General features: G+C 47.6%; 4 protein-coding genes and 1 pseudogene across 5 annotated transcripts; 3 read left to right on the top strand and 2 right to left on the bottom strand.

Annotated features, from left to right (window-relative positions):
- Positions 1 to 15,415: 15,415 nt before the first annotated feature.
- LOC117095454 lies at positions 15,416 to 16,645 on the bottom strand. The gene is made up of 2 exons (XM_033232157.1): positions 16,355 to 16,645; positions 15,416 to 15,928 (listed from the first exon to the last, which is right to left on the bottom strand). The coding sequence occupies exons 1-2, from the start codon at positions 16,608 to 16,610 to the stop codon at positions 15,570 to 15,572; spliced, it is 615 nt and encodes a 204-aa protein (XP_033088048.1). The 5' UTR covers positions 16,611 to 16,645; the 3' UTR covers positions 15,416 to 15,569.
- A 5,708-nt stretch (positions 16,646 to 22,353) lies between these two features.
- LOC117092656 (keratin-associated protein 10-12) lies at positions 22,354 to 23,138 on the bottom strand. The gene is given in 2 exon segments (XM_033226599.1): positions 22,354 to 22,397; positions 22,400 to 23,138. Coding segments are annotated over 2 exon segments (783 nt in total).
- A 24,335-nt stretch (positions 23,139 to 47,473) lies between these two features.
- On the top strand, positions 47,474 to 48,147 carry LOC117095676 (keratin-associated protein 12-2-like). The gene has a single exon (XM_033232322.1). It carries the CDS (start codon positions 47,541 to 47,543, stop codon positions 47,889 to 47,891), a length of 351 nt encoding a protein of 116 aa, XP_033088213.1. The 5' UTR covers positions 47,474 to 47,540; the 3' UTR covers positions 47,892 to 48,147.
- A 3,761-nt stretch (positions 48,148 to 51,908) lies between these two features.
- Positions 51,909 to 54,170, top strand: LOC117094891 (annotated as a pseudogene). The gene has a single exon (XR_004441721.1). The product of XR_004441721.1 is annotated as an MICOS complex subunit MIC60-like (transcript).
- An 8,605-nt stretch (positions 54,171 to 62,775) lies between these two features.
- Positions 62,776 to 63,479, top strand: LOC117095601 (keratin-associated protein 12-2). Its single transcript, XM_033232210.1, has one exon. The coding sequence runs from the start codon at positions 62,843 to 62,845 to the stop codon at positions 63,221 to 63,223; it is 381 nt and encodes a 126-aa protein (XP_033088101.1). The 5' UTR covers positions 62,776 to 62,842; the 3' UTR covers positions 63,224 to 63,479.
- Positions 63,480 to 70,224: the final 6,745 nt, after the last annotated feature.

Here is a 70,224-nt window from a genome sequence, read left to right as displayed (position 1 = left end):
GCTGGGATTACAGGTGTGAGCCACTGCACCTGGCTGCATTTTATTTTTCTTTTTGCTATTGAGTTGTCTGAGCTCCTCATATATTTGGGTTACGAATCCCTTGCCAGATGGATAGTTTGCAAATATATTCTTCGATTCTGTGGGTTATCTCTTCACTTTGTCAGCCTCACTTTTTTGAACTTGTCATTGCTGCCTTCGGCAGAATGTTCAGCAGGGCACAGGGTGGCCCTCAGGGAAGTCCACACAGTGACTGCAGCCTGGCGAGCCCTTTCCAAATGAGCCCATCTCCAAGGCTTGCCCCAGGCCTCAGGCCCCAGCAACACACTCCAAAAGCTCCAGATGAGCCAGTCTCCAAGGCTTACCCCAGGTCTCAGATCCCTGTGACATGCTCCAAAAGCGTGGTCCTAGCTTAAGACCTTTTTTTTTTTTTTTTTTTTTGAGACAGAGTTTTGCTCTGTCGCCCAGACTAGAGTGCAATGGTGCGATCTCAGCTCACCGCAACCTCTGCCTCCTGAGTTCAAGCAATTCTCCTGCCTCAGCCTCTCGAGTAGCTGGGATTACAGGCGCCTGCCACCACACCCGGCTAATTTTGTATTTTTAGTAGAGATGGGGTTTCTCCATGTTGGTCAGGCTGGTCTTGAACTCCCGACCTCAGGTGATCCACCTGCCTCGGCCTCCCAAAGTGCTGGGATTACAGGCGTGAGCCACCATGGCTGTCCACTTTATCAGATTTTTAAAAATGTACTAGAAAATCATAAGAAAAATAGCTCATAATCCCAAATGAACCCTCCTGGTCCTTCTAGAAAAGAAGTAATCCATGATTGAAACCTGGAATATTTAAATATTACAGAAATGTGCACAGAGCCAGAGCCTTCCCACCTGGCCCCACCACCTTCCACAGAGCCAGAGCCTTCCCACCTGGCCCCACCACCTTCCACAGAGCCAGAGCCTTCCCATCTGGCCCCACCACCTTCCACAGAGCCAGAGCCTTCCCACCTGGCCCCACCACCTTCCACAGAGCCAGAGCCTTCCCACCTGGCCCCACCACCTTCCACAGAGCCAGAGCCTTCCCACCTGGCCCCACCACCTTCCACAGAGCCAGAGCCTTCCCACCTGGCCCCACCACCTTGCCCCAAAGAGCCTCCTCTTGGATTCATTCTAGGAAGTCACTCCTGCACACATGCCCGTCTGCACGCACAGGCACACCCACCCACAGAGACCCTGAGCGCCAGTCAGCACCTTGCTGCTGGAGGGTACATCCTGCATCTGTGTCCTTAGAAAACCCAGTTTTAAAAACACCTTAAGATAACAAACATAGGACACCAATATGGAGGCCAGAATACAGGGACTTAGAGTCAGTCTGGGATCAACAAGCCATCAGGCAGGTGGCTGGTGGTCGGTCACCTTGAATCCCACCCTTCCTTCTCTCTGGGGGGTCCTTCTGGAAGCTTCCCCACAGCACCCACCCCATGGCTCCTGGTCCGCTTAGGCGCGGCGGTGGGGGGCTCCTGCTCTCTAGCCCCTCCCTATGCGGACACGCAGGGTGGGCCCCAGCGGGGTCTGCGCTCTGGGAGCAGGGATGTGGCCAGTCCAGGCCCTGTGTCCGCAGATCCCAAAGGGTCCAAGGAGCCTGGCGGGGGCCACACCAGGGCGTCTCCATCCTGCTTCGGGGCGCTGGGGGAGCGCTGGCAGGGCGGGGTGGCCGTCCCATGCCATCGCCCCTAAGCCAGGCTTCCTTCTGCGCCCTGACTCTGCAGGGACTGGGCGGGAGAGGTGCGCCCGCCTCCCTTCCCTGGTTCTGGGTGATTCACATCAAACAGGAGGCGTCTTTGTTCCTCCCTGGCTCTGCGCTCCCACGCGGGCCTCTCCTTGCTCCTCGGAGGCCGCGAGGCGTGAGCAGGCCGGTGGTCGCCCGGCGGGGCCCGCACTAATTACAGCTCTGCCTCCCTCGACTCCTCCCGCGCCTTTGAAGTGGGGGCGGCGGCCCCGCCGGCCTCGCACCCGGTAATTGCAGCTTCCCTCCAGGGCCCTGGGGACGGCTGGTTGCTAAGCTCCCTCGGTCTTTTCAACAGGTTGTTGGGGTAAATTACAATGCAGCTCCCAGTGGAAGGGAAAACGTTTGCCTTTACCGGGTTTAGATTAATGTGGGTTAATCTGTAAAGAATTTTAAGAACATGCTTGGCTGGGTAGGGTGGGCTTTGCCTAGGGGTGGGCACTGGTGCCTCGGGCAAGCAGAAAATGACAGGCTTGGTGAACCGGAGGGGAAGGCGCGGCCGGTGGCCTCGCACCGCACAGTGGCTGAGGCAGCCTCGTCGTCTAGGAAACAAATGGCCAACGCTGCCTTGTCTGTGCCTTTAGACCCGAAAGCCTTGTCAACTGAACGCCGGCTTCCTTTTCCTAACGAACTGAGAAAACGAAGTTGAGTGCTTGCACTAAGGCAGCTTTTGGTATTTGAAATAAGCCAACAGTTATTGAGGGAGAAGGAGGGAAATAATTCCTTCTTACCCCTACTCCTTTGATTCTCTGCAAGAAAACATACTGTTGAGTCAGTCAGTCCTTTGGAGATTTTGTCTCCAGTAGTAAATGATGGTAGAAATGATGACCTGGGCTGGGGGCAGGGGAGTTTTGCATGCAGAGATGTCATACCTAGAGATGCAGGAAGCCTTCACCGACTCCCCGCTGACAGTGGCTGCCTTCTGTCTTCCCGGAGTGCATGGCTCCCTCAGCCACTCCACACCTGCCTTCCACACATGGACATCAGACCGACTGTGGACAAACCTGGCAGCGCCCAGAATCGTCAAAGAAAAACTCCAGGGCCCTCCTTAAGTTGCAAGTGTGACGTAGTGGGCTGAGTTCATACTAAAGAGTCTCATAGAAATTTATGGAATGTGCCGGGCGCGGTGGCTCAAGCCTGTAATCCCAGCACTTTGGGAGGCCGAGAAGGGCGGATCACAAGGTCAGGAGATCGAGACCATCCTGGCTAACCAGGTGAAACCCCGTCTCTACTAAAAAATACAAAAAACTAGCCAGGCGAGGTGGCGGGCCCCTGTAGTCCCAGCTACTCGGGAGGCTGAGGCAGGAGAATGGCATAAACCCGGGAGGCGGAGCTTGCAGTGAGCTGAGATCCGGCCATTGCACTCCAGCCTGGGCGACAGAGCAGACTCCGTCTCAAAAAAAAAAAAGAAAAAAGAAATTTATGGAATGTTATAGAGCAGAATATTGTGGAAAACAGTAAATAATGCCTAATTCATGTCTCAACCTACTTAAGGAAGGGAGTCCATTGAAAACAGATCCTGGCCAGGCGCAGTGACTCACACCTGTAATCCCAGCACTCTAGGAGGCAGAGGCGGGTGGATCACGAGGTCAGGAGATCAAAACTATCCTGGCTAACAGGGTGAAACCCCGTCTCTACTAAAAATACAAAAAAAAAAAAAAAGTTGCCAGGCATGGTGGCATGCACCTGTAGTCCCAGCTACTCGGGAGTCTGAGGCAGGAGAATCGCTTGAACCCAGGAGGCGGAGGTTGCAGTGAGCCAAGATCGCACCACTGCACTCCAGCCTGGGTGACAGAGTGAGACTCTGTCTCAAAAAAAAAACAAAAAAGAAAAAAGAAAACAGATCCTACCATCAAATAGGTCACACTGAAATTCCCTAGAAAAGGTCAAGATCCAGGAGCCTCACTCCCTCAGTTCAACCCCCTCCTCTTCCTCCACCTCCACTCTCCCCACCCTACCTTAGGGTGTATGTTGGAAAATAATTTCAGAAGCACTGCCCTATCTATCTATCTTTTTCTTTCTTTCTTTATTTTTGAGACAGAGTCTCGCTCTGTCACCCAGGCTGGAGTGCAGTGGTGCGATCTTGGCTTATTGCAACCTCTGCCTCCTGGGTTCAAGCGATTCTCCTGCCTCAGCCTCCCGAGTAACTGGGATTACAGTTGCATGCCACCAGGCCAGGCTAATTTTTGTAATTTTAGTAGAGACAGGGTTTCGCCATGTTGGCCAGGCTGGTCTCGAATTCCTGACCTCAGGTGATCCCCCTACCTCGGCCTCCCAAAGTGCTGGGAATACAGGTGTGAGCCATTGCGCCTGGCCCTGTCTGTCTGTCTATCTATCTATCTATCTATCTATCTATCATCTATCTATGACATATTTTTCTGGAAAATCACCCACTTCCTCGTGTGTGTGTGTGTAGGGGTGTGTGTGTGTGTGTGTGTGTATACATACATGAGTGATTTATTTTAAGGAATTGCCTTATGTAATTGTGGGGGCTGGCAAGTCCAAAATCTGCAGGTGAGTTCAGCAAGCTGGAGATCCAGGGAAGAGTTGGTACAGCAGTTCGAATCTGAAGGCCAATTTCTGGCAGAATTCCCTCTTCTTCATGGGGAGGTCAATCTTTTTCTTAAGGCTTTCAATCGATTGGAAGAGACCCACCCACATTATGAAGAGTAATCTGCTTTACTCAAAGTCTCCTAATTTAAATATTAATCTCATCTAAAAAATGCCTTCACAACAATATCCAGGCATGTTTGACCAAATATCTGGGTCCCATGGTCTAGCCAAGTTGACACATAAAATTAACCATCACACTAGCAAATGTAAGAGCATCATTAATTTTCCAAATCAAGGCACTTTCTCTGAGGGTACTTCTCATGGGTTCTAAGCAGGCAGTCCTGGAACCCTGGAAGAGGGGGTAGCTTTCCTGAGAGTATGGGACTCGGTTTATGTCCAGCATATTTTTCTTTACTGACTTGGTTGAATATCATGAATGATATTTCATAGTACCACTCCTTTCAGTCTGGTGAAAAGAGGTGATTAAGAGGAAAAGCAGAGGGTGGAGATAAGCTGGGTATTAGGTTCTGTTTGACATGAAGCTCATTAGCTAATCCTGGGCTCCTTACCATGGAGATTTACAAAGTGTCTCTATTTCAGGACTGGTTTCAATATCTCCCATTTTGTGACTCTTTCACCAACTCCTCAAAGCCATACCCCTCCTGTAGGCTCTCGTGGTGCTTTTGTTGTCAGGTGGAAATCTGGATGGTGGTGCCTGGTGAGTGAAAGCAGAGACAAGTGACATGGACATCAAACGCTGTGAATGTTGGTGGAGTGAGTGCCCAGGCTGAGCTAGAGCTGCTCAGGAGAGCTTCAGGGACAAAGAGGAATGTTATGTACCAACCAGGGAAAAAGAAATTGAGAGTATTTAATGATCATAAACATATATGCACCTAACAATATAGCATCAGAATTTATAATACAACAACAGACAGAATTACAGAGAGAAATGGAATGAATAGAGAGCTCAGAAACATACACACACACTCACACAAACACACGCAAGCTGTAGGAGAATGGATTGTTTTGTAGACAATGTTGGTAAAACTGTCTACTATATGGAGAAAAAGCAGAGTAAGACCTGTACCCAAGTACTTAAAATACATCTAAATGTGTTAAAGATCAAAAACTGAAAGGAAGAATTATAAAGCTAATCAAATATCACATCCAGGGGAAAAACAGAATATCTAAGGGCTTGGTAAAACATAATTTTAACATACATTTAGAAACTTGGGTATTCAAAGGACTAATAAATTAGATAAACTCATGGGAAAACTTAAGGACAGAACACAAAAATATGCAACATTAAATATGAGAAAACATAATTGCAGATGCAGAAGAGATATATTTTAAGGACATTTTATGTTAATTATTTGGTAAAAAATTTGAAAATTTGGAGGAAGTGGATGATTTTCCAGAAAACTATGTCATCACCATTATCTCATGAAAGAGTAAAAAAACAGGATGAACCAATAATCATAAGAGAAATAGGAAAATTTAAAGCATTTACCACCTAAAGAGTCCCCAGCTGGAATTGAAATATAGAGTGTATATTAGCTTTTTTTATGGGATCAGTGATATTTTTCTTAGATGTGATAGTTTTATTGTAGAAATTTGGAGTGTCCTTATTTTGAGGTGACAATACAGAAATATCTAAGAGTGAAAATCATGTTAATAATTTACATCCAAATGATTCAACAACAAAAAAGAGTTTACATGGGCACATGTGGACATGAGAGAGAAAGCAAATGTGACAAAGTAGGAACTAGCAGTGCATTGGGGTGAAGGGTGTTTGTCAAATTTTCTGTAGGCTGGAAAAGTGTTTTAAATGTTGCAAGGTGATGAAGGCTCAAAAGTTTTCACAAAAGAGTTCTAGTTTATCTTCAGGAAACAAATTTTATGATAGCCAAAATATTCTAGACCATATAAAAGCATGAAAAGCACTCCAATGAATTTTATAAAGTTAGCATAATCCCAGCATCAGCCCACAGTCAAGATAATGAGTTCATTCACTGATTGGTTACACATTTATTGAATGGCAGGCACTGAAGACACAAGGCTGAACCTAAACATGCATGGTCTGGGCCACCTGGAGCTTCCAGTCTGGGGAAAAGCACATACAATGATCACTTAAACAAGGGATGAAAACCACCACCCTGAAGGAGGGCAGCACATAGTGCAGTGAGAGCTCCTAATGGGTGGTTTTCCCCAGAGGAGTTAATTGGGACAGGGAAAGAAGAAGGTGTTCAGGGAGAGGGGCCCAGCCTGGGGGCAGCCTTGTAGGTGGAAGCTCGTCGTGGATGCGTGCCTGGGAGACACCAGTGGCTGGAGCAGGAAAGGGAGGGCATGTGCAGGGCTGAAATGGCAGCTGGGCGGCAGGCGAGACCACTCCAGGGCCCTATAGGTCACATCCTGGAATATTGTCTTTATTCTGGGAGCAACCAGAAGTCACTGAAGGGAGTTCTGGCCTAACCAGTTCTGGGTTTTGCAGAGATTGCTCTGAATAGATCCAGGAGACCTAAAAGGGATGTGGGAGACTATCAGGCAGTGAAGGCCATGGGCAGTGAAAGTGGCTGGACCAGGAAGGTGGCGGGGGGAGTGGAAGGAGAGCAGGAGTGCTTGAGGTTGAACTCAGTGGGACTTCCTGAGAGAGATGCCAAGGATGACTTTAGGATTTCTAGCCTGAACCCCTGCATGGGGGGTCAGTTTTGAGATGGGAAACATTTCCCACCTCAGTGGAGACGGGTGGGCTGTGTCACCCATTTCTTAATCTCTGCATTTAGGTAAGACCAAAGCCTAAGGGCACTTCCTGGAAAGAGCACTAAGAAGAGAAGAATGTGTATAAATGCAACATCAGACTGAACTCAGCAGTGTATGAAAAGAAAAATGCATCCTCACTCTGTGTAATCTATTCCAGGAATGTAAGGATGTTCAGCATTAGGAAAGCAATACTTGTAATTAATTCTATTAATAACTAAAATTGGAAATGTGAAACCATATCAACTGATGTGCAACAGCATTTAAGAAAATTCAGCAGCCGGCCGGGCGTGGTGGCTCACGCCTGTAATCCCAATACTTTGTGAGGCCGAGGCGTGCGGATCACGATGTCAGGAGATCGAGACCATCCTGGCTAACATGGTGAAACCCCATCTCTACTAACAAAATACAAAAAAGATTAGCCAGGCGTGGTAGCGGGCGCCTGTAGTCCCAGCTACTCAAGAGGCTGAGACAGGAGAATGGTGTGAACCCAGGAGTTGGAGCTTGCAGCGAGCCGAGATCGCACCACTGCACTCCAGCCTGAGCAACAGACCAAGACTCCGTCTCAAAAAAAAAAAAAAAAAAAAACATAGTAAAGAAAATTCAGCAGCCATTCCTACTCTGAGAGGAAAAGAGGAAAATTATTTAATATGATAATGACTACCAAACCCCACAGCCATTACCACTGAAATTAGGAATGAAATAAGAAGTCTACTATTGCCACTATTTTCAACATTTGTTTTGAAGGCTCTAGTTCATGCTATAAAGTAAGAAAACAAATCTATTGGTACACATAGTAAAACTGAAGAGGAAAATTATTTGTCCTAGAAAAACAAGAGATTCTAAAATCACATAGTAAATTTAAGGTTGCTAGATATAAGATAACTGTACAAAATGAAACTTCTTTATACAAGCAATAGCCAATTACAAATAGAAATGGGGGAATATGTTTACAATAATGATAAAATCACAAAGAAATGTATAGGAAGAACTTTACAGAGAAAATACAGGACCTCTACTGTCAAAATTATAATTAAAAAAAGAATTAAAGATTGGAATAAACAGAGATCTTCAGTGGGAAGACTTCATATCATAAAAATGTTCATCTGAGATAAAAATGTTCATCATTCTCAAATTAATCTATGGATGTATTGCCATTCTAATAAGTATTTCTATAGTGTTTTTTCCTTGTTTGTTTGATTTTGATTTGGGAGATGGAAACCAATAATTTTTAAAGTCCATGTGGAAGAGTAAGTATGTTAGAATTTCTAACACATTTTTGAAAAGGGAAACTAATGCATATATTATCAGTATGAACTCTTACTATAAATACTGTTATTAAAATAATATAATGCTGGCAAAGGAAATTGACAGAGATAAATAGAGCCAAGATTAATGGAATAGATCCAAGTATATGTAGAAGCCTAATTAATCATAAATGTAACATTTCAAGGCGGTGGGAAAGAAGTATGTAATAAATGGAGTGTGTATAATGACCTTCTGGAAACAGATTCACTGCATTCCATATGCAAAATCATGTTGCAGATGGAAGAGCGATCTAAATAGACACATACAATAGCAAAAAAGTCTAAAAATTGTAATTCAAAAATTGTCTGCAATTTTTGAGCATTAGAATAAAAATTGTATTTTAAGACCCATAAAGTCTCGAAGAAAATATTGCTGATTAAATGAACATTTAAAATACCTGGCAAAATGACAAGGTAAAACAAAGCATCAAAAACAGGGAAGCAGGCTGGGTGTGGTGGCTCATGCCTGTAATCCCAGCACTTTGGAAGGCCAAGGCAGCTGGATTACTTGAGCTCAGGCATTCAAGACCAGCCTGGGTAACATGGCAAAACTCCATCTTTAAACACACACACACACACACACACACACACACACACAGAAGCAATCAGGATAAAGCAGACAAAGGGTAACACCCTACTATTTAAGGATCTCTTTGAAAGAAAGAAAAAATAGACCCTAATGTAATAGGTAAAGGGTAAGATTCTAGTGTTAGATTTTAAGAACCAAAATTTCCTCTCCTTGGAGGTCAAGATTAATAATTATGTTGTTCTTAGTAATATAAAAGACCTACAGTATTTTTTGTTTGAACAAAAAGAACTCTTTTTTTTTTTTATTTTTATTTTTTTGAGACGGAGTCTTGCTCTGTCACCCAGGCTGGAGTGCAGTGGCCGGATCTCAGCTCATTGCAAGCTCCGCCTCCCGGGTTTACGCCATTCTCTCGCCTCAGCCTCCCGAGTAGCTGGGACTACAGGCGCCCGCCATCTCGCCCGGCTAATTTTTTGTATTTTTTTAGTAGAGACGGGGTTTCACCGTGTTAGCCAGGATGGTCTCGATCTCCTGACCTCGTGATCCGCCCGTCTCGGCCTCCCAAAGTGCTGGGATTACAGGCTTGAGCCACCATGCCCGGCCCAAAAAGAACTCTTTATGTGAGAAAATAATCTGTTATTTTCTTATTAAATAACTAATGAGATCTAAATGACTTTCAAATTGGAATTCTAGCATGTATTTTCTGGAGACAATGGACCTCACATGTGCCTGGCCAGGTGACTCAATGACTGATGGACCCAGTTGCTCAGTGATGGGAGCCCAGCCTTGGAGGGCCTGGCCCAAGAGCATATAACCCCAGTGTATTAGTTCATTCTCACACTGCTGTAAAGAACTCCTTGAGACTGGGTAATCTATGAAGAGGTTTATTTGACTCACAGTTCCGCAGGCTTAACAGGAGGCATGAATGGGAGGCCTCAGGAAATTCACAATCATGGTGGAAGGTGAAGGGGAAGCAAGCACGTCTTACCATGGTGGAGCAGGAGCGAGAGAGTGAGGGAGGGAAGCACCACACACTTTTAAACCATCAGATCTCCTGAGAACTCATTCACTATCATGGGAGAAATCTGCCCGCATGATTCAATCACCTCCCACCAGGTCCTTCCTCCAACACTGGGAATTACACTTCAACATGAGATTTAGGAGGAGACTCAGAGCCAGGCCATATCACCCAGACAGTTGGCTAATGTTCATTGTCCAGGCTTGCCAAGTACTCCCCAGGCTATCTAAACTCATTGTCAGACGTCATGTGCATGCCTTCTTTTTTTTTTTCCAGATACCTTTTCAAACATCATACAACAGTGGTCATTATATACCAAGTGATGATGTATCCTGGAAGAATTGTTGTGACTTTGAATTATTAAAAACCAGCCTGGGCAGCATAGTGAAACTCTATTTCTACAAAAAAATTAAAAATTAGCTGGGTATGGTGGTATGTGCCTCTCTGGTCCCAGCGACTTGGGAGGCTAAGGCAGGAGGATCACTTGAGGCCAGGAGTTCCAGGCTGCAGCGAGCCATGATCTTGCCACTACACCCCAGCATGGGTGACAGAGCAAGACACTATCTCTAAAAAGGAAACAACAAAAACCAAAATACAAAGTCCTTCTGGGGTTCATAGACCACAGAAGTGACGGTTTAGTTTAACAGAACCCAAAACTGGAGGAGTGAATGCAAGAGTGTTATTTTTGTAACATACGGTTATCATTTCCAGTTTCTCTTTGAGCTCTGTTTCTTGTTTTCTTGGAGAATGCATTGTTCCCTGGTTGGGGCAGGTTGAACATTTAAAGACATGGACACACTTCACAGGCACCTTTGGCCAAACAATGACATGCTCAGGGTTACTTCTGCAGCTTGATGAAGCCCATGATGACCTCCTGGGGTTTGCTTACTGATCTGACTTGATTAACAACCTGTGTCCTTAGAGAATAGATGGAGCCCTCCTCCTCTTCTATTGGTCATCTCTATTCCCCTTGAAGCAGACAAATTGAGTGACAGCCTGCACCAGGAAGTGTTTGGGGGAAATTCTTGGGATATTTTCTCTTTTATTGTTTGGAGGCAGAGTTAACAGACCTGGGATGGGCTGCTGTTCCTTCCTATGCTGTGAGGGCCTGGTGGGCCATGAATTCCCTCGTTAACAATTGCAGTGCTTACCCAACCTGCTTCCCGGGAATGAAGCTCAGCTCTGATGTGTGATGTTATGGCAGGGACATGCTTTCTTCTTTACACATGCGTTTCTCTTAGTGGGTTCTGGGGATTCGTCTCCATGAGACTTTGATACATATGATGTGGGGGATTTCTGTCTTTTCTTTTCCTCTTTCTTGCTTAGTCCATTTTCACACTGCTATGAAGAACTACCTGAGACTGGGTAATTTTTGAAGAAAAGAGGTTTAATTGACTCAGTTCCACAGGCTTAACAGGAAACATGGCTAGGAGACCTCAGGAATCTTACAATCATGGCGGAAGGTGAAAGGGAAGCAAGCACATGTTACCATGGCGGAGCAGGAGACAGAGAGAGCAAAGGGGAATGCCCTATACCTTTAAAGAAAGAGATCTCACGAGAATTCCATCATGAGACAGCACGAAGGGGATGGTGCTAAACCACTAGAAACCACCCCCATGATCCAATCACCTCCCAACGGGCCCCTTCTTCAACATGTGGGAATTACAATTTGACATGAGCTTTGGGTGGGGACTCCTTCCCCTCCCCTCTCTTCCTCTCCCCTCCCTCCCTTCCCTTCCCTCCCCTCCCTTCCCTTCCCTCCCCTCTCCTCTCCCTTTCTCCCTCCCTCCCTCCCTCCCTCCCTCCCTCCCTCCCTCCCTCCCTCCTTCCTTCCTTCCTTCCTTCCTTCCTTCCTTCCTCCCTTCCTTCTTCTTTCTCCCTTCCTCTCTCCCTCTCTTTCTCTCTCTCTCAACAGAGTCTTCATCTGTCGCCCAGGCTGGAGTACAGCGGTATGATCATGGCTCACTGTAACCTCCACCTCCTGGGCTCATGTGATCCTTCAATCTCAGCCTCCTGAGTAGCCGGCACTATAGGTGCACACCACCACATTCAGCTAATTTTTAAATTTTTTTGTAGATATGGGGTCTCACTATATTGCCAATGTTGGTGTTGAACTCAGTTCAAGCAGTCCTCCCAGTTCAGCCTCACAAAGTGCTAGGCTTTCAGGTGGGTGCCACCTCGCCCAGCCTAGGCAGGCTTCTGATCACCAGTGTCTCAGAGCTCCATGTGGGTGAGCCAAGCTTGTGTTCCTGAGGAAGGGGCAGTGGAGTCCACCTACAAATGCACTTGCTTGTTCTCATTGAGCATTTTGGAGCTGGTGTTCCCTGGGTCACGGTTCAAGAAATGCTGCTTTAGGTACATTATACCTATCACTTAATTTATAGGACAGTCCTCCTAGGCACATTTTACAGACGTGGAAGTTAAACCTTGGGGAATTTAAGTACTTGTCCAGGGTCACACAGGGAGCTGTAGAGGAGGGAACTCTGAGCTTTCCTCCTGTGCTCAGCACATCTTTGTGAAGTTTTGTATATGAGCAGTATTTCCACTGGCTCACCCTTATTTATCTTTGAGACTATTACTAGTATGACTGCATCAAATGTAACATAAGGAAAATTTCCCAGAAGGGTTCAAGGCAACATAATTGTGATTCTTTAAATGAGCTCTGGAGTGCCACCTGCCCATCCTTTGCGGGGAGTCCCCACCCCCCAGGGGCGTGGTTTCAGAGGCCACTGTGACCCGCAGCTGGCCCAGGACGAAGTTCCCATCGATTGGGAAACAAAAGAAGACTCCATTTATTCCATTTACACAACGATCAGGCCTTTTGCTCCTTTAGGGAACCACGTCCTCCCTCATCAGGTTAGGGTTGTCATGAATGGTGCTGTGTGGAGCGCTTCCAGCTGCTGAGCCCCAGAGGGGTAGGGAGCCCACTCAGGAAGCCTCTGTCCCTGCACCGTGTGCCCGCCGGAGCTGGCAGGGGGTCCTGGGGCGGAAGGAGGCACACGCCATCCCAGGGCTCACTTGGGTGCTGGAAGAGGAGTCATACAATGGAAGACCTTCAACCTCCTTTCATATGATGCCAGTTAACTCAAGCCTCATAAATAGGATTACGAATTAATATCTGTGAATTAATATTAATTATGAATTAATATCCCTGGGAGTGGGGTCGGGTAAAAGAGGAAGAGGGAGGCAGAGAGCATGAGCCTCTCTGATCACAGGTGCTGTTTATGGGAAGAGCCTCCAGGACCCCAGGAGCTCTCTGTATCTCCCCACTTTCTCTTTCTCCCACTCCCTCTAGATCTTTCCTCACTCTCTGTCCCCCTCTTCAGCCCCTTTCTCCTCCCCTCCCTCTGTCTCTGTCTCTCTCAAGCCCTAATGGCAGGGTCTGTGCTCTTGGAAAACTCATTGTACCTGAGGTCCTGGAGCTGGGGCTTCCTTCTGCAACCAGCAGGAGTGTGCATTTTGTGGGCCTGGGAACCAGGGAAAGCCGTCGGCCTCAGACCAGTTTGCCAGGGCCTCCACACCAGACACAGAAACCCATCACCCAGTTGCGTTGGCAATTTCTGCAAGAACGCTGCGTTCAGTGCTGTTTGGAGAGGGTGGGGGGCAGGGTACTTTTGTAAAAAGAACACTCCTGAGTGGCATTTCATGCCCATTGCAGTGTCGAGAGGTCAGACGCGAGGGTTCTCGGCTCTGGATGAGTGACCATGGGCGCGCCCCTTCCCCGAGGGACACTTGCCTCTGCTCCTTCTCATTAGCTGTTCCCTTTAAGGACCGACTTCCCTCCAGAGGGAAATTCCTGAAACCCAACAGTTGACAAACCCACACACCCTCGGGAGGGCTGGGCACCAGATAAAAAGCCCTCCGAGGGAGCCCAGCCCCTCCTGGGGACGGCCGCTGCCGCTGGGGGACTCAGCAGAGCCCGGGACCTGCCGCCTAGACCCCCAGCAGAGCCTGGGACCTGCCTCCAGGACCACCCCCCCCACCAGCAGAGCCCAGGACCTGCCACCTGGACCCTCCCCCCAACAGAGCAGAGGACCTACCTCTGGGACCCCCACCCCCACCCCCAGCAGAGCCCAGACCTGCTTTTAGGACTCCCTGGCAGAGCCTGGACCTGCCTCTAGGACCCTCCAGCAGACTGTGGGGACCTGCTGCCCAAACCCGCAGCCAGAGTGCACCCACCCTGCCCGCTCCCGGCCTGCCATAGTCGCCTGTGCCCCTGGTCCTAAAAGGCGGTGAGCCCAGGGAGCCTGTGCCCGAGGGCAACGGGTCTTCTAAGTTTCTCTGGCTTATTCTCAGCTCTCCACAGCACGACCTAGTTCTATCTTTCCTTTTGGAAAGTGTGCTTTGCCAGCGACTAATCCCAGGCCGTGCCGAGATTGTTATCACCTGTCACCTGCACGCAGGACCCAAGCCCATCAGGGAAATGAGATAAACCAGCGGCTGCAGCCCCACCTGCCAGGGCCACTTGCCTCCCACAGGCAGCAACCAGCAGCTTCCCCACCGCTACAGCCAGGGCCACCTCTGTCCCCACCGCCCGCCGCTGGCATGTGGCCGTCGCAGTGACCCCCGGGGGCCCCACGGCCGCCCCTGGAAAGGCTGACGCAGACGTCTGAGGAGCAGCCACCTCCCTGCTGGCTGAGCGGAACCCTGGATGCAGCTTGGCACCCAAGCCCCTCATGTCTGCCCTGCTGAGGCTGTGTTTTGTGCTGCCCCTGGTGGCCCCCAGCCACGGCACCCAGCATTGGGAGCCCTGCACAGGTAAGGCAGGGGCACAGGGACTTGGGCGGGGGCGGGGGGGGACTTGCAGGGGAGCTGGGAGGGGTATCGAGTTGCAAATGCCACTTTCGAACACTGATTCAAGCCGCGGTGCCCGAGGACGCTTTGGCAGTACTGGCAGGTAGCACCCTGGGGAGACGGGCAGAGGCGGGAGGAGCACAGGTGGGAAAGATGAAAGCGCAGGGCGGGCAGTTGCAATAGAAACGCGGCTCTTTAGAACGCGCGCAGGGTGGGGACGAGCTTCAAGAGCTAACCAGCAGCCACCGGGGCCTCCACAAGTGCTTACCTGCTGGGCCTCCCGGGGTGGGGGGAGGGGGGAAAGGCTGGCACCTGCTTTGGGAATGAAGAATGAAGTCGCAGCAGCGCAGCAGGCCGCTGTGCATGAATTGTTTCCTTAGCTGCTGGAGACGCCCCCAGCCTGCACTCAGCAAAGCAAAAGGCCACACCAGCCCTGCTCCTTCCCCACATGAGTGAAAAACTGGAGACACAGGCACAGCCCCAAACACAACCATCTCCGGAGTGAAGGGCTCGGTTCTTTGGGGCATAACCTGGTCTGAGTGGAGAGCACTGGGCTGGCTCACCCGGGGGGTCCTGGCGAAGCCTGGGGTTTCCTTCCCACCTTTTAGAAAGGCTATTTGGCTTGCTCTTGACCATGACACGCTAATACTTTTCTAGAGTTTCTACTGAGGGATTTTACTTATCAAACCAAAATTTAATAAACAAAGTAACAGGACAACTAGACCTGGTTGCTAGAAACCAGGTTACTGGACAGTAAATTAGCGACTTGAGCACTCAGGCTCCGCAGCGCCTGTCGGGGTAGGCGAGGGGATGGCTTGCGCTTCTGGTTTTGTTTGCAAATCATGCATCCTTGGTTCCCTGGAGTAGATGAAGTCCACCCCAGGCACCCGGCCGCAGCTCTCTGCTTGGATGGCGTTCAGATCCCAATGACATGACCAGGGGATGAGCACGATCGCCCAAGTGTGGACCGTGCTGACTCGCGTGGGTGGTGGAGGTGGGGGTCCTAAACGTCTCTGCCCACCCAGGGACAGCAGACTGTGCCTCCAGGGCAGCCCTCGGGCTGTGTGGTGGGAGGCAGGCAGGTCTTCCGTGCTGGAACCATTGCTGCCTGCATGTTGGGGACAGGACTGAAGCCCCTGCTCCCTGGGCTCCAGCACAGCTGCACCTGCCCGCAGGGACTGCCTTGGAACCGGGTGATTCTGCAAACAATACAAGAGCCAAGTCAGCTTGTCGCAGAGCAAAATCCCCTGGCTTCACGCGATCTAGGGCCCAGTGCCAACCTTTCTCCTTCCTCTGCTTGGGGACCCCGGGGCAGCTGAGCGACTCCTCAGCACACCCTGGAGTGGGGAGGTGGGGGGCATGAGTCACAGACATGTATTTTCATGTTCCCTTTAGCTCGGGGAACAGAATCAACCTGCATAATAATAATACAGATTATTTATAAAACCCGCCCCCTCTCCCCTGAAGCTACGTTGCAAATAGTTAAAAGATGACCCAGTTATAAATACCACGAGCCAGGGAGGAAAGATTAAAGTCAAGTAAGTAATATTGAGCTAAATTTGGAACACTCCCAAGAGAATTGCATAAGGGCCAGCCAGGGTTTCAGATCGTTTTGTAGAAGTCACCTTGGTTCCATTCCGTTTTGGGAAGCACAGGCGTTTGCTGGGGCTGTAGGATTCTGTGGGATTCCGCCTTCGCGTGGGCCCCGCTGGCTGGGGCTGTGCCGTGTGTGCGTGAAGGCACCGGGCCGTGGCTGCGCCTTCTCAGCTTTCTAATCCTGCTCCCTGAGTCTGTGCCCACGGCATGGAGCCGCGGCTGGTGGTTGACCCGCAGGTTACAGGCGGTGGCAAGGCTGGGGGTTTGGGTCTGCCACGGGCCCATGCCGCTTCTCTGGAGGTGTTGGGAGGGGAACCTGCTTTGATTTCCTGCACTCATTCCCCTCTCCTCTCTGGCTTTGCCTTGTCCGGCAGCTTTCTAGGACTTAGTTTGCTAATCAAGTGACTGCCAGGCTTTGGGGAAGCTGTGGGCTGGGAATTTCAGACGGCTCCAGCCCCGGGGGCAACAGTGGAGGACAAGCCTGTGTTTTCACACTCACTGTAGGAAGCCTCAGTGCAAAGCCTCACTGCCAAGCCTAGTGGAAGGGCAGGGACCCTTCCGATTCTTTTAAGGAGCCTGTGGTCCGGGCTGCGTGGTGCTGTGGAGCCAGGAGGGTGGGCTGCACCCTAGGCTCAGCACCTGTCACTCAGAGCAACCCACCTCACCTCCACGTGGACAGGAGGTCAAGGCAGGAGATTCCGTGAGGACCCTCTGAGGAGCGCTGGACCCAGTGGCTGGGGTCATTGGTGGGCTCTGGGGGGCTGAGCAGAGGGAGGGCTGAGAGGCTGGGAGTGGAGGAACTGCAGGATGCGAGGGCCACAGCATCTCTTTCTGTTGCCTCTCCCTGTCCTGAGTGTTACTGAAGGAACTGTCAGCGGTGGGTACCGGTCACGCAGGACCCTGCTCAGTGAGGCCTCAGCCCCTGAGCTACCCAGCTCTCTTCATCCACTCCCCTTCCCCCTACATTTGCTCAGCATCCACACCAGGAAGGGCCGTGCCCCCGCCCGGGATGTGGCAGCCACAGGCCAGGGCCCTGCCCACATGGAGCTGGTAACTTGGCCAAACTGCAGCTCTGCCTGGAGCGAGTGCTGTGAGGTCCCGTGGGCTGTGCCTGCCCTGCAGGTGTCCTGGGGGGCCTCAGGGAGCAGCATTTGGGGAGGTGACTGCAGTTTGGAAGGCTGTCAGCAGGTGGAGAGACCCCAGGGTGGGCTGAGGGAGGAATGAGGGTGGTCAGGTCTCTGGGCCTGGGGACGGGCAGGGTGCATCCCAGGAACTGGAAATGGCACTGAGGAAACGATGGTGCAGATTTGCATCTTAAAAGATCACTGGGGCCTGGAGGTTGCTGGCTGGAGCGCCTTTGCAATAGGAGGTTGGGGGAGGTTTTCCAGCCCAGCCCTCCTACTTCCACTGGTGCTCCCAGGAGCTCTGCCCTCAGCCTCTATCCTCTGGACTTCAGTGCCTAAAGGAGTGTGAGTGGTGGGAGTCCTGGTCCCTAGCGAGGTCCCCAAGGCCGTTCTGGAAGGCTCTGTGCCAGTGACACCTTCTCTTGGCTGCGTGTGCATGACCAAAGCTCTTTGAGTGTCCTGCAGTTAGGAAGCGTGCCCATTCCTGACCCGCAGGCGGCCCAGTCCTCTGTCCAGGGGGCCCAGCTCCCCACTCAGAGCAGGAGCGTGCAGTCCCCCCTGCTGGGGGCTGGGGGAGGGATCTGAGCTCCAGCCTGTTACCCCAATGCATGCATGCACAGGTTACCCGCAGCGCACACTTGCACTCCCTCTCTCTCCCGTCCTTGCTGGCTCTTTCTCTCTCATATCTCTATCATCTTGTGCTGTGTGTGGTGTGTGCGTGCGGGGGGTGGTGGGAGTAGGGGATCGGGGGCTACAGGCCAGGCAGCCAGGAAGGATGTATGTGAGCCCCAGGGCTCTGGGACAGGGTGGGGGACCGAGGCTGAGGGACCCACTGGGAACGGACTGTCCAGTCCACTCCAGTGGGCCTAGGGCTTGTGGCATTTTTCTATCATGTTTATTTATTGCATCCATTCATGCTCTGAAATGAATGACACCCACCTGTAGAGGCTTAGCCGCCTCACCCATCACCTTTGTCTCTTGGAAAACAAATATCAACGTTAAGGACCCCCTCATTCCCTGTCCCCAGCCAGTCAGTCACTCTGGGACTCCTGAAGAGCAAACTGTCAGTGGCCACGCCTTTCCTTTAATAAAATTCTAAACTATAAGGCCAGGGCGTTCCCCCCACTCCACCCCCCCGCCCCTCCGTCCTATGGTCATCAGGAAACAAAGAATGTTTAGCTTTAGGGCTGAGCCCCATGCACTCTGTTGGACACTAGGGTTCCGCTCCAGACAAGCCAAGGGTCTCCAGCCTCCATGTTTCCAGGATAAGGAGCCGCACACGCAGGGCCGCGACGAGTCTGGACTCGGTTCCCAGCTGAATGCCCCTCCTCTGCCCCTCCCTGTGACCCGCAGCTGCGGAGCCTCGGCCTCCGCCATTACCCCTCACCCTCCCGACCCCGCGTCCTCTCTCCCCTCACCCTCTCCACCCTGCGTCCTCTCCCCACCCCCATTTTCCTGGTGGAGACCTTGGTGTTGGGGTGGGGGCGGGGGTGGAGCAGCAGGAGTGGGGAGGGCAGGTGCAGTCGTCCTGGATGTGGCCCCCGTCCTAATCCCAAATCCACCTCCAGTGAACTTCGCACCCTGATCACCTGGGTTGGGACTAGGGGTGCTTGCCTGGTCCCACCCAACTGATAAATGGAGGCGACCCCGCAGGATTCCTTACTGTTCCCAGACCCCCCAACGGATGCGGGCACCAATTCCACTAGGAAAGCCGGGCGGGGACGGCCGTGAAAGTGGGTGCTTCCCAGCCCGCCTCTGTCCTTGGAGGGGTTGGGGGTGGAGGGACCCCATCTCTCCATGGCTCACTTTTCATCCCCCCCACCAAGGTGGGGCTTGGGGGTGGCTTTGGCCCTGGGTGAGGTCTGCATAGGGGACTCTGGCGAATCCAACCCCATGGGCACCTCGGGCACTCTCAGGGGCTTGGGGGCGCCGAAGAGAAACAGAAGAGAAACTCGCCTCGCTTCTAGGGTGACCCAGTCGGGTTCAGCCTGGGGAGCCCCTCCCCGGCCCCTGACCCAGCAGCTGGCGAAGGATAGCGGTGGCGGGGCGACCCCTGAGTCCTGGAGCTGCTCAACCCTCCGCACCTCCACCTCGGTTGCCTCCTCTGAGAAGTGGGTGAAGCGCAGCCCAGTGAAAGGACTGCGTGGGAAGCCTTGAGTGTGCTGCATGCGAGTCGGAGCCGGGAACTCCGGGAAGGTCATACTGCAGGGCTGGGGACAGCGGTGTGTGCGCGGGTGTGTACGCGTGGGTGCGCGCATGGGTGTGTGCTCGTGGGTGTGTGCGCATGGGTCTGTGCGCGTGGGTCTGTGCTTGCGTGTACACACACCCGTGCTGAAGAACCCGGGACGCAGCCGCCCTTCCTTGGTTTTGCCAGTGCATGTTTTCTGAGGTTTCTACCAGAGCCTGGTCTTGCAGCAGGGGAGGTGCTGCCAGCTCTACCCGGCTTAGGCTGCCGGTGGGCACTGGGAAGGGTCTGGGGGAACCCGTGCTCGCACCAGGCCTCGATCTGCAGCTGGGGGTTAGGGGCTGAGCTTGGGGCGCCAGGGAAGGGTCACCAGTCGTGGGGGACAGGCCATCGCCGGCCATGGAGAACAGGTCAGCGTATCTGGGCGGGGCGGGCATCCAGGGCTCCTTTGTAGTTAAACTGCTCCCCCCGAGGCAGCTGGGCTCCATCCAGGGTCCATGGATGGTGTGCAGGGGCCGTGACGGGATGGGAGCTGCTGCATCTTTCTCCTGAAAACATCTCCCCACTGATGGGTACGGAGGCAGCGCACGGCTGAGTGGGCAGCACCTGCCACTGTCCCCCAGCAAGGCTCTGTTTCTGGTTCCTGTGGTAGATTTGTGGAAATTTCGTGTGGGCCCACCCTGGAGAGGCCCCTGCTCCTCTTGTGAATCCAAGCCTTAGTGGAAAGACTCAAGCCGCTGCCCTTGGGTTTTGAACGATCTGGGTAACGAGCTCCATCCAGGTGTTCCCCTTGGAAGTCTGCTGTGTTCTGTCTCATGTGTTGAGAAACCTGTTCTGAGAAGGCCGTGGGTTTTACCTGCCTGCTGGAGGCCAACAGCTCTGGCAGGTCAGGGCCACCCCCCACTGTGTGGGTTCCCTGGGGATTGGGGGTGGACTTGGCTAGAGGGAGGCTGATGATGTCATAGACGGGGGAAAGTCTGGACTGAGAGGCCACAGAAAATTTCAGGCCCCAACAGCCAGGGAAGTGGGGAACTGGCTTCTCTCACACCGTGTTCCGTGGTAGGGACCCCTGGAGAGTGCTGGTGGTGGTGGTGGTGGTGGTACCCTAGGGAAGCAGGGGGCAGGGTCCCAGCTGCCTCCCCACCCCCAGGGGCTAGGAAGACGATGGTAGGACGCAGTCCATCTCCACCTATTTACACCAACCCTGTTCTAACTGCGGGAGGGCCCTCCTCTCACTGAGGGTCTCCTCTCACTGAGGGACCTTGCAGGGAGAGTGGCACTGGAAAAGCCGGCCCAGTCGAGGGCATCTGCCCACACTCTCCAGAGGAGACAGAGGCCAGGTGATCTTAGACCTGCACTGAGCGTCCTGAGAACGTCTTGCTGGATTTCAGGGCCTCCTGGGCTTGCAGCCCTGTGCACCCCTCTCAGTCCCACCCTGTTCCAGCTCCACTGCAGCTGGCAGGACTCAGGAGCTGGGCGGTGGCACTGGTGTGGTGTGGAGGGGACAGCAGGTGAGGAGGCAGCTCTGGTGGGGAGGGAGGCTGGGTGTGGACCCTTGGGGATCCTGGAAACACTGGCCCCAAAGGAAACCCCCAAAGAGTGGCCAGCTTGCGCCCCAGATCCCATAGTGTGGGATCCCTAGGTCATGTACCCTTTGGCCTCTTTCCCTCTGACCTCTGCCACTCCTGGCTAGACATGGGGCCACAGAAGACGTGTTGCATTACCCTTCACAAGCACAAACAAAAGGCGTTGGCTATTTAAATAAAATGCCAGGGCTCCAGGGGAGAGGGAGGCCGCACCCCGCCCCACCCCGCCCCACCCCACCCCACCCCACCCCACCCAGGAGCTGGTTGACCACAGTGACACTCAGCTTCAGCTGTGCCTGCTGAGGGCCCTGCACAGAGGCCAACCTGGGCCCTGTCCCCAGGGTTCCTCAAACTCACCAGGGACAGGGAGGCATGGGGGCACCAGGCCCCTCCTGCCAAGGAGTCCTCTGGTCAGATGTGCCACCAGAGACATCACCACCTGAATCCTGGATTTGCAGCAGGGTCACCCCGAGAGCTGCCTGGAGGTGCAGATCCAGGAGGCCTGGGCTGCAGGGATGGGAGCCTGGAACTCGGCACCACTAGAAATGCTCGCACGACGTGGCTAGGGTTGCCAAAGCCAGGGTGGTGTTTGCAGAGAGGGCCAGAGAAAGAATGAAATAGAACGCTAGGCCAGGAGAGGAGCACGCAGAGGCAGGGAAGGCCAGTTTATTCATTGTGCAAGGCACGTGGTGGGCAAGGGCGGCTGATGGCTTGGAGGAGAAGGGCAGGGGAGCCCAGGGACCTCCTGTGGCTGTGGGTGACTATTCTGCCAGGGAACACGTGGGGCCCCTCAATAATAGGAGAGGGCTGTCTCGTGGTCGCCTGGGCCTGGCTTGGAGATAGTGGATGGGTAAGCCATGGTTGTGGGGTGTGAGGTCAGCCAGCTTGCACACTGCGGTGTGTACCAGTGCGGTGTGTACCAGTGTGGTGTGTACCAGTGCGGTGTGTACCAGTGTGGTGTGTACCAGTGCAGTGTGTACCAGTACAGTGCGTACCAGTGCAGTGCGTACCAGTGTGGTGTGTACTAGTGTGGTGTGTACTAGTGCGGCGTGTACTAGTGCGTGTGCTGAGAGGTCAGCAATGGGAGAGGTTGGGGGGAACCTGAGCCCAGCTCGTCCTAGGGGACGTGCCCGTCAGTAGCTGGGCTTCTGGCCTGAGCAGAGGCCTCAGCAGGCCAGGCAGAGCACACAGGGCGGCAGAGGTGGGACATGCAGGAGGCCAGGCAGCAGTGGCTGGGCTGGCAGGAGAAGGCGGGCACACAACAGGAGGGAACAGGCACGCAGCAGGTGGGCCTGCACACAGGACCGCAGAGGAGGGACACGGGGGAGGAGGGTCTGCAGCAGGAGGAGGTGCAGCAAGCCGGCTGGCAGCTAGACTGCTGGCGGCACAGAGAGGAAGCCCCAGAACACACAGGCACACAGCAGACGGGCTTGCAGCAGATGGGCACGCAGCAGGCCTGCTGGCAGGGGGAGGAGGTGCAGCAAGCCAGCTGGTAGCTAGACTGCTGGCAGCATGAAGAGGAATCCTCAGAGCAGGTGGGCACACAGCACACAGGCTTGCAGCAGACAGGCACTCAGCAGGCCTGCTGGTAGGGGGAGGAGGTGCAGCAAGCCGACTGGCAGCTAGACTGCTGGCAGCACGAGGACGTGCAGGAGCTGGTGCAGCCTGATTGGCAGGGGCTGGGCTCACAGGCCGCCTGGCAGCAGGGGCTGGACACACAGCTCACTGGGGTGCAGACCACGGTCAGGCAGGGGGCTGGGGCGCAGCAGCTGGGAACGCAGCAGGGGGGCTCACAGCAGCTCTCTGGGCAGTCGTCCACCTGCCAGGAGTCAGAGCAAGAGTCACAGGAACCAGGAAGGCAGATGTGGCTGCCATAGCTCAGGTCACTGGAGCAGATGGACATGGTGGATGTGGCCATGCTGGGAGTTGAGCTGGGGGAGATGGAAGAGAGTGGGTAAGGGTGTGGGGGGGAGAGTAGGGGAGGGAGTAGGTGAGGGAGTAGGGGGGAGTAGGGGAGGGATGGGGGAGGGAGTGACAGAGGGAGTTGGGAGTGGAGGGAGAAGGGGAGGAAGTGGGGGAGGGGTAGGTGGGAGGGTAGGGGGAGTGGAGGGAGTGGGTGAGGGAGTGGGGGGAGTGGGAGAGGGAGTGGGGGTAGTGGGTGAGCGAGTGGGGGGGAGAAGGGGAGGGAGTGGGGGAATGGGTGAGGAAGTGGAGTGGGGGGAGTGGGTGAGGGAATGGGGGGAATTGGGGGAAGTAGAGAGGGGAGTGGATGAGGGAGTGAGGGGAAGGGGAGGGAGTGGGGGAGGGGTAAGTGAGGGAGTGGGGGGAGTGGAGGGGGAGTGGGGGGGGGAGTGGGGGAGGGGTAAGTGAGGGAGTGGGGGGAGTGGAGGGGGAGTGGGGGAGGGAATGGGGGAGGGAATGGGGGAGGGAGTACGAAGCGCTTGGGGCTGGGAGCTTTTATATCCCTAAGTGTTGGGTGTTGTCTTAGCAAGAGGCTTCTCAGTGTTCTTCTTTCCTTGTTGGTGTTTGGAGCCAGTTCTTGGGAACCCCTCATCAGGGCTGGTTTATTTTCCCCGGAGAGGCTCCCCACCTCATAAAAGCCCTGGCTGCGCTGGGTCTGGGCTGGCAGGTCCTGACTGGGCCTTCTTAGTGGGTAGGGAGGATCATGCTCCGGGGTTTGAACACTTGGGTGTCGGGCTCTCATCTTGGGGGACCCAATGACAGGGTGACTTGGACTCTGAGCTCACAGAATGGCTCATGCTTGAGCCCTGCTCTGGGACCTGGAGCCTCTTTCCGTTTGTGTTTGTCGCCAGGTCTCTGCGGGTGAAGGGAGGGTGGTGATTCCAGGCCCAGCTCCGCCCCTGACTGCGGCCCACTGTTCCTGCCTCAGGCTGCGTCCTGGATGTCTGTGTGCTGCCTGGGGTACCAGCAGCCCACACGATTTTTCTGCCAGTTGAGACACGTGGGCTCCAGGTGGTGGGGTTGTGTTTGTGGGCAGGTGACCAGGTGGGCTGGCATCCAGCTCAGCAGCGGCCGCCACATGGAGGTGTGAGTCCCTTCCAGCCATACCTGCTCACAGCACCTGCAGTGCGGGCCCAGCAGGGGCTCAGCCAGGTGTGTGGCTGCGCTGCAGGTCGCAGGCTGGGGGCTCTGGAGGCCTCATGGGCTTAGCTTTAGCCTCTGCTGCCCGCCAAGGAAGATGCTTCTGCATCTTCTGCCACGTTGTGCGTGAGCACAGACCCTCATGCCCAGTGCACCTTTCATGGGGACCAAGCTGAGTTGTCTGTCCATGGGCCTTTGGGCAACTCCTGGGCTGCTCACTGGTGGTCAGAAGACAGTGGCTGATGCTCTGCCAGAAATGAAAGTTGTGGTGTGCACTCTCAAGGAGGCAGTGGGCAGGCACCACTGCACTCAGGCTGCCCAGGCCCTGGGCTGGCAGGACAGAGACAGCCACCTGTGGGCAGGCAGGGAGCGAGGAGACTGCACTGCGGCAGGCAGCAGGTGCCTGTGGGGCACACAGGGGCAGCTGGAACACCACAGCCACTGGAGGGTGGGAGCCCGAGGCAGGGAGGCCCTGCAAGGAGGCGAGGCAGTCAGGTCCTTGAAGACTGAGAGCACCTTCGTCTGCCAGGGATTGAAGGGGCTAGACCTGACCCATTAGAGGGCTGCGGCTCTATTTCGCGATTGCTATTTCATTATTACTGTCGTCTCAAAGACGTTTTAAACCAGAATACCCGGAAATTGTGCAAGTTACGTCGATCATACAATGCTTCACATACACTTGCACAGTTTCTCGTGGCTGCTATGATAGATCATCACTAACTTGGTTTAAAAAACAGAAATGTATTCTGTGATTCTGGAGGCCAGATGCCTGGGAGCAGTGTCACTAAGAGAGAGCGAGGAGTCCGCAGAGCTGTCTCCCCGCCAGAGGCTCAGGGAGGCCCCTTTGTTCCTCTTCCAGCTTTTCCTCTGTGGGGTGGATGGTGGCCTCCGGCCACATCGCTTCCGTCTCCGTCCCTGTGCTCACACGGACGCCGCCTCTCCCGGGTGAAGTGTCTCTGCCTCCCGCTCACAGGAACACGTGTGACGGCACTAGGGTCTCCCTGGCTAAGGCAGGATCATCTCATATCTCAGGGCTCTGAACTTGGCTCAGAGATAGAAGACGGGGAACATGGATCTCGCAGAAGGAAAACAGGGCTGGAAATGCTGGAGGCTGGAAGCACAGGGCAGGGAGGATAGGGAGAGACTTGTTGAAGGACACGGAATTGCAGCTGGTCAGGAGGGACACGTTCCAGTATTCTATAGCAGGGGGTCCCAACCCTGGTACCGGGGACCACTACGGCCATGGCCTGTTGGGAATTGGGCTGCACAGCCGGAGGGGAGTGGCAGGCGAGTGAGCATTACCGCCTGAGCTCCGCCTCCTGCCAGATCGGTGGCAGCACTGGATTCTCAGAGGAGCATGAGCCCTGCTGTGAACTGTGCGTGTGAGGGGTCTGGGTTGCTCCTTATGAGAATCTAATGTCTGATGATCTGCCACCGTCTCCCCTAACCCCCTGATGGGACCGTCTAGTTGCAGGAAAACAAGCTCAGGCTCCCACTCATTCCACATGGTGGTGAGTTGTGTAATTATTTCACTATATATTACAATGTGATAATGGAAATAAAGAGCACAATAAATGTAATGCACTTGAATCATCCCCAAACCATGCCTCCCCAGTCTGTGGAAAAGTCGTCTTCCGCACAACTGGTCCCTGGTGCCATAAAGGTTGGGGACTGCTCTTCTAGATAGCACTGTGGGATAACTGTAAATCAGCAAGAATATATGGTTTCACGTCGCTGGAAGGAAGGTATCGAATGTTCCCCACAGAAACAGTCCGTGTTTTAGGTGATGGGAGCTCTGGGCCCCCCGACCTGACCACTCCACGCTGTCCCTATGGAAGCATCACTGGGCACCACATGGATATGTACAATGATGATGTGTCCAGTTAAAAAATGTTCAAGGGGCCGGGTGCGGTGGCTCAAGCCTGTAATCCCAGCACTTTGGGAGGCCGAGATGGGCGGATCACGAGGTCAGGAGTTCGAGACCTTCCTGGCTAACACGGTGAAACCCCGTCTCTACTAAAAAGTACAAAAAGCTAGCCGGGCGAGGTGGCGGGTGCCTGTAGTCCCAGCTACTCGGGAGGCTGAGGCAGGAGAATGGCGTAAACCCGGGAAGTGGAGCTTGCAGTGAGCTGAGATCCGGCCACTGCACTCCAGCCCGGGCGACAGAGCGAGACTCCGTCTCAACAAAAAAAAAATGTTCAAGGATCTTAATCAGCAACCTGTAGTCAATCTGCAAAGTGCTTTTTCTCACTATAAGGGCAGATTCACAGCTTCTAGGGATGAGGGTGGGGACATCGTCTGGGGGAGCGTCATTTCGCTACCACACCTTCTTTCCTGGTGTTCTGTTGGTTTCTGCCTCTGTCCACCTCTCACCCCTCACTTGGCTTGCGCGGCCTTGGAAGATCACCCTGTGGGCTGCGGTCTCCTGTTCTGCAAGACGGGTCATGGTCCACCCACCCCACAGGGCCACGTGAGGATTATGTGGTTCAAAACAAGTCAGGAAGGCTTCCTGAAGGTCAGCCACTGTTTTTATTGGCCACGAGGCAGTATCGAGCTGAACAGTGACGCCTGAATTTCCTCTCCAGCCTGGAAAGCCTGGGATGCCCTGACGTGGAAGGTCTCACTGCTGTAGGTGGGTTTGACTAGACACTGCTGGGGGGCGGAGGCTCCAGGGCCCCCGGGAGTTCCTTAACCATGAAGTTCCCACTGCCCGGCCCCAAGGCAGGTTCAAACCACTGACTTCATGGATATCGTGAAGTTCTAACAAAATAGAAAGCCTCACGCGGCACCCCCAGGGCTTCCAGGCCCTGCTCGCTGTGTGCTGTTTGGTTGGTAAGGAGGGGCTCTGGAAAGTCTCTGCTCCCTCGGCCCTTCTCCTGTGGACTGGCTTCCTCTCTCTGGTCCTTCAACACGGAGGGACTGCAGGGATGGGCTGAGGGACTGCAGGGATGGGCTGAGGGACTGCACAGGGGGCAGCAGAGGAGGGGCCCCAGCAAGGACAGCGGAATGGCTCTCCCTGCCCAACACACGTGGCACCCAGCACGGCCCCCAGCCTTTCTGCCGCTGGCCCTTTGCTTCCCACTCTCTAGCCGCCATGGTGGTGGAACCCTGGCCTGAAAGGCACAGTGTCTTCTAAAGTCACCAACTTCTTCCTATCTTTCTCCAAAATCAGCATCTTCTCCTGGACAAAGAACATGCTTTCTTCCAAAAATAAATTCTGTAGAGGAATCTCTGTTGTCACGGGGCGCTCTCAAAGCGTGGGCGTCTCCTAGGATGCTCTCACCTGTGGACATGGCTGTTGACAGCCCTGCTGGCCAGAGCTGTTGAGCAAATCGGGGCCAAAGTCACCCTAAGCTAAAGAAATGGTGGTGGGGAGAGGCAGGGCAGACCCTAAAGATATCTGGCAGCTCGGTGAAGGTGGCAGGGTGGGGGACGGGGTGGAGTCCAGCTGCCCCAGCCAGTCAGGGGAGAGGGCAGTGTGGAGGAAGATGCTAGCTCTGCTTCAGATGTGCCCAGGTGCAGCTCCCTTCAGTCTTGGGACACATCTGGAGGCCGCCGTAAGCGTGGCTGGGAGCCCAGGGGAGGCACCTGGATGGAGGCCTGGAGGTTGGGGGCAGGGAGAGAACACACATAGAGGAAAGTCAGAGGAATGGGCGCAGGAGCTGAGACAGACGCAGCCCGGAAGCCCAGGGAGACGGCGTTACAGGGCCAGGTGCAGCAGGGGCCAGCCAGCACAGTGAGGGACAGAGGGACAGCGACCTCAGCACCGCAGTGCTTGGCCAGATGCGGGAAGAGGGAAGGGAAGAACGGTATATTGGAGGAGCTGGGAGTGAGATGGGGTCGTCAGGAGCCGCTTGTCTGGGAGGTGAAGGCAGCACTGTGTCAGAGGCTGCAATCAGGAGGGAGGGGCCTTCGGCTGCATCCTTTTGCTTTCCTCATTTTTTTTTTTTTTTTGAGACAGGGTCTCACTCTCACCCAGGCTAGAGTGCTGTGGCTCAATCATAACTCACTGCAGCCTTGATATCCCAGGCTCAAGTGATCCTCCCACCTCAGCCTCCTGAGTAGCTGGGATGACAGGTTCATGCCACCATGCCCAGCTATGTATTTTTGTTTTAATTAATTAATTAATATTTTGAGACAGGGTCTCTGTCGCCCAGGCTGGAGTGCAGTGGTATAATCTCGGCTCACTGCAGCCTCTGCCTCCCGGCTCAAGTGATTCTTCTGCCTCAGCCTCCCGGGTAGCTGGGACCACAGGCGCGTGCCATGATGCCCTGCTAATTTTTGTATTTTTAGAGACAAGGTCTCACTATGTTAGCTAGGCTGGTCTAGAACTCCTGGGCTCAAGTGATCTTCCCACCTCGGTCTCCCAACGTGCTGGGACTACAGGCCTGAGCCACTGCCTGGCCTTTTTATTTTTAATGGAGACAAGGTTTCACTCTATTGCCCAGGCTGGAGCTTTATCTATTTTCTGTTAAAAAAAGACTTCAGGATATTCATGATCTGGGCAGCAGGCTTCAGATACGGGAGTTGTAGGGGCAGTAGAAGGAAGCTGGGCCGCTTCAGACACGGGAGTTGTAGGGGCAGTAGAAGGAAGCTGGGCTGCCTCTGGAGCTGGAGAGGTGGGAGAGGCTTGGGCAACTGAGCCTGGGCACTTGTCCCTGGGACTCTGAATCTCCCTGTGAGGACTGAGGGGCTGGGCTGCAGGTGGAGCAAACCGTCCTCTCTGTCTGGGGCCTGGACTCTGTATCCAGCAAGCCCCCACTCGGCAGGGAGTGGCAACTCCGCGGGGAAATGCGGGACGATGGGGGCGGCTGTGCCTGCAAGTGACCCCGCTGCCACCTCTGACACTTGCCCATCAGGGCCCTAAGAGATGGACTTGCCTGCTGGGCTGGGGTGGGGATGGCTGCTCCGTTGACCCTCCCTGGGACTGGTACATTCCTGTGGGGATGGTACCATTCATCTGTTGGTAGATACTTGGGTTATTCATACCTTTTGGCAATTATGAATAATGCTGCAAAGAATGTTGACATACAAGGATCTATTTGAGCCTCTCTCTTTTTATTTATTTACTCATTTTTAGTTCTTTTGGGTACTCCTTATTTCCTGAGCCATGTGGTAATTCTATGTTTAACTTTTGAGGAACCGCCAAAATGTTTCCATAGTGGTTGCACTATTCTACATTCCCACTGGTAATGTATGAGGGTTCCAGTTTCTCCACATCTTTGTCAACACTTGTTATTTTTCTTTGTTTAAGAAAGAATTACAGCCATCCTGGTAGGTGTGAAGTAGCATCTCATTGTGGTTTTGATTTCCATTTTCCTAATGAGTAATACTGTTGAGCATCTTTTCATGTACTTATTGGCCATTTGCATACCTTCACTGGAGAAGTGTCTACTCAGTCCTTTGCCTATTTTTTAGTTGGATTGTCTTTTTGTTGTTGAGTCACAGTCAGATGTATGATTTGCAAATATTTTCTTTCATTCTGTAGATTGTCTTTTCACTTTCTTGACAGTGTTCTCTGATTCAAACAAGTTTTAAATTTCAGTGAAGTTCAATTTATTTTTTCTTTTGTTGCTGGTGCTTCTTGTGTAATATCTAAGAACCCAGTGTCAAATCCAAGGTCATAAAGCATTTCTCCCATCTTTTCTTCTAAGATTTGATGGTTTCAGCTACTATATTTAGGACATTGATCCATTTTGAGTTGATTTTTGTATGTGATATTAGGTAAGGGCCCAACTTCATTCTTTCCCATCTGGAAATCTAGTTTTCCCAGCACCATTTGTTGAAGAGATTATTCTTTTCTCATTGAATTATCTTGACACTGTTGTTGAAAATCAATTGATCATAAATGTATGAGTTTATTTCTGAACTTTGAGTTCTATTCTATTGGTCTATATGTGTATTCTTAGGCCAGTACCACACTGTTTTGATTACTGTAGCTTTGTAGTAAGTTTTGAAATTAGGAAGTGTGAATCCTCCAACTTTGTCCCTCTTTTTCAAGATTGTTTTGGCTATTCTGAGCTCCTATAATCTGTATGTGCTTGAAGATCAGCTTTTTCATTTCTGAAAAAAAAAAAAAAGACTTGGAATTTTGATAAGGACTGCATTGAATCTGTAGATTTCGTTGGGTAGTAATGCCATTTTAACAACATGAAGTCTTCTAATCCATGAACATGGATATCTTTCCATTTATTTAGGTCTTCTTTAATTCTTTCAGCTATGTTTTATAGTTATTGTACAGGTCTCTTATCTCCTTGGTTATATTTGTTACTAGGTATTTTATTCTTTTGGATGCCATTGAAATGGAATTGTTTTTCTTCATTTCCTTTTCAGATTGTTCATTGCTGGTGTATAGAAACATGTATGATTTTTGTATATTGATCTTGTACCCTGAAACTTTGGTGAATTCTTTAATAAAGCTCTAGTAGCTATCTTGTGGATTCTTTGGGATTTTCTATAGACAAAATCATGTTACCTGTGAATAGAAATAATTTTACTTCTTCCTTTCCAATTTCAATGACATTTATTTATTTATTTTTCTTGTTTAATAGCTCTGGCTAGAACTTCCAGTACAATGTTGAATATTGGTGGTGAAAAGGGACATCCTGTCTTGTTCCTAATCTTACGGGGAAAGCTTTCAGTCTTTCACTGTCGAGTATGTTGCAAGCTGTGGGTTTTTCATAAATGCTGTTTAGTATGTTGAGGAAATTCCCTTCTATTCCTAGTTTTCTGAGTGTTTTAAAATCATGAAATGGTGTTGGACTTTGTCAAAGCTTTTTCTTTGTTAATGAGATGATGTGTTTTTTTTTTTTCACTTCATTCTGTTCGTGTGGTATACTACATTGATTATTATTTTTTTTTATTATACTTTAAGTTCTAGGTACATGTGCATAATGTGCAGGTTTGTTACATATGTATACTTGTGCCATGTTGGTGTGCTGCACCCATCAACTCGTCAGCACCCATCAATTCGTCATTTATATCAGGTATAACTCCCAATGCAATCCCTCCCCCCTCCCCCCTCCCCCCTCCCCAGGATAGGCCCTGATGTGTGATGTTCCCCTTCCCGAGTCCAAGTGATGATCTCATTGTTCAGTTCCCACCTATGAGTGAGAACATGCGGTGTTTGGTTTTCTCTTCTTGTGATAGTTTGCTAAGAATGATGGTTTCCAGCTGCATCCATGTCCCTACAAAGGATGCAAACTCATCCTTTTTTATGGCTGCATAATATTCCATGGTGTATATGTGCCACATTTTCTTAATCCAGTCTGTCACAGATGGACATTTGGGTTGATTCCAAGTCTTTGCTATTGTGAATAGTGCCGCAATAAACATACGTGTGCATGTGTCTTTATAGCAGCATGATTTATAATCCTTTGGGTATATACCCAGTAGTGGGATGGCTGGGTCATATGGTACATCTAGTTCTAGATCCTTGAGGAATCGCCATACTGTTTTCCATAATGGTTGAACTAGTTTACAATCCCACCAACAGTGTAAAAGTGTTCCTATTTCTCCACATCCTCTCCAGCACCTGTTGTTTCCTGACTTTTTAATGATTGCCATTCTAACTGGTGTGAGATGGTATCTCATTGTGGTTTTGATTTGCATTTCTCTGATGGCCAGTGATGATGAGCATTTTTTCATGTGTCTGTTGGCTGTATGAATGTCTTCTTTTGAGAAATGTCTGTTCATATCCTTTGCCCACTTTTTGATGGGTTGTTTGTTTTTTTCTTGTAATTTGTTTGAGTTCTTTGTAGGTTCTGGATATTAGCCCTTTGTCAGATGAGTAGATTGCAAAAATTTTCTCCCATTCTGTAGGTTGCCTGTTCACTCTGATGGTGGTTTCTTTTGCTGTGCAGAAGCTCTTTAGTTTAATCATATCCCATTTGTCAATTTTTGCTTTTGCTGCCATTGCTTTTGGTGTTTTAGACATGAAGTCCTTGCCCATGCCTATGTCCTGAATGGTACTACCTAGGTTTTCTTCTAGGGTTTTTATGGTATTAGGTCTAACATTTAAGTCTCTAATCCATCTTGAATTAATTTTTGTATAAGGAGTAAGGAAAGGATCCAGTTTCAGCTTTCTACTTATGGCTAGCCAATTTTCCCAGCACCATTTATTAAATAGGAATCCTTTCCCCATTTCTTGTTTCTCTCAGGTTTGTCAAAGATCAGATGGCTGTAGATGTGTGGTATTATTTCTGAGGACTCTGTTCTGTTCCATTGGTCTATATCTCTGTTTTGGTACCAGTACCATGCTGTTTTGGTTACTGTAGCCTTGTAGTATAGTTTGAAGTCAGGTAGCATGATGCCTCCAGCTTTGTTCTTTTGACTTAGGATTGTCTTGGCAATGCGGGCTCTTTTTTGGTTCCATATGAACTTTAAAGCTGTTTTTTCCATTCTGTGAAGAAACTCATTGGTAGCTTGATGGGGATGGCATTGAATCTATAAAGAACCTTGGGCAGTATGGCCATTTTCACGATATTGATTCTTCCTATCCATGAGCATGGTATGTTCTTCCATTTGTTGTGTCCTCTTTTATTTCACTGAGCAGTGGTTTGTAGTTCTCCTTGAAGAGGTCCTTTACATCCCTTGTAAGTTGGATTCCTAGGTATTTTATTCTCTTTGAAGCAATTGTGAATGGAAGTTCATTCCTGATTTGGCTCTCTGTTTGTCTGTTACTGGTGTATAAGAATGCTTGTGATTTTTGCACATTGATTTTGTATCCTGAGACTTTGCTGAAGTTGCTTATCAGCTTAAGGAGATTTTGGGCTGAGACAATGGGGTTTTCTAAATATACAATCATGTCATCTGCAAACAGGGACAATTTGACTTCTTCTTTTCCTAACTGGATACCCTTGATTTCTTCCTCTTGCCTGATTGCCCTAGCCAGAACTTCCAACACTATGTTGAATAGGAGTGGTGAGAGAGGGCATCCCTGTCTTGTGCCAGTTTTCAAAGGGAATTTTTCCAGTTTTTCCCCATTCAGTATGATACTGGCTGTGGGTTTGTCATAAATAGCTCTTATTATTTTGAGGTACGTTCCATCAATACCGAATTTATTGAGCGTTTTTAGCATGAAGAGTTGTTGAATTTTGTCAAAAGCCTTTTCTGCATCTATTGAGATAATCATGTGGTTCTTGTCTTTGGTTCTGTTTATATGTGGATTACGTTTATTGATTTGTGTATGTTGAACCAGCCTTGCATCCCAGGGATGAAGCCCACTTGATCATGGTGGATAAGCTTTTTGGTGTGCTGCTGAATCCAGTTTGCCAGTATTTTATTGAGGATTTTTGCATCGATGTTCATCAGGGATATTGGTCTAAAATTTTCTTTTTTTGTTGTGTCTCTGCCAGGCTTTGGTATCAGGATGATGTTGGCCTCATAAAATGAGTTAGGGAGGATTCCCTCTTTTTCTATTGATTGGAATAGTTTCAGAAGGAATGGTACCAGCTCCTCCTTGTACCTCTGGTAGAATTCAGCTGTGAATCCATCTGGTCCTGGACTTTTTTTGGTGGGTAGGCTATTAATTATTGCCTCAATTTCAGAGCCTGCTATTGGTCTATTCAGGGATTCAACTTCTTCCTGGTTTAGTCTTGGAAGAGTGTAAGTGTCCAGGAAATTATCCATTTCTTCTAGATTTTCTAGTTTATTTGTGTAGAGGTGTTTATAGTATTCTCTGATGGTAGTTTGTATTTCTGTGGGGTCCGTGGTGATATCCCCCTTATCATTTTTTATTGTGTCTATTTGATTCCTCTCTCTTTTCTTCTTCATTAGTCTTGCTAGCGGTCTGTCCATTTTGTTGATCTTTTCAAAAAACCATCTCCTGGATTCATTGATTTTTTGGAGGTTTTTTGTGTCTCATCTCCTTCAGTTCTGCTCTGATCTTAGTTATTTCTTGCCTTCTGCTAGCTTTTGAATGTGTTTGCTCTTGCTCTCCAGTTCTTTTAATTGTGATGTTAAAGTGTCAATTTTAGATCTTTCCAGCTTTCTCTTGTGGGCATTTAGTGCTATAAATTTCCCTCTACACACTGCTTTAAATGTGTCCCAGAGATTCTGGTATGTTGTATCTTTGTTCTCATTGGTTTCAAAGAACATCTTTATTTCTGCCTTCATTTCGTTATGTACCCAGTAGTCATTCAGGAGCAGGTTGTTCAGTTTCCATGTAGTTGAGTGGTTTTGATTGAGTTTTTAGTCCTGAGTTCTAGTTTGATTGCACTGTGGTCTGAGAGACAGTTTGTTATAATTTCTGTTCTTTTACATTTGCTAGGAGTGCTTTACTTCCAATTATGTGGTCAATTTTGGAATAAGTGCGATGTGGTGCTGAGAAGAATGTATATTCTGTTGATTTGGGGTGGAGAGTTCTATAGATGTCTATTAGGTCCGCTTGGTGCAGAGATGAGTTCAATTCCTGGATATCCTTGTTAACTTTCTGTCTCGTTGATCTGTCTAATGTTGACAGTGGAGTGTTGAAGTCTCCCATTATTATTGTATGGGAGTCTAAGTCTCTTTGTCAGTCTCTAAGGACTTGCTTTATGAATCTGGGTGCTCCTGTATTGGGTGCATATATATTTAGGATAGTTAGCTCTTCCTGTTGAATTGATCCTTTACCATTATGTAATGGCCTTCTTTGTCTCTTTTGATCTTTGATGGTTTAAAGTCTGTTTTATCAGAGACTAGGATTGCAACCCCTGCTTTTTTTTGTTCTCCATTTGCTTGGTAGATCTTCCTCCATCCCTTTATTTTGAGCCTATGTATGTCTCTGCATGTGAGATGGGTCTCCTGAATACAGCAGACTGATGGGTCTTGACTCTTTATCCAGTTTGCCAGTCTGTGTCTTTTAATTGGAGCATTTAGTCCATTAACATTTAAGGTAATATTGTTATGTGTGAACTTGATCCTGCCATTATGATATTAACTGGTTTTTTTGCTCGTTAGTTGATGCAGTTTCTTCCTAGCCTCGATGGTCTTTACATTTTGGCATGTTTTTGCAATGGCTGGTACCGGTTGTTCCTTTCCATGTTTAGGGCTTCCTTCAGGGTCTCTTGTAAGGCAGGCCTGGTGGTGACAAAATCTCTAAGCATTTGCTTATCTGTAAAGGATTTTATTTCTCCTTCACTGATGAAACTTAGTTTGGCTGGATATGAAATTCTGGGTTTAAAATTCTTTTCTTTAAGAATGTTGAATATTGGCCCCCACTCTCTTCTGGCTTGTAGAGTTTCTGCTGAGAGGTCTGCTGTTAGTCTGATGGGCTTCCCTTTGTGGGTAACCCAACCTTTCTCTCTGGCTGCCCTTAAGATTTTTTCCTTCATTTCAACTTTGGTGAATCTGGCAATTATGTGTCTTGGAGTTGCTCTTCTTGAGGAGTATCTTTGTGGCGTTCTCTGTATTTCCTGAATTTGAATGTTGGCCTGCCCTACTAGGTTGGGGAAGTTCTCCTGGATGATATCCTGAAGAGTGTTTTCCAACTTGGTTCCATTTTCCCCCTCACTTTCAGGCACCCCCCAATCAGACGTAGATTTGGTCTTTTTACATAATCCCATACTTCTTGCAGGCTTTGTTCATTTCTTTTTCTTCTTTTTTCTTTTGGTTTCTCTTCTCACTTCATTTCATTCATTTGATCCTCAATCGCTGATACTCTTTCTTCCAGTTGATCAGTCGGTTACTGAAGCTTGTGGATTTGTCACATATTTCTCGTGTCATGGTTTTCATCTCTGTCATTTCATTATGACCTTCTCTGCATTAATTATTCTAGCTATCAATTCTTCCACTCTTTTTTCAAGATTTTTAGTTTCTTTTCGCTGGGTACGTAATTCCTCCTTTAGCTCTGAGAAGTTTGATGGACTGAAGCCTTCTTCTCTCATCTCGTCAAAGTCATTCTCTGACCAGCTTTGATCTATTGCTGGCGATGAGCTGCACTCCTTTGCAGGGGGAGATGCGCTCTTATTTTTTGAATTTCCAGCTTTTCTGCCCTGCTTCTTCCCCATCTTTGTGGTTATATCTGTCTCTGGTCTTTGATGATGGTGACGTACTGATGGGGTTTTGGTATAGGTGTTCTTCCTGTTTGATAGTTTTCCTTCTAATAGTCAGGACCCTCAGCTGTAGGTCTGTTGGAGATTGCTTGAGGTCCACTCCAGACCCTGTTTGCCTGGGTATCAGCAGCAGAGGTTGCAGAAGACAGAATATTGCTGAACAGCGAGTGTACCTGTCTGATTCTTACTTTGGAAGCTTCCTCTCAGGGGTGTACTCCACCCTGTGAGGTGTGGGGTGTCAGACTGCCCCTAGTGGGGGATGTCTCCCAGTTAGGCTACTCAGGGGTCAGGGACCCACTTGAGCAGGCAGTCTGTCCATTCTCAGATCTCAACCTCCATGTTGGGAGATCCACTGCTCTCTTCAAAGCTGTCGGACAGAGTCGTTCGGGTCTGCACAGGCCTCTGCTGCTTCCCCTGTTGTTTTTTAGCTGTGCCCTGTCCCCAGAGGTGGAGTCTACAGAGACAGGCAGGTTTCCTTGAGCTGCTGTGAGCTCCACCCAGTTTGAGCTTCCCCGCCGCTTTGTTTACTTACTTAAGCCTCAGCAATGGCGGGTGCCCCTCCCCCAGCCTCACTGCTGCCTTGCGGTTAGATCGCAGACTGCTGTGCTAGCAATGAGGGAGGCTCCGTGGCCGTGGGACCCTCCCGGCCAGGTGTGGGTATAATCTCCTGGTGTGCCCATTGCTTAAAGCGCAGTATTGGGGTGGGAATTACCCGATTTTCCAGGTATTGTGTGTCTCAGTTCGCCTGGCTAGGAAAAGGGATTCCCTTCCCCCTTGCGCTTCCCAGGTGAGGCAATGCCTCGCCCTGCTTCAGCTCTCGCTGGTCGGGCTGCAGCAGCTGACCAGCACCGATTGTCCGGCACTCCCCAGTGAGATGACCCCAGTACCTCAGTTGAAAATGCAGAAATCACCGGTCTTCTGTGTCGCTCACGCCGGGAGTTGGAGACTGGAGCTGTTCCTATTCGGCCATCTTGCTCCGCCCCTACATTGATTATTTTTAATCTGGAACTATCTTTGCATTCCTGGGATAAATCCAACTTGGTCATGGTATACAATCCTTTTAATATGCTGTTGGAATCACTTTGCTAGTATTTTGTTGAGGATTTTTGCATCTGTATTTAAAAGGCATGTTCGTCTGTGATCTTCTTTTCTTTTGATGTCTCATGTAGGTTTGGTATCAGCATAATGTTGGCTTCATAGGTGAGTTAGAAAGGGGTCCATTTTTTTCCTTCACAAATTGAGGAGGTTTTTGTTACATTTTTAAAAAATGTTTGGTGATATTCACCAGTAAAGCTGTTGTTGGGTGGAGTGTCCTATACATATCTTTTGTGAGTAACTGGTTTATAGTGGGTTCAGTTCTCTATTTCCTATTGACCTTCTGACTAGATGTTCTGTTCATTATTGAAAATGAAATATTAAAGTCTCCAACTATTGTAGAACTGTCTATTTCTCACTTGAATTCTGTCAATGTTTGCTTCGTGTATGTTGGGGACTCTTTGTATGGTGCATATATGTTTCTAATTCTTATACCTTTGATGAGTCTTTTTTTTTTTTTTTTTTTGAGACGGAGTCTCGCTCTGTTGCCCAGGCTGGAGTGCAGTGGCCGGATGTCAGCTCACTGCAAGCTCCGCCTCCCAGGTTTACGCCATTCTCCTGCCTCAGCCTCCTGAGTAGCTGGGACTACAGGCGCCCGCCACCTCGCCCGGCTAGTTTTTTGTATTTTTTAGTAGAGACGGGGTTTCACCATGTTAGCCAGGATGGTCTCGATCTCCTGACCTCGTGATCCGCCCGTCTCGGCCTCCCAAAGTGCTGGGATTACAGGCTTGAGCCACCGCGCCCGGCCGAGTCTTTGATCCATACATAATATCCTTATGCATTTTTGCAGTTGGCACAATATGGAAAAATAGGTCCTTGATATTCTGTCTCTCAGTTCTTAGGGTCTTAGTGTATGGATGGGGACATAAGGATTCTTGAAAAAATAAGCTTATTATAGAGAAAGTCAGACCTTAAGTAATGGCTGATACATGGTACGGTGTTAACAGTTTTACTTGAGAGACATAGGGGTGAGTGCCATTGTTTGCTATCAGCTCTGTTCCCTGACACCTAATGATGCACATGCTAATTCCGTAATCTCTTGAAGCTTGGAGAGAGAGAGGAACTCAAAGCACCAATGTTGTAAAATCATGGTCTTAAGAGACATCTCAGATGCTACCTAGGTAAGGGGGTGAGCCGGGGAGAGAGAGAGAAGTGGGGAGAGAGGAGAGAAGGGGAGAGGAGGCGAGGGGAGATGAAGGGAAGGGAGGGGAGGAGGACAAACTGAGAGGTGTCAGGATTCTCCGTCCCACTTTAAATTAGAGAAGCTGTGTTTTAATCTGTTTGACAGACTTGACATCTAGGTCAAATATTGAAAAAATATTTCCACTACTTTAAAATATTTTGAAAAGAGCCTGGCATGGTGGTACATACCTGTAGGCCCAGCTCCTTGAGAGGCTGAGGTGGAAGGATCACTTGAGCCCAGAAGCTTGATGCTAGACTGGCAACATGGCAAGACCACCCCATCTCTATAAACAAACAGACAAACAAAAATGTAGAAAGGCAAATGACCACATACCCAGAGGATAAAATACATGCTACTTAGTCTTAGAAAAACACATATGCTTACTTAATAGTTTTATGGTTAATAATTAGATGTCATGTTTATTGCTTATCTTAAGAACTGTTTATCTTCTGCTTAACCTGTGTTTCTTTAGAGCATGCTCATTGGAAGCGTGGGCTGAATGTTGACCTCCTGGACATTGTGAGTGTTGTTCTGTGAGTCTATAGCATTCAGCATTGCTGATGAGATGTCTGATGTCTGATGCTAATCTGATTTTTATTGCTTGTGGGTGACTTTGTTTGTTTGTTTGTTTGATTTTCTGGAAGCTCATGGGAACCACTTGTTATCTTTGATGTTATATAATTTCAACAGGACGTATCTAGGATTTTTCCATTCATTTTCTTGGCATCCCTTGGTTCTTTTCCGCCTGAAGACTGTGTCTTTAACCTTGGGAAATGCTCCTCTTTAGGGGTTTATTTGTGCATCCTCTCATCAATCTCACGTCCCGCTTTTTGGGACTCCCACACATCAGGGATTGCATTTACTAAATCAGTCATTTATGGTATTTTTTCCTCATATTTTTTATCTCTTTGATGTTTTGTTCCAAATTGGAGAGATTTCTCAACCTCATGGTGATGGTTAATACTGAGTGTCAACTTGATTGGACTGAAGGATACAAAATATTGATCCTGGGTGTGTCTGCCAGGGTGCTGCCAAAGGAGATTAACATTTGAGTCAGTGGACTGGGGAAGGCGGACTCACCCTTAATGGGGTGGGCACCATCTAATCAGCTGCCAGCAAATATAAAGCAGATAGAAAAAACGTGAAAAGGCGAGACTGGCCCAGCCTCCCAGCCTCCATCTTTCTGCTGTGCTGGATGCTTCCTGCCCTCGTACATTGGACTCCAGGTTCTTCAGTTTTAGGACTCGGACTGGATCTCTGCTCCTCAGCTTGCAGACGGCCTGTGGTGGGACCTTGTGATCCTGTTAGTTAATACTTAGTAACCCACCCCCATATATATATGTGTGTGTGTGTGTGTGTGTGTATATATTGCTTGTGGGTGACTTTGTTTGTTTGATTTTCTGGAAGCTCATGGGAACCACTTGTTATCTTTGATGTTATATAATTTCAACAGGACATCTCTAGGATTTTTCCATTCATTTTATTCATATATATTCATACACACACACACACACACACACACACACACACACACACACATATATATATATTCTATTAGTTCTGTCCCTCTAAGGGAACCCTAATACAATCACCTTCAAGCCTCTCTGTTTAATTTTAAATATGAATGAGATGTTTAATATCTACGACATTTTGGGGATCATTGTTCTAATTGTTCATTTTCAAAGTGTCTTGTTCTTGTTTGATAGATGTAACATCTTCCTGAATGTCTGAGTGTATTTAGGATTTTTTAAGTTCCTTAAACCATTGGTTTCCCCTGGGTGCCGTGATGTGTTAGTTTATCTTGGTCTTGCTTTTTGTGCTGCCAGCTTCTTTCCTGGCTGGGGTGAGGGGTGGTTCCGGCTCCCCTCCTGGCTGGAGAGAGGGGTGGTCCCGGCTTCCCTCCTGGCTGGGATGAGGGTGGTCCCGGCTCCCCTCCTGGCTGGAGAGAGGGGTGGTCCCGGCTTCTCTCCTGGCTGGGATGAGGGTGGTCCCGGCTCCCCTCCTGGCTGGAGAGAGGGGTGGTCCCGGCTTCCCTCCTGGCTGGGGCGAGGGTGGTCCCGGGCTGCCTGGGCTCCTCTCCTGCTGTGTATGTGGTCTGTTTGCTGCTGGAGGAGCCCCCACTTAAGTGGGGAGGTTGGCCTGGTGCTCTACGCCTGGGGCGCAGGTCCATCCATTGCCAACCTCACTTTGGAGTAAAAGCGATGGAAGCCCAAGGCCAGCATGAGAGAATTATGCCTGGTGCCCCTCAGGGCCTTGGGGGGCCTGGCCAGGGGGTGCCATGCTCACACCTTCAGTCCCCCTCTCCACTGCAGCCTTCCCCACTCTCCTTCTGCTGGGCTCGCTGGGAAGCAGAGCTGCATGGGGCTCCCGAGCAGGTGGGTCCCACCTCTGCCCTGGCCAGCAGTCCACACACACCCCTCTCTTTCCTTTTCATTGCTGGAGTCCCTCATCCTTGATAAACTCACTTCCCTTCCCCTGTGGTGGTCTTGGGAAGGTGGAAACGGGAATGGTGGGCTGGGTCTGCCATCCTGCCCTGGGGCAGCCATGCTGTTTGGGTGTTGGCTTCCTCGTGACTGTCCTGCTGCTTCTGGGACATCTGGCTGACCCACGGTCCACCGTTATTCTCCTTGAATGCCGGGTACCCCAATTCTCTGAGTGTACCCCACTTCCCTCTGATCGTAGCCCAGTTCTCCAAAGCAGAGATCCTGTGTGTGTCTTCTACTTTTTATGAAAACATTTACTATTTTCATCTTTTTAACTACTTTTTAAAAGCTATCTTTATTTTCATTTTGTTATGAAAAACGGAAGCATACCAAAAAGTTGTAAAAATTAAACAGTGGGCATCCACGCGCCGGGCCCTGGCTCTGCACCTGGCATGGCACTCACTCTGCTTGATGGGATACTCACCCCTGAGCCGGCCTCTGTCAGTATATCTCATTTCACACGCTCTGCAGAAGGCGCAGCAACTGCGCACTTCACTCCCACACTTCAGCAACGTGCCATTAACTCGAGTTCAGCATTTGTTTTGCGTGCGAAATGAGACAAACCTCAAGGGTACCATTTGATGAAGTTTGCCAATCCATCAACACAGGTCACCCAGGCCCCCTCAAGGCCCAGGGGATGGTGGGCTTCTCAGACCCCATCAGGACCCTGGACTTGACCATCCTCTCCAGAACTCTTCTGCCTTCCCCAGTCAGTTTTACCCAATCCCCCAGAGATGGCCACTGCTGAGAATTTTTTAAAGCATAAACGGGTTCTCCTTGTTTTAGAACTCATTTAGATGGAGTCATACAGCAAGTCCTCCTGTGCCGGCCTCTCCCACCCTGCGCAGTGTTTCTGCGACGCGTTCCTGTTGCCATTGTGTGTAAGAATGCTGCCCTCAGTGCTGGTGTGGATTGCACTGTACTGCTGCGTCAGGCTGTTTGTCCATCCACTGGCTGACAGACACATGGGCCATTCCAGTTTTGTCTGGCATGATACAGTAGGAGAAGTGTGCCTGCCGTTCAGAGCCCTGAGCACCCAGAAGCTGAGTAATCACCAGGGGCCAAGTATGTCACTGGGAGCCCTGGCTTTTAGGGGACTCTTCCTCCTGTTGAGCTGAAATCTGCTTCCCTGTCACGCTGGCTCAGTGGCCCCAATCCAGCCTCTGGGGAAATGCGCGCTGGGGAAAAGCCCTTCTGACACCGGAGGTCAGCCACCAGGTTCCCCAGGCTCAGCCTCCTCCTTCCCGCAGTCCTTTGTCCTGAGGCTTGGTTTCCAGGCTCCAAAAGAGCCCTGGGTGAGAGGTCCTCATCGGAAACCACTGGAAAGGAAACATCCACTTTGGACTCAGCAGTTTCAGCCACAGCTTTTCCCAGAGCGGCTTCCTGACATCCCAGGCCAAGCTCCACCTCTGAGCAGTGACCAAGGACAGGATCCTGCACTGACATCGTCTTGGTCAGAAAGGCAAAGGACAGTGAGAAACAGCTTCAGGGACATTTTTAAAAAGACCCAGTGTTGAGGAGCAGAGAGACTTATTTTTGACAGGGAACCAAGCCTTCCTGGACAAGAACGTTCAGGGGAAATTCCAGCCACGGCGGGAGATGGATTCGTCACTGGGGACAGAGAAGTGCAGGGGGATTCTGCTAATAGGACAAAGGGAAAGGCTTTTGGTAAATAATAGCAGAGAGCGGATTATCTGATAATCTGATGTGGCAGGTCACAAGTTTGCAGGCCAGGGAAGGGGCAGGAGGGCCGGCTGCACGTGGAGGACCGGCAGGAGGCGGCCACACACAGGCCTGACCTGAGCATGTGGTAGGCCAGCTGGCAGGAGGTGGACGCCTCACACGGGCCGGCACAGCAGAGCTGCGCGGTGGGGGCGGGGGTGGTGGTGGCCAGGTGGCAGCAGGAGGTTCCACAGCCCTGGGTGGGCAGCAGGTGGTGGGGACGCAGCATGGAGCCAGGGCAGGCCACAGTTGTCCGGGCAGCAAGCCCCCTGGTGTCTCCTCCTCTGCCCTCTCCGGTTGATCTTTCTGGGTTTTCTTGTTGAGGTTACTCAGTTCAGGAAACTCTGAGCTGAGGGTTCCCTACCATTCAGCAGACCGTGTGTTTCCTGGAAACAGAGCCGGGGGTAGCTGGTGAAGGGCTGTCAGTGAGGCCAGGGGCCCGCCTCATGGATGTTCAGGGTCTCCCTGTTGTAAATGACGTGTGGAACTCACACAAGCACAGTCACACTCACGGCACCAGGGGCCCCGTTTCGACTGAGAAGCTCAGTCATCATCAGGGTTTTCCCGAGTAACGAAAGCCAAGCTCCTGGGCTCCATATTGTGGAATAATAATGATGATTATTGGGGGAACAATAATGCACAGAGCTCTAGTGCTGTGCCAGGCTGTGATTGGCATCTTATGGGGTTATCTCATTCATCTTTGCCAGCATTCGGGGTGGCCGATACCCTATTTTACAGATCATGCAAGTCCTAGATTATTTGCATGATGGGTGCGTGTCCGCGCCACTGCAGAGATGCAGGGATCTGGACTGCTTAGTTTCACTCTGGAATCCATGGTCGTTACCACTGTGCCAAATTATAGTGGGCTCAGGGTTCAATACGTGACTCATCCTGAAGTCCTGAGCCAGCTGGGACAGAGAAGATGGATGAAAACATCAGCCACGTCGGCCTCTGCAGAGCATGGCTCAGGCGTGTAACCACAGTGAGCTTTCTGACACCACGCCTCAGAAGTGCCCACTTCCCACGAGAAGCACTAGTGGCCACAGGCCACCTCCTCTGCAGACGGAGCCCAGGAGGACCCATCACGGAGGGGGCCTGAGCTACTCATGTCTGGTTCCTCTCCCACGCTGAGGGGCTGATCAGTCTCACCCCTGCAGAGGCAGCGTGGGGGAAAGTGAGGAGCTGGCGTGAAATTCCAGAATGCTCCTGCACTTGGGAAGCAGCGGGCAGGAGTGTGGATGGCACGTTCCTCCTCACACTCCAGCTCTGTTCTCTTGACGGATTGGCCACCGCACTTTCTTCTATGGTGGTGTCACACGGTAGGGGGATGAGCCATCTCTCAGGGCAGAGCTACTCCCTCCATCCCAGGCAGCTCCCAGGGGCACCCTCTGCTCCTGTGTGGGTCCTCCTGTGCCTGCTGGTGGTGGATACAGGCGATTCCTGCCACGGAGGCTTTGGACAACTCAGACACCATGTTAATGAAATCCCCTCCCAGGATGAAGACCAAGTGGGGTCTCAGAGCTGTGGACAGAACTTACAAGTCTATGGACCCAGAGCCGATCGGTGGCCATGTGGTGGGAGTGACCTTAAGGCCTAGGGACAAGCCGGCGAGGCCACAAGTTCAGTCCTGTCACAAGCAACTCCTTTCACTGCTATAGTTCAGAATCACACTTAAAAACCAAGAGAATTGGGGCAGCCACAGTGATCACATGTTCCTACGTGCCCTAGTCACCAAGTAACCCATTTTAAAGGTTAGTTGTCTTACGAGTCGATTACAGAAGAACGAGGACGTGTCTTTGATATTTACCTACTCCTTTACCTTCCCCCATGCCCTGTACTCCCTCCTGCCGGTCAGGGTCCACTGGCCTCGTCCTAGTTAACCTAAAGCACATCCGTCCACGTTGCCTGCAGCGCGCATCTGCAGGGGAGGATTTCTCCCAGCTTTTGCTCTTCTGAACAGGTTTTCACTTCAATCTCAGTTTCTGGGGTTTTTTGAGACCCTTCTCCCTCTGTGACCCAGGCTGAAGTGTGATGGTGCAGTCATAGCTCTCTGCAGCTTCGAACTCCTGGGCTCAAGCCATCCTCCTGCCTCATCCTGCTGAATAGTTGGGACTACAGATGCACACCACCACACCTAGCTAATTTTTAAATTTTTTATAGAGATGAGGTCTTGCTTGTTGCCCAGGCTGGTCTACAACTCCTGGGCTCAAGTGATCCTCTTGCCTTGGCCTTCAAAGGGCTGGGATTAGAGGTGTGAGCCACAGTACCTGGCCCGGTCTCAACCTCAGTTTTGAAGCACGTTCTTCATAGATGTGGAGTTCTGGGTTGCCAGTTTTTGTTGCTCGGTATTTTACAGTTATGGCTCCATTGTTTCTGATGAGAAAGCAGGGTGTTTTTCTTATCCTTGTTCCTTTGCATGTAAAATGTCTCCTGTCACTGCTTTTGAGATTTGGTCTTCATTTTTTGTTTTCATCACTTTATTATGTGCCTGGGTGTGGTTTTCTTCCTATTTATCCTACTGGGGGTTTTCTGAGATTCCTGGATTTGGATGTTGTTGATTTTTGAAGTCACATTTGATATATTTAAAATTTTTAACTATTGTACTTTTCAGTTCTAGGATTCCCATTTTAAAAAATAATTTCAGTTACTCCACTGAGATTCCCTATTTATCCATTCATGAAGACAATGTTTTCCTTTAATTATTTGAAAAGGTTTCTTGGATTTTTTGGAACATGTTTATATTAGTGGCTTACAGTCATCATTTGCCATGTCCAATATCTAGACCATCTCTGGTTCCTTTCTTTCTTTTTTTTTTTAATCAGTGAATTAAATTTTCCTATATCTTTTAATATCTGATGATTTGTTTTCTGAGACAGGGTCTTGCTCTGTTGCCCTGACTGGAGTGCAGTGGTGTGATCGTAACTCATTGCAGCCTCAACCTCCCAGGCTCAATAGACCCTCTCGCGTCAGCCTACCATGTAGCTGGGACCACAAGCATGTGCCACCATGTCTGGCTAATTTTTAACCTTTTTTTTTTTTTTTTTTTTTTTTTTTTTGAGGCGGAGTCTTGCTCTGTCGCCCAGGCTGGAGTGCAGTGGCCGGAACTAAGCTCACTGCAAGCTCCACCTCCCGGTTCCCGCCATTCTCCTGCCTCAGCCTCCGGAGTAGCTGGGACTACAGGCGTCCGCCACCTCGCCCGGCTAGTTTTTTGCATTTTTTAGTAGAGACGGGGTTTCACCGTGTTAGCCAGGATGGTCTCGATCTCCTGACCTCGTGATCCGCCCGTCTCGGCCTCCCAAAGTGCTGGGATTACAGGCTTGAGCCACCGCGCCCGGCCAACCATTTTTTTGTAGAGACAGAGTCTCACTATGTTGCCCAGGTTAGTCTCAAACTCCTGGCCTCAATCTTCCCATCTTGGCCTCCCAAAGTGCTGGGATTACAGGCATAAACAACTGTGTCTGGCCAATATCTGATGACTTTGATTGTGTATGAGGTTTTATAATAATACATTTACAGACTCTGAGCTGTATCCTATTTCTGATTTTTGTTCTAGCAGTCAGTTACTGGAGAATGACCTTAATCTTGTGCAGTTTTTGTTTAACACTTTGCTAGGGCGGATCTCTGGAAAGCATCTACAACTTGGAACACTCTGTATCTTGGTGGGACTCACATTCCAAACTGTCTTCCCTAAAAATCCTATTCTGAACTGATTTAGGCTTTGTTTGGTCTGACCTGGGTGGGTCTCGCTCTAGTCTGGTCCTTACTCATTTGGTGCCAGGCTGTAGGGGGTCTCAGCTGGATGTTGGTGTGGGGGCTGGAGTGGGTGCTCCACTCTTAATCCTCTAGCAGTTTCTCTCTGGTGAGCCTGTGGTGGCCTTGCCCTGGGAATATACAGCCCTGCCCCATCCCACAGATTCACAGTCAACTCCCACACTGCGGGGCCTGCCTCCACACGGATCCTTCTTTCCGCTTCTCTCCTCCTCAGACTCCAGGGCTTAACTGCATGAGCACCGGCCCCTTCCTCCTCGGCAGAGTTGGACCATTGTATTGTGCTCAGACTCCAGCTGGTGACACTGCATTTTGGAAGCCTGCCCCAGCAGAGAGCTGGGAAGTGGGAGTTTATCTCCTAAGTTTCTTCTGTCTCAGGAATCACAGTCTGCACTGCTGGTTAACCGCTGCCTGAAAACGAGCGTCTTCTAAATCTCAACTGTATGGTTGATAGAGTAGCCAGTTTTGCATCACTCACTCCAGCAGGTTTCCCAGTGTGATTATATTGTCTATACTCAGTTCTGGTCTCTTCCCCAAAGTTTCTGGTTGATGCAACAGAAGTTGTGGTTCGAGGAGGTTTTTTGGGTACCGCTCATGTCTGCTTCCGTGTGGAACTAATGAAGGGAGGCAGATATCAGGCAGGTGGAGCTAAAACTGCCTGTGCATCACCAATAAATTTGGGCAGGTTCCAAATGTAACAAGAGCTTGAACAAGGTGCAATTAGTCATGAAACAAAGGGCCAAATAAAAAACATGAGCATCTACAACAGAAAACTGGGCTCCAGAAAACAGCCTTGAGGAAGAAAAACAAGGAAGACAACAGGTGCGCGCTTCTGTGCTGTGGGGACGCCTGGGTCCAGGTATAAAGGCTGCCCAGGGAGGCCATCCCCAGACATCACTGCCCTCTGCCTCGACCTTATCCAGCCACACGCCACCATGTGCCACACCAGCTCCTCCTCAGGCTGCCAGCCAACCTGTTGCGTGCCCAGCCCCTGCCAGGCATCCTGCTGCGTGCCTGTGGGCTGCCAGTCCTCCGTGTGTGTGCCCGTGAGCTTCAAGCCAGCCGTGTGCATGCCTGTGAGCTGCCAGTCCTCCGTGTGCGTGCCTGTGAGCTGCAGGCCCATCGTGTGTGTGGCCCCCTCCTGCCAGTCCTCTGTGTGCATTCCTGTGAGCTGCAGGCCCGTCGTGTATGCGGCTCCCTCCTGCCAGTCCTCCGGGTGCTGCCAGCCCTCTTGCGCCAGTGTCCTCTGCAGACCCATCACCTGTGGCATCCCTTCCTGCTGCTGACCAAGAATCTCCAGACCCGCTGCTCCCAGTGCAGATGAGGCCACACCTGTACACTCCCCGGATGAGTCCTCAGTTGGTGTTCTGCACATGGGGCAGGTGAAAAGCATGCTCAGTGAACCCTCTGAATTCTGGATTGAGAATATGACAGAATGATCTGGAGCCCTTGCTGACCTTGCCCATCCTCCCAGGGAAGTCCAGGATCCCAGAGTCATTCTCTGACCCCATGAGAGCCAAATAAACCAGCTTTCCCTATGCAGCTCTGTGTTTCTGGTCTTTCTTTTTTATTTCCATACTCCCCGTTGTCTATGCTGCTGATTACATAGAATTTGCTGCTAAACCCTCTTCAGTGATCCCTTCACGCAGTCCTCATCAGAAGGTGGTGTCCCGGGTGGAGGGTGTGGCTAAAGATGCCCATGTGGTCTCGCCCAAGACTCCCGGGGCCCAGGTGCAGTGGCCACAGCAGTGACTTACCCGCCTGTGGTGGAGTGAGTGATCTTCCCCATTGGCTGTCCACTGCTGCTCCAGGCCAGCAAGCCCTGCACTGATGGCCAAAGCCTCAGAGCACTGAGGATCGGGCTTTCCCCTGTGGTTGGTGGACGTCCTGTTCCCAGGTCGCGGAGGATCTCGGGTTTACAGAACTGGATTAGTTCAGCACACACTCCCATCACTGGTCCACATATGGCACTTTTTAAAAATTGATACATAATATCTTTACATATTTATGGGGTATATGTGATACTTTACACACAGAGGATATGTAATGATGAAATCAGGATATTCATCACCTTGTCTATCATTTCTCTGTGTTGAGAACGTTTTACACTCTCTCTTCCAGCTGATGTGAGACATACAATACATGGTTAACTGTAGTCACCCTATGCTGATATCAAATATTAGAACTTACTCTTTCTGTGTAACTGCATGTTTGTACCCATTAACCAAACTCACTTCCCCTCTAACACACACCCCTCTTTACCTCTGGTAATATCATTCAACTCTCTGCTTCCACGAGATCAACTTTGTAAACTCCCACATGTGAGTGAGAACATGTAATATTTGTCTTCAGTGACCTTTGGTTCCATCCATGTTGCTGCAAATGGCAGGACTTCATTCTTTTTTATGGCCGAATAAGATTCCATTGTGAGTATATACCACAGTATCTTGATTCATTTATTTATTGATAGACACTTAGGTTGAATCTGTATCTTTGCTATTGTGAATAGTGCTGCAATAAACATGGGGTTGCAGGTATCTTTTTGATACGCCAATTCCCTATCCTTTGAATAAATAGTAGCAGGATTGCTGGATAGTATGGTAGTTTTATTTTAGTTTTCTGAGAAATCTCTATACTGTTTTTGATAATGGCTGTACTAATTTACACTTCCACAAATGATGTATGAGTTCTCTTTTCTCCACATCTTTACTGGCATCTGTTATTTTTTGTCTTTTTGATAATAGCCATTCTAATTGGGGTAAGATGATATTATCTCATTCTAGTTTTGACTTCAGTTCGCTGATGATTAGTGATGTTGAGTTTTTTTTTTTTTTTTTTTTTTTTTTTTGCATACCTGTTGGCCATTTGTATGTCTTCTTTTGGGAGATGCCTATTCAGGTGTTTTGCCCATTTATTTATTTATTTATTTATTTTATTTTTTGAGACGGAGTCTCGCTCTGTTGCCCAGGCTGGAGTGCAGTGGCCGGATCTCAGTTCACTGCAAGCTCCGCCTCCCGGGTTTACGCCATTCTCCTGTCTCAGCCTCCCGAGTAGCTGGGACTACAGGCGCCCGCCACCTCACCCGGCTAGTTTTTTGTATTTTTTTTTTTTAGTAGAGACGGGGTTTCACCATGTTAGCCAGGATGGTCTCGATCTCCTGACCTCGTGATCTGCCCGTCTTGGCCTCCCAAAGTGCTGGGATTACAGGCTTGAGCCACCGCGCCTGGCCGCTTTGCCCATTTATTAATGGAATTATTTGTTTTGTTGTTGTTGTTGTTGAGTTGTTTGAGTTCCTTACATATTCTGGGTGTTGGTCACTTTTCAGATGCATAGTTTACAAATATTTTCTCCCATTAAGCAGGTTGTCTCTTCACTCTGTTGATTGTTCCCTTTGCTGTGCAGAGCTTTTCAGTTTAATATAATCTCATTTGTCTATTTTGGTTTTTGTTGCCTGTGTTTTTGTAGTCTTAGCTATAAACTGTTCGCCTAGACCAATGTCCTGGAGCATTTCATTTATGTTTTCTTCTAGTAGCTTTACGGTTTTCAGTCTTATGTTTAAGGCTTTGATCCATCTTGAGTTGATTTTTGTATATGATGAGAGGTAGGGATCCAGTTTCATTCTTCTGCATGTGGCTATCCAGTTTTCCCAGCACCATTTATTGAGGGGGTGTCCTTTCTGTATTATACATTCTTGGTACCTTTGTTGAAAGTCAATTGGCTGTAAATATATGGATTTATTTCTGGGTTCTCTATTCTGTTCCATTGATCTATGTGTCTGGTTTTATATCAATTCTATGCTGTTTAGCCTTGTAATATATTTTGAAGTCAAGTGGTGTGATGCCTACAGGGTTTTTTTTTTTTTTTTGGTTCCATATGAGTTTTAGGACTGTTTTTTCTACTTCTGTGAAACATGTCATTGGCATTTTGATAGAGATTGCATTGAGTCTGTTGATTGCTTTGGGTAGTATGATCATTCTAACAATGTCATTTCTTCTGATCCATGAACATGGAATGTCTTTCCATTTGTTTGTGTCTTCTTCAATTTATTTTATCAGTGTTTTGTAGTTTTCCTTGCAGAGGTCTTTCACATCCTTGGTTATATTTATTGCCAGGTATTTTATTTTTAAAATAGCTATTGTGAATGAGATTGTATTCCATGGTGGGCAGGTCTGTGTAAACCTACCCCCAAAGTTCAAGGAAGCTGAGAGGCCACAGAAAGAGGCTGACAGATCCAGTTTCTCAGAAAGAAACATTTAATAAGGACTTAAAACAGAAGCCATGTCTGTGACTTGGGTGGTGAGGTGGTAAGATAAGTTGGTGGATCCCTGTGCCATTACCCCATCCAGACCCAAGGCTTATATACCATAAGGAAAGGGCATATGTGATTTAGAAGGGCTCTGTAATCAATTGAAGTACAATAACATCAAGGTTGTTTTGAAGCAAGATTTATAGTATGTGCTTTTATACAAGGAACAGTAGATTAAACTGGAAATCTTAGAGGCCTTCCCGGAACAGGTTAACTAGAAGTCCATATGGCAGATTAGCATCCAAGATAGAGTTGTTTTAGCCTTCATGGATCGCCTTTTTGCTTACTTTTTCAGCTAGTTTGTTATTGGTGTATCAAAACACTATTGATTTTTATATGTTGATTTTGTATCCTGCAACTTTACTAAATTTGTTTATCAGTTCTAAGAGATGTTTGGTGGAGTCTTTAGGTTTTCCTAAATATAAAATCATGTCATGGGCAAAGAGGGACCATTTGACTTCCTCTCTTCCAATTGGGATGGCTTTTATTTCTATCTCTTACCTGATTGCACTGGCTTGGGCTTCCAGTACTATGTTGAATAGGTGTATTAGTCCATTCTTACATTGCTATAAAGCTATACCTGAGACTGGGTAATTTAAAAAGAAAAGAGGTTTAACTGGCTCATAGTTCTGCAGGCTATACAGGAACCATAGAGGCTTCTGCTTCTGGGGCAGCCTCAGGAAGCTTACAATCATGGCAGAAGGCAAAAGGGGCACCAGTGCTTCACATGTCTGGAGCGGTGTGGGGTGGTACAGGGTGCCACACACTTTTAAACAACCAGATCTCACAAGAACTCACTATTATGACAACACCTTCAAGAGGAACAGTGCTAAACCATTCATGAGAAATGGTCCTCATGATCAAATCACCTCCCACCCAGCCCCACCTCCAGCACTGGGGGTTATAATTAAATATGAGATTTGGGTAGGGACACAGATCCAAACCATGTCAATAGGAGTGATTAAAATAGGCATCCTTGACATATGCACGCATGCCTCCACTTACTTATGCCGCTATGGCAACTCCTGCGTCCACCAGCAGCACCGTCTGTTCGACAGAGATGCTGTGGGCCTGTCAGTTATCAGGTGTGACCACCACTGCCCAGAGTTGTCTCTGTGGGAAGTTTGTCCTCCGTCCATTGTGACCATGCCACAGATACTCTATTTCAGGCAGCTCTGGGTTGACTACTGGCAAAATTGCTGGAGCTGGCCTCTTCTTTGTTGGTGGAGGTATTGGTGGCACTATCCTGTATGCCAAATGGGAGTCCCATTCTCGGGAAAGTGGGGAGAAAACCATACCTTACTCAGACAAACTCTTCGAGATCGTTCTTGGTTCCGCACCTTATAATGTTCCATTGACAAAGAAATCGATTCAGTCTGGTCCACCAAAAATCTCTAGTGTATCGGAAGTAACAAAGAAGTCTAAATAGCCTGGCTCACAACTCTAAAAGCAAAAGGGAGATGCTCCAGCTTCAGCAACAGCAGGCGATACGCTGTTGGTCCCTGGGGTTCGGCATGAGAAATCTTTAAAAACTAATCACCCTGAAATTGGTGAAGGAAAACCCACACTTCCACTTTCAGAAGAAGCATCCTCATCTTCTGTAAGGGAACGAGCACCTGAAGAAGTTGCAGCTTGCCTTGCACAACAGGAAAAACAAGAACAAGTTAAAATTGAGTCTCTAGCCAAGAGCTTAGAAGATGCTCTGAGGCAAACTCCAAGTGTCACTCTGCAGGCTATTTCAGCTCAGAACGCTGTGGTCCAGGCTGTCAATGCACACTCCAACATATTGAAAGCTGCCATGGACAATTCTGAGATTGAGGGCAAGAAGAAGTCTGCCAAGTGGCACACAGTGCAGGGTGCATTGAAAGAACGCAGAAAGGCAGTAGAGGAAGCTGCTGATGCCCTTCTCAAAGCCAAAGAAGAGTTAGAGAAGATGAAAAGTGTGTCTGAAAATGCAAAGAAAAAAGAGGTTGCTGGGGCCAAGCCTCATATAAACTTCACAACATGATAGTTGATCTGGATAATGTGGTCAAAAAGGTCCAAGCAGCTCAATTTGAGGCTAAGGTTGTATCTCAGTATCATGAGTGGGTGGTCCAAGCTTGGAATGACTTCATTACTCCAGAAGTCCTTCCTGGGTGGAGAGGAATGAATGTTTCTGACCTAGCTGACAAGCTCTCTGCTGCTGATCTAACTCCCTGATTGCTCATGCGCATCGTCACATCGACCAACTGAACACAGAGCTAGCAGAACAGAAGGCCACAGAAAAGCAGCACATCACATTAGCCTTGGAGAAACAAAAGCTGGAAGAAAAGCAGGCATTTGACACTGCAGTAGCAAAAGCATTACAACATCGCAGAAGTAAAATGCAGGCTGAATAGGACAGAAAGATAGAGGAAGTCAGAGACACCATGGAGAATGAAATGAGAACCCAGCTTCATTGACAGGCGGCTGCCCACACTGATCACTTGCGAGTTGTCCTTAGGGTACAAGAACAGGAACTGAAGTGTGAATTTGAGCAGAACCTGTCTGAGAAACTCTCGGAACAAGAATTACAGTTTTGTCATCTCAGTCAAGAGCAAGTTGACAACTTTACTCTGGATATAAACACTGCCTATGCCAGACTCAGAGGAATTGAACAGGCTGTTCAGAGTCATGCAGTTGCTGAAGAGGAAGCCAGAAAATCCTACCAACTTTGGCTTTCAGTGGAGGCATTAAAGTACAGCATGAAGACCTTATCTGCAGAAACGCCTACTGTCCCACTGGGTAGTGCAGTTGAGGGCATCAAAGCCAACTGTTCTGGTAATGAATTTACCCAAGCTTTAACCACAGCCATCCCTCCAGAGTCCCTGACCCATGGGGTGTACAGTGAAGAGACTCTTAGAGCCTGCTTTTATACTGTTCAAAAACTGGCCCAAAGGGTAGCAATGATTGATGAAAGCAGCAAAAGCTTGTGTCAGTACTTCCTGTCCTACCTACAGTCCCTGCTTCTATTCCTGCCTCAGCAACGGAAGCCACCCCGGGAGCTCTGACCTGAGGATATAAACACATTTGAATTACTGTCATACGCCTCCTATTGCACTGAGCATGGTGATCTAGAGCTAGCAGCAAAGTTTGTCAGTCAGCTGAAGGGGAAATCCAGATGAGTGGCACAGGACTGGCTGAAGGAAGTCCGAATGACCCTAGAAACAAAGCAGTGGAAATCTTGACAGCACATGCCAGCGCCGTAGGCATAGGAACCACTCAAATGCAGCCAGAGTAAGGTCTAGGAAGATTTTTCGTAAAGTCCTATTTCATGTCAAGGAAATCAGCAGTGATGGATGATGGGTTTGCAACAAGGGTCCCAGCATTGTCTAGAAATGAGCAGGTTTACAAGTACTGTTCTAAATGTGAACACCTGTTGCATTTATATTCTTTCCACTTGCTATCACGCTAGTGAACTCCAGGAGTGCTTTCTTTGCAACTCATGTAACATTTTCTGTTTTTCAGGTTTTACTGATCAGACTTGTGAGGCCAATCAAAATAATGTTTGTGATCTCTACTACTGTTGATTTTTCCCTTGGAGCAAACTGAATAAACAAGATGAAAACTGAAAAAAAAAAAAATGCATCCTTGTCTCATTCAGTTCGTAGAAGAAAGGCTTTCAGCTTTTTTCCATTTAATATGATGTTAGTTGTGGGCTTGTCATACATGGCCTTTATTATTGTGAGGTATGTTTCTTCTGTGCATGGTTTGTTGAGAATTTTTATCATGAAGGATACTGAATTTTGTCAAATGCTTTTCCTGCATCTATTGAGATGCTCATATACTTTCTGTCCTTCATTCTGTTGATATGATGCATCATGTTTATTGATTTGTGTATGTTGAATCACCCTTGCATCTGTGTGATAATTTCCACTTGATCATGGTATATTATCTTTTCGATGGTCTGCTGGATTCAGTTTGCTAGTATTTTGTTGAGGAGTTTTGCATCTATGTTCATTAGGGATATTGGTCTGTACTTTCTTTTTTTACTGTGCTTTTGTCTGGTTTCGGTATCAAGGTAATGCTGGCCTCATAATAGAACGAGTTAAGAATAATTCCCTCCTCTTCAATTTTTTGGAACAATTTGAGGAGAATTAGTGTTGGTTCTTCATGTGTTTGGTATAATTTTGCAGTGAAGCCATTCAGGCCTGGGCTCTTCTTTGCTGGGAGACTTTTTATTACTGATTCAATCTTGTTACTCATTATTGGTCTGTTCAGGTTTTCTGTTTCTTTTTGATTCAATCTTGGTAGGTTGTATATGTCCAGGAAAATATGCATTTCCTCTAGATTTTCCAGTTTTTTAGAATATAGTCTCTGATAATCTTTTATATATAATATATAAGTATATATTATATATGAAATATATATTTTATAATTATATATTTAAAAAAAATATATATATATTTAAAGACACGGTCTCCCTTTGTCACCCAGGCTGGAGTGCAGTGACCTAATCATGGCGTGGTCGTGGCTCACCACAGCCTCGACCTCCTGGGCTCAGGTGATCCTCCCACCTCAGCCTTCTGAGTATCTGAGACTACAGGCATGTGCCACCATAACTAGCTAATTTTTGTATTTTTTATAGAGTTGGGCATTTGCCATGTTGCCAAGGCTGATCTCAAACTCTTGGGCTCAAGTGATCTACCTGCCTTGGCCTCCCAAAGTGCTAGGATTACAGGCGTGAGTCACTGTGCCCAGCCAGATATCTTTTGTATTTCCATGGTATCAGTGGTAATGTCTCCTTTTTCATTCCCGATCTTGTGTATTGGGGTCTTCTTTCTTTTTCGCTTGGTTAGCCTCGCTAGCTGTTTATTGATTTTGTTTATCTTTTTAAAAGACCAACTTTTTGTTTTGTTAATTCTTTGTATATTTTTAAAGTCTATTTTGTTTAGTTATATTCTTTATTGTCTCTTTCCTTCTACTAATTTTAGATTTGGTTTGTTCTTGCTTTTCTAGTTCCTTGAGGTGCATCATTAGATCGTTTATTTGAAATCTTTCTACTTTTTTTTTTTGAGATGGAGTCTTACTGTGTTGCTCAGACTGGCCTTAAATTCCTGGGTTCAAGTGATCCTCTCACCTCAACCTCCCTAGTAGCTGGGACTATAGGCACCACCACATCTACCTTTTTGATGTAGGCATTTATTACTACTAACATCCCTCTTACCACTGTTTTTGTTGTAGTCTATAGGTTTTGATACGTTGTGTTTCCCCCTTTTTTTTTTGAGAAATTTTTTGATTTCCTTATTAATGTCTTCATTAACCCAGTAGTCATTTAGGAGCATGTTGTTCAGTTTCCACATATTTGTACAGTTTCCAAAGCTCTTTTTGTTACTGATACCAGTTTTAATTATTGTGGTCTGCGAAGATACTTGATATGATTTTGATTTTTTAAAGTTAGTTGAGACTTGTTTTGTGGTCAAACGTAAGGTCTGTCCTGGAGAATGCTCCATGTGCTTATGAGAAAAATGTGTATTCTGCAGCTGTTGGATGAAATGTTCTTTAAATGCCTATTAGGTCCATTTGTTTTAAAGTTCAATTTAAATCCAATTTTTTGTTGTTGCTGTTGATTTTCTGTTTGGATGATATGTCTACTGGTGAGAGTGGGGTGTTGAAGTCCTCAACTGTTATTGTATTGGAGTCTATCTCCTCCTTTAGATCTCATAATATTTGCTTGTATATCTGGCTCTTTTGGTGTTGGGGGCATATAAATTTAGAATTGTAATATTCTCTTAAGAATTTCCTATGTGGCCAGTCCAGTGGTGATGAATACCCTCAGCTGTTGATTGTCCACGAAAGACTTTATTTCTGTTTATTTATTAAGGATAATTTTGCTAAGTATAGTATCCTTGGCTATCAGTTTCTTTCTTTCAGCACTTTGAATATATCATCCCATTCTCTCCTGACCTGTAAGGTTTCTGCTGAGAGATCCACTGTTAGTCTGATGGGGGTTGCCTTATATATGACTAGTTGCTTTCTTCTTTCTATTTTTAGAATTCTCTCCTTGTCTTTGACTTTTGACAGTTTGACTATAATGTGCCATGGAAAAGAACTTTTTGAATTGTATCTATTTGGGGATCTGTGTTAGTACGTTTTTGCATTGCTATAAAGAACTACCTGAGACTGGGTAATTTATAAAGAAAAGAGGATTAATTGGCTCATGGTTCTGCAGGCTGTACAGGAAGCGTGGTTTGGGAAGCCTCAGGAAACTTATAATTATGGCAAAAGGTAAATGGGAAGCCGGAATGTCCTACATGGCTGGAGCAGGAGGAAGAGAGAAAATGGCGGGGGTGTTACACATTTTTAAACAACCAGGTCTCGTGAGAACTCACTATCATGAGAACTGCAAGGGGGAAATCTGCCCCCATAATCCAATCACCTCCCCCTCAGCCCCTTCTCCAACACTGAGGATAACAATTCAACATGAGATTTTGGCAGAGATAGAAATCCAAACCATATCAGGATCTCTCAGCTTTCTGCATCTGAATGTTTAAATCTCTTACTAGACTAGGGAAATTTTCTCCTATCACTTTGCTAGATAGGTTTTCTACGCCTTTGGGCTGGGCTTCTCTTTGTTTTCTGGAACATCCAATGTTAGAATATTTGTTCACTTTATAGTTTTCCATATGGCAGATAGGCTTTGTTTATTCTTCTTTTTTTCTTTTTGACTGAGTTGTTTAAAAAGACCAGTCTTCAACTTCTGAAATTTTTTCTTCTGCTTGATCTGCTGTATTGTGGAAGCTCTAAAATGGACTTTTTATTTCATTTATTGAATTATTCATTTCCAGGATTACTGTTTGATTCTTCGGTTGTGATGTCTATCTCTTTGGTTATTCTCATTCATATCCTGAATTGTTTTTCGGTTTATTTGTATTGTTTATCTGTGTTCTCTTATATCTCACAGAATGTCTTTAATATCATTATTTTGAATTCTTTTTCTGCTAATTCATACATTTCTTTTTCAGGTGAATCTGTTGCACAATTCTTGTATCCCTTTGGAGGTGTGACATTTCCTTGTTTTTTCACGTTTCTTGAGTCCTTATGTTGATATCTGCACATCTGACATAACAATCACTTCTTCCAATTTTGGGGACTGGCTTTTTTATGAGAAGACTTTTTCCTGAAGATATGTCTATGGTGGTGGCTGGGTGGGATACTTTAGCTGGTATTCTGGGTGCATGCAGTAGTTTAGTCTCTGCTTGGCTAGGAACAGCATCAGTAGTGTTTGTGATTTCCTCAGTGACTTGGCTGTGATTGTCAGTGGAGGCTGTGGTGAGGTTTTTCTGGGGTCAGAAACACCAGGTTAGCCAGATCTCAGGCCCCAGTGGTGGCAGCAGTGGGCCAAATGTGCCTGTCCTTAGGCCCCTGAGTAGCATATGCTGGCACTGGTGTTACCATGTCCAGACAGGCTGATTCTTGGGCCTCTAGACAGCTTGCTGGTGTGCTAGCAGTGGCAGCAGTGGGATGGATGCATGGATGGGTCCTTGGGCCACTGGGCAGTGTATCTGACATGGGTGATGGTAGTAGCAGTGGTGGGACAGCCTTTGGGCTCTCAGAAAGCACTTACTAATGTTAGCGGTGGTTGTGACAGGCTGGGCAAGCCAGTCCCCAAGCTCCCAGGTGGCACATGCAAGTGGGTAGTGGCAGGCTGGGTGGGCCCATCCCCAGGTCCCTGGGAGGAGTGCATAGATGGCCAGCATTGGTAGACTGGGGGGGATCACCTCGTCCCCAGATGGTATGCTTGGGCACTGGGGGTACAGTGCCAGGCCACACAGTATGCATGGACACAGGCTATGGTGAATAGTGTGGGGTAATTTATGATGGTGGGTGTGGAAAGCCTGTACTCAGGGTACATGCAAGTGCATGGTAACCCCTGCCTTATTGATGTGTCCAGCTGGTGTTGCACTCCTGCAGCCCTCCTGGGTTGGTGGGGGTTGTGGCATTCAGCAGGGCTGAAGGGATGTGGAGATACAGGATCTGTTGGGACCCAGGGCAGGATGCAGACTTTTAGCGGCTGGGCTCTCAAAATGGCACCATGCTACAGCTGGCTGTTCAGGACTTGGTGGGTGTGTGGGACCCAGCGTGGGCTCTGTCTCTGGAGCAATGCCATTATGTGGCATCCTGGCAAATCGCTATGCAAGTCTCAGGGCCTGTGAAGAACAAGAGGCTCTCCCATGACTAGGGTTTCAGGTCCATGCTGAGTCCATGGTGGAAATGTAGCAGCTGGCAATCTCTCATTTACCATTTCCCTGCACTGGGGACTCTCTGTGAGCTCCTGACTGATTCCAACTGGGCCAGCTGCCTCCCTTCCCTCTCCCTCTGTGCCTCAGATGTTTCCTGTCACTTCTCTGCTGAATTCCAGTGTCTCTCTTAGATGTCCCATTCAAAATGTTGTTACTTACTCACTCTTTTGGGTTCTTCTTTGTAGAAGAGGCAAGTGTCAGGTGCCTCTACTCAGCCATCTTGAGCCTGCCCACTTTTTATTGATCAATTATTAATGCTTGTAACAACCCCCCCCCCCAACCTATGAACTATGAACCCACTACCTGACAGAAACTAGAACATCATCAATAATTTACCACGGACTTCTTGGGGCAGCCACTGTTGGGATTGTGTGCCCCTTATTCTGTTACTTTCTAGAAAAAATAGAGTTGAGTCATATCTGTTTGTATTCCTGAAATGTGTGTTTTCTAATTTAGTGGTTTGGAATGATATTAAAAGGGAACTATTCTGAGTAATTTTCTGAGACTTATGTCTCCCATTCTGTATAGAGTTGCCAAGGGTCCTCTGCATTTCTGATGGGTATATTCTATATCCAGCGTGGCTCCTTCCTGGGATTCTGCTGTTTCTACTTCAAGTTAAATGCTCTCCAGTAAATGGGCAGGCCTGTTGTTCCCAAGAGTCTGCTATTACAGATGGTGCTGATAAAAACATTTGCAAACCCATCCCACAATCCATTTGTTAGTGTTCTGGGGGTAGGACTTCTCGGGGTGGGACTGCTAGGGCAAAGGGCACCTGGATTTTCATCCCAACAAGGTGCGCCACTTCCTGCAGGTGATCCATAAGCCGAGGAGGAGCGTGGTGGGAATACTGGGACGGCTATTTCCAGTAGCAATGGAGTGTGCCGGAACTCGATGTCATGGTCTCAGGTTTTCAACCTGGCAGCCTCAGTCCAGGCTCCAGGCTCCTTAGTCTATACTGCAGGCAAACAGCTAGCCTCTCTTTAACTGAAAGTACAGCCCTCCAAACCCTCACCCTTGCCCCCTTGTTGCTGAGGGGCAGAGGAGGCTCTGTGTTTGTAGCTTTGTGTTTTAGGGGAGAATGCCCAGTGCTAGCTAGCTAGCTATTTATTTATTTATTTATTATTTATTTATTTATTTATTTATTTATTTTGAGATGGAGTCCCGCTCTGTCACAGGGTGGAGTGTAGTGGTGCAATTTCGCCTTACTGCAAACTCCGCCTCCCAGGTTCAAGTGATTCTCCTGCCTCAGCCTCCCAAGTAGCTGGGACTACAGGCACGTGCCACCACACCCAGCTAATTTTTGTATTTTTAGTAGAGACAGGGTTTCACCATGTTAGCCAGGATGGTCTCAATCTCTTGACCTCGTGATCCACCTGCCTTGGCCTCCGAAGTGCTGGGATTATAGGCATGAGCCATCTGAGTTTGATATTACATGTATGTGATGCTGTTTAATGATGTCTCACAAGCTCTTTTCATTTTTCTTAATTCTTTTTCTTCCTCTCCTTCATTTTGGATAATTTCTATTGATGTGCCTTCAAGATCATGAACTCTTCTTCAATCTCATTCTACTTTTATGTCTATCATGTGGATTTTAAAATATCAGCTGTTGTACTTTTTAGTTCTAGCATTCTCATTTAAAAAATAGTTTCGATTACTGAGATTCTCTATCTTTGATCCTGTTTGAGTTAATTTTGTATATGGTGTGAGGTAAGGGTAAAAAATAATCTTTTGTGTGTGGATATCCTGTTTTCCCATTGCCATTTGTTAAAAAGTCTGTCCTTCCCTCGTTGAAAGGTCTTGACAGCCTTGTCAAAAATTATTTGACCGTAGTTGTGAGAGTTTATTTCTGGGCACTCTATGCTATTCCATTAGTCTATATATTGGTCTTTTTGCCAGTACCACAGTTTTGATTACTGTAGTGTTGTAGTAAGTTTTGAAATCAGAAAGTGTGACTCCTCCAGCTCTGTTCTTTTTTTACAATGGATCTGGCGATTTAGGGTCCCTTGAGATGCCACATAAATTTTAGGATGGGTTTTTCTATTTCTGCAATAAACATCCTTGGGATTTTGACAGGGATTGCATTGAATCTGTAGATTGCTTTGGTTAGTATGTACATATTAACAATATTAATTTCCAATTCATGAACATGGAATGTGTTTCCATTTATTTATGTTGCCTTCAATTTCTTTCAACAATGTTTTATAGTTTTTGTTACACAATTATTTCACTTCTTTGGTTAACTCCTGAGTATTTTATTCTTTTTAATGTATTGTAAATGGAATTGTTATTGTACTTTCCTTTTGAGATTATGCTTGTTAGTTTATGGAAATAGAACTGATTTTTGTGTTTTGCTTTTGTATCCTGCTACTTTGCTGAATTCAGTTATTACTTCTTACAGTTTTTTTGTGGAATATTTAGAGTTTTGTACCTATGAAAATCATATCACAGAGTTTACTTCTTGCTTTCCAATTTGGATGCTTTTTGTTTCTTTCTTTCTTTTACAAAAATTTGCCTAGTTGTTCTTAGTAAAATTTCCAGTACTATGCTGGCTTTGTTCCCAATATTAGAGAAGAAGCTTTCAGTCTTTCACCACTGGGTATGAGGCTTGCTGTGGGTCTTTCATGTATGGCTTGTATTGTGTTGAGGTAGTTTTCTTCAATTCTTAGTTTGTTGATTGTTGTCATCATGAAAGCATCTTGAATTTTGTGAAATGCCTTTTCTACATCAATTGAGATGATCACGTGACTTTTTCCTTTGTTTTGTTATCATGGTGCCAAGTTCCAAGTGATCTGGTGTTGACATCTGTAGGCTCAGAGATTCTACTGCCCCTGCAGTACGGGGTGCACATGGCTTTCTGCTGAACATGCCCAGAAGTCATTCTGGCCCTTGGAACCTTCTATATTCAGCTCACACATATCCTGCTGTGGCTGTCCATGGGACACTTCACTGGCCTCACATGCTTCCCTGGGAACACGCGTGGACCAGCTTGATTTCCTTAGAGCTGTGTCACCAGGCATGAGACCAGTGGTGTTGTCTCATCTTGGTTCTTAACTAGGAGGATTTCTCAAGACAAAGATCCATGGTCACCATTCACAGGAAGTTCTCTGTGACCCACACCCTTTGTCCCCACTCATCCTATGGACAAGTGATTTCCATGTTCTTTCTCCATCTGCTAGCTCTCTTATCCAGCTCTAAGCTCTCAGGACATCCACAAATCAGCTGGACACACTCTATTCTATCTCACATTGACTATGGAGCCTTCCTGAGTCATGGGAGGAGTGTAAACTTCTGTCATTTAAGGACCATCATCACACAGAGAGGAAAATCTGGAGATCTGAGTTTTTGGAATCTCACAAAAGTAACTCAGGTGAAATTTTAAAGAACAAAGAAGAATCCAGATGAAGACAGTAAAACACTCTGGCAGGTTTCCAAGCATACCAAGAGCTTGAAGAAGGTGCAATTAGTCATAAAACTGAGGGCCAAACAAAACCCAGAGACATGTACAACAGAAAATTAAGCTCCAGGAGACAGCACTGAGGAAGAAAAACAAGGAAGACAGGCGTGCTTCTGTGTTGTGGGGATGCCTGGGTCCAGGTATAAAGGCTGCCCAGGGAGGCCATCCCCAGACATCGCTGCCTTCTGCCTCGACCTTATCCAGCCACATACCACCATGTGCCATACCAGCTGCTCCTCAGGCTGCCAGCCAGCCTGCTGTGTGTCCAGTCCCTGCCAGCCAACCTGTTGCGTGCCCAGCTCCTGCCAGGCATCCTGCTGCGTGCCTGTGGGCTGCCAGTCCTCGGTGTGTGTGCCCGTGAGCTTCAAGCCAGCCGTGTGTGTGCCTGTGAGCTGCCAGTCTTCTGTGTGTGTGCCTGTGAGCTGCAGGCCCGTTGTGTATGCGGCCCCCTCCTGCCAGTCTTCCCTGTGCGTGCCTGTGAGTTGCAGGCCCATCGTGTATGCGGCTCTCTCCTGCCAGTCCTCCGGGTGCTGCCAGCCCTCCTACACCAGCATCCTCTGCAGACCCATCTCCTGTGGCATCCCTTCCTGCTGCTGACCAAGAATCTCCAGACCCGCTGCTCCCAGTGCAGATGAGGCCACACCTGTACACTCCCCGGATGAGTCCTCAGTTGGTGTTCTGCACATGGGGCAGGTGAAAAGCATGCTCAGTGAACCCTCTGAATTCTGGATTGAGAATATGACAGAATGATCTGGAGCCCTTGCTGACCTTGCCCATCCCCCCAGGGAAGTCTGGGGTCCCAGAGTCATTCTCTGACTCCATGAGAGCCAAATAAACCAGCTTTCCCTATGCAGCTCTGTGTTTCTGGTCTTTCTTTTTTATTTCCATACTCCCCGCTGTCTATGCTGCTGATTACATAGAATTTGCTGCTAAACCCTCTTCAGTGATCCCTTCACGCAGTCCTTATCAGAAGGTGATGTCCCGGGTGGAGGACGTGGTTAAAGATGCCCATGTGGTCTCGCCCAAGACTCCCGGGGCCCAGGTGCAGTGGCCACAGCAGTGACTTACCCGCCTGTGGTGGAGTGAGTGATCTTCCCCATTGGCTGTCCACTGCTGCTCCAGGCCAGCAAGCCCTGCATTGATGGCCAAAGCCTCAGAGCACTGAGGATCGGGTTTTCCCATGTGGTTGGTGGACGTCCTGTTCCCAGGTCGGGGAGGATCTCAGGTTTACAGAACTGGATTAGTTCTGCAGCACACACTCCCATCACCAGTCCACAGAGGCTCAGTTCTTATTGATTGACCAATGACCAATTACTGAGAATCCTAATATAATAAACCCCCATGAGCCCACTGCCTGACATAGAAATGAGAACATCATCAATAATTGACCATGAACTTCTTGGGGCAGCCACTGTTGGGATTGTGTGCTCCTTATTCTGTTACTTTCTAGAAAAAATAGAGTTGAGTCATATCTCTGTGTATTCCTGAAATGTGTGTTTTCTAATTTAGTAATTTCTGATAATATGAAAAAGGAATTATTGTGAATGTAATCTGGAACTTGCTTTTTCCAGTCTGTGTTGTGCTGGTGGCGTTCTTCCACATTTCCCCTCTCTGGGCTGCATTCTCCTTCTGGGGGGATTTGCTGTGGCTGTCTCAGGTTAAACGTTCCCCAGTAGATGGGCCAGCCCTCTTGCCCCAGGAGTCTGCTATTCCAGAGCTGTCCCCAAAGGGCATTCTCACTACTGGCTATCTTAGATTCCAAGCTTTTTATTTGCCTTGGAGGCAGGTGTTGAGTTTAGAGTTGAAAAGCTGGTTTCATCATCTTTTAGACAAGGTGATCAGGGACCTATTTTGTTGTTTAAATTGGGGGACTTTGGATAAAACTGAGCAAGAAATGGAACCAATCAATCCAGACATATAAATGCTTGCAGCTGAACACATTCAAACCCATGAACACATGCAATGTGTGCACTATACAACATGCACACACTTATGCACACACGTAAGCACTCTGGTCCCCCAGGCTGGGAATTGGAGGTGGAACTGGAAATCAGAGCATGAGAGGAGGGAGGGCTGGTGACCAAAAAATGCTTCTGGAGGGAAGCATGGAAGAGGCCTGGCTCAGTCCCCGCCCTCCAGAGCTGTGGGGCCCTCGGGGCCACTTGGAGCCCACGTTCGGTGCTGCTAGTGTTCCACATGGGGCATGTGTTAGTGAGTCCAGGTTTTTGCGTGGACATATTTGTTTCTCTCTCTTGGGTGAACGTCTAGGAGTGGAATAACTGGGTCATATGCTAAGTGTCTTTTTGCCAACACCATCCTGTCCTGATAAATGCAGCTTTATAGTAGGTCTTGAAATCAGCTAGTGTGAGTTCTCCAATTTTGTTCTTCTTTTAAGAAGTTGTTTAGCCTACTCTAGTTTCTTTGTCTTTCCATATAGATATTTGAATAAGCTTATCAATATCTGCAGAATTTGTGTTGAGATTTTGATTGGGAGTGTACTGAAACTATAGATCACTTTGGGGGAGAGTTGACATATCCAGCATGGTCTATTTATTTAGGTTTTCTCTGATTTTTCTCATCAATATTTTGTAGTTTTCAGTGTATACATTTTATTTCCCCATAACTTACCCCTAAGTATTTTATAATGTTTAATGTTATTATGGTGCTATTTTTAAGTTTCAATTTCTGATTGTTCATTGCCAGTATATTAAAATAAATTGATTTTCGTATATTGGCATTTTTTCTTTGACCTTGTTAAATTCACTTACTAGTTCTTGTAGCTTTATTGTAGAATTTTGGGGATTTTCTAGGTAGACAATAATGTAATATGTTAATAGAGACTGTGTTATTTCTTCCTTTCCAGCCTGCATGCTTTTTACTTCACTGTTTGGGAAGTCCAGTATGGTAATAAACAGCAGAGGCAAAAGTGAATGTTCTTGCTTTATTCTTGATTTTAAGGGAAAACATATAGTCTTTCACCATTAAGTATGATATTAGCTATAGGTTTTTCACAGATACTCTTTAAAAGAAGTTGCTTTTAATTTCTAGTTTGCTAACAATTTTTATTCTGAATGGATGTTGAATTTTATCCAAAGCCGTTTCCGAATCTATTGAGATAATAATATGTTGCTTCCTCTTTAGTCTGTTGATATGGTGAATTATATAAGTTGATTTTTTAACACTGAACCAACCTTGCATTCTTGGGATAAATCCCACATGATCATGACCTTTTATCTCTTTTACGTATTTCTGGATTGAATTTCATTGATAATTTTTGCGTCTATATCCATAAGAGATATTATTAGTAGTATACAGTTTTCTTGTAATACTTTTATTCAAATTTGATATCAAGATTATGCTGGCCCTCTAAATTTCATTGGGAATGATTCCTTTCCTTCTATTTTTCTGGAAGAGTTCATGTAGAATTGGTTATATTTCTTCTTTAAATGTTTGGTGGAATTTTCCAGGGAAGTCATTTGCCCCTAGTTTTGTTGGTTGAAAGGTTTTAACTGAAAATTCAACTTCTTTAATAGATATGATACTATTCAGGCTACCTACTTCTCTGGAATAAGCTTTCACACTTAAAAAAAAAAGTGCCAATTTTATGTACATTATTAAATTTAGTGGTATGAAGTTATTTACATCATTCCTCCATCATGCTTTTAATAACTGTAAGATTTATAATGATGTTTCTTTTTCACTCCTAATATTGCTATTTTGTGTCTCTTCTTTCTTTTTATTATAATTTTCCTGACCAGTCTGGCTAGATGCTTATTCATTTCATTGTTCTTTTCAAAGAAGCAGCTTTTGGTTTCATTGAAATTTTTTTCCATTTTCTACTTCATTATTTTTTTGCAGATTTTTAATTATTTATTTTGCTAATTTTGAGTTTAATTTGCTTTCTTTTCTTTAAAGTGCAGACTTAGATAACTGATTTCAGGACTTTCTTCTTTGTGAATGTAAGCACTTACTGATATAATTTTATCCCTCTAAACACTATTTTAGCTATGTTCCGTGTATTTTGACATGTTTTGTTTTAATTTGTATTTAATTCAAAATATTTTCTAATTTCTCTTGTGATTCTTTGAACCATGGGTTATTTAGAAGTGTGTTGGTTAGTTTACAGTTCTGCAGGGTGTTTCTAGTTATCATTTTGTTGTTAATGTCTAATTTAATTTCTTTGTGGTCAGAAACATACATTGTATTAGTTCAACTTTTTAAATATGGGTTGAAGTTTATTTTACAGCCAGAATATAGTCTTTTTGGTGAATGTTTCATGTGTTTGAAAAGAATGTGTATCTGTTATTGTTGGGTGGAGTGTTCTGTAAGTATCCATTAGGTCAAGTTGATTGACGGTGTTGTCCAGGCCTTCTGTATCCTTCCTGATTTTCTGTCTACTTGTTCTCTTGAAGCTGAAGTCCAGTGACCAATCTGATTTATCTGTTTCTCCTTTCCCTTCTCAGTTTTTTTGTAGCATGTGTTTTGAAAGTTGGCTGTTTGGTGCTTACACATTTAGAATTGTTATGTTTCCATGGTGAATTGATGCTTTATCATTATGTAATATTCCTTTTTATCCCTGGTAATATTTCTTTTGTGAAGTTGATTTTGTTTGATATTAATATAACCATTCCAATTTTATTTGATTAATGTTTGTGTGGTATATTTTTCCATCTGCTTACTTTTAACCTATCTATGTTTTTCTATTTAATGTGAGGCTTCTGGTAGATAGAATAGAGTTGGATCCTGAATTATTTAATCTAATTAAAAATCTCTGTTTTTTGGTTTTGGTGTTTAGATGATTTGCATTTAATTTAATTTGATTTTTGTTCTACTTGATGTAAAATATCATTTTGCTAATTGTATTCTATTTGTTCCATCTATTCCTTTTTATCTTCGCCCTTTTTTTATGCCACTTTTTGGTTTAGCATTCTTAATTATTCCCTTTTATATCTACTTTTTGTATACATCTTGATATAGTTTGGATTTATGTCCCTGCCCAAATCTCTTGTTGAATTGTAATCTCCATTGTTGGAGGTGGGATCTGGTGGGAGGTGATTGGATCATGGGCGTGGATTTCTCATGAATGGTTAAGCAGCATCCCCTTGGTGCCGTCCTTGAGACAGTGAGTGAGTTCTTGGCAGACCTGGTTGTTTATTTATTTATTTATTTGTTTATTTATTTATTTTTGAGACGGAGTCTCGCTCTGTCGCCCAGGCTGGAGTGCAGTGGCCGGATCTCAGCTCACTGCAAGCTCCGCCTCCCGGGTTCACCCCATTCTCCTGCCTCAGCCTCCCGAGGAGCTGGGACTACAGGCGCCGCCACCTCGCCCGGCTAGATTTTTGTATTTTTTTAGTAGATACGGGGTTTCACCGTGTTAGCCAGGATGGTCTCGATCTCCTGACCTCGTGATCCGCCCGCCTCGGCCTCCCAAAGTGCTGGGATTACAGGCGTGAGCCACCGCGCCCGGCCGACCTGGTTGTTTAAAGGCATGTAGGCCCTCCCCTGTCTTTCTCTCTTGCTCCTTCTCAGGCCACCTGATGTGCCTACTCCCCCTTCACCTTCCACCATGCTTGTAAGTTTCCTCACAATTCTGCCTCCCCAGAAGCTGAGCAGATGCCAGTATTATGCTTCCTGTACAGCTTGCAGAACTGTGAGCCAATTAAACCTCCTTTCTTTATAAATTATTCAGTCTCAGGTATTTCTTTATAGCAAGGCGATAATAGCCTAATATGTCTTTTCAAACTTATTTGGCCTAAGATTTACAATATAAACCTTTACTGTAACAAAGTATACCTCTGGGTAATATTACGCCACTTCATCTGTAAGTGGCCGGACTTTAAGGCAGTGTACCTCCATGTCCTCTTTTATATTCCTTGTGTTATTGTTGCCATGTTTTACTTTTACTTATGTTAAAAATCCCACAATGCATTGTCACTATTTTTGCTCTGGACAGTCAATTAGTTACAATGCTTTTTATATTTATCTTCTTTTAAAATAATTTCTAGAGCTCTTCTTTTCTTTCTCTCTTTGTTTTCTCCCCTAAGACAGTCTTGCTCTGTCGCCCAGGCTGGAGTACAGTGGTGCAATCTTGGCTCACTGCAACCTCTGCCTCCTGGGTTCAAGCAATTCTCCTGCCTTAGCCTCCCAAGTAGCTGGGATTACAAGAGCACACCACCTAGCCTGGCTAATTTTTGTATTTTTAGTAGAGACGGGGTTTCACCATGTTGGCCAGGCTGGCCTCAAACTCCTGACCTCAGGTGATCCACCCACCTCGGCCTCCCAAACTGCTGGGATTACAGACGTGAACCACCGCATCCAGCCAAGAGCTCTTCTTTTCTTGTGTGAATCCAAGTTTCTATCTGCTCTCATATTCCTTGGCTCGAAGAAAATTTGAAGAATGTCTTATAGTACATGTGTTCTGTTAATTAAGTCTTTCAGTTTTTGTTCATCTGAAAAAGTGTTCTCTTTCATTTTTGGAAGATACTTTTAGTGTCATGGGGTCGACAGATTTTCTTTCAGTATTTTAAAGATATACTTTGGGTCGTGTGATTTCTGATTAGAAGTCTGATGTAAACCTTACCTTTGTCCTTATGCTCATAGTCTGCTTTTAAAATGTGGATGCTTTCAAGATTTCCCTTTTTACCTTTGGTTTTTGTCAGTCACAGATTTAATGTGACACGTCTAGTCATTTGTAGTGGGGATATAGTTACCCAATTTGGGGTTCTCTGAACTTTTTGGATATGGGGCTTTATGTATTTCATTATTTTTAGAATATTTCTCAGCTATTACCTCTTTGAATATTTCTTCTGCCCTGTCCTCTCTTTCTTCTCTTTCAGGGACTGCAATTATATCCATAAATGAGGATTTGATATTGTCCTAGAGCTTTTTGATGTTTTGCTCTTGTCTCCCTCCACCCTCTTCTTTCTCTTTGTGTTTTAATTTGGTCAATTTATATTTACATGTGTTCAAATTCAAAGCTTCCACACCTGGTTGTATCAAGTATACTGATGAGCCCACTGAAGGCAGCCATCTTTGATATTGAATTTTGATTTTTACCATATCCATTTGACCCTTTCTTATAGTTTCCATCTGTCTCATGAAATTACCCATCTCTTCATATATGGTTTTAATGCTTTACCCTTGATCCTTTAATCTATTCATCATAGTTATTTTAAAGTTTATGCCTGATAGCTGTAAAACCTGTGTCACTTTACTTTTTATTTTTAGAGATAGTGTCTTGCTCTTTTACCCAGGCCGGAGTGCAGTGGTGCCATCTCAGCTCACTGCAGCCTTGAACTACGAGGCTTACACGACTCTCCAGCCTCAGCCTCCCAATGTGCTGGGGTTATAGGTGTGAACTGTGTCCAGTCCCTGGGTCACTTTTGAATCCAGTTTTGTTGATTTCTTTGCTGACAATGGCTTGGTTTTTCCTTGCTTTTTTGCATGTCTTATAATTTTTTGTTGAATATCAGACATCAACATTTCCTTCTGGAAGCGCGTGTGTCTCTTTTTCTGTCAGGTCATTAGTGTGTAGGGGGAGGTGGATGAATCAATCTGGTCAGACATTGACGGTGGTTTGGGTTTTGTTGTTACTGTGG

Source organism: Trachypithecus francoisi, unplaced genomic scaffold (assembly GCF_009764315.1).
Source record: "Trachypithecus francoisi isolate TF-2019V2 unplaced genomic scaffold, Tfra_2.0 Contig00090, whole genome shotgun sequence".
Taxonomy (NCBI): domain Eukaryota; kingdom Metazoa; phylum Chordata; class Mammalia; order Primates; family Cercopithecidae; genus Trachypithecus; species Trachypithecus francoisi.
Note: the sequence above shows the minus strand (reverse complement) of the source record. Positions and strands in the feature narration are given on the sequence as shown.

What these genes read in the sequence shown, in the direction of transcription:
- LOC117095454 (XM_033232157.1), bottom strand. Translation starts at nt 16,610, where the DNA reads ATGGGCCCGTGGCAGACCCAAACCCCCAGCCTTGCCACCGCCTGTAAC. An exon ending in CAAAACGGAATGGAACCAAG is followed by an intron (nt 15,929 to 16,354) that starts GTGACTTCTACA and finishes TATTGTTTGCAG; the next exon opens with AATCACCCGGTTCCAAGGCA.
- LOC117095676 (XM_033232322.1), top strand. Translation starts at nt 47,541, where the DNA reads ATGTGCCACACCAGCTCCTCCTCAGGCTGCCAGCCAACCTGTTGCGTG.
- LOC117095601 (XM_033232210.1), top strand. Translation starts at nt 62,843, where the DNA reads ATGTGCCATACCAGCTGCTCCTCAGGCTGCCAGCCAGCCTGCTGTGTG.